The sequence below is a fragment of the Ruditapes philippinarum genome, unplaced genomic scaffold (assembly GCF_026571515.1).
Source record: "Ruditapes philippinarum isolate M1 unplaced genomic scaffold, ASM2657151v2 ctg2694_1_1_1_1, whole genome shotgun sequence".
In the NCBI taxonomy this organism is placed as follows: Eukaryota; Metazoa; Mollusca; class Bivalvia; order Venerida; family Veneridae; genus Ruditapes; species Ruditapes philippinarum.
The window spans coordinates 161,901-226,065 of NW_026852897.1; the positions used below are offsets into that span (position 1 = coordinate 161,901).

The window sequence follows — 64,165 nt, forward strand, 5'->3', positions numbered from 1 at the left end:
TTTACATGTATATGGAGAAAATTTATGAACATTTGATTTTTGAAGTCTATTTCTAGCTCCTCTGACCTACTTAAGCATCAGGCTTGAAACCTTTATAAACCCTTTGTAGAGGGCCACCTAAGAATCACAAATCATCAAAGTTATTTAGGATATGTTGTTTAAAGAAGTTGTGGACAACTACAGAGGAAGCACAGCTTGCCATTATAAAAGTTCATTTGAGCACTTTGAGCTAAGGCGAGCTAAAAGAAACAAACACAAAAGCAGTAACAGAATCCCAGTCTTTGTTTTTATTTACAACCAACAAACATTACATTTATACTATAATATGAATGAAAGCACATTTGTTTACCAACAATATACATGTACAGAACACATAATTATCATAATACTTACAAAATCTGATACATTCAATACATTATGATGAGTTTTATCATTGTATAAGATGTTATGACGCTATTTTGCATGTCTCTAGTTTCTTTATCCTTTGAAAATGAGGAATTAAATACTTCTTACAATGGAGAAAAAACTGCTTTTGCCAGAGCCAAAGTTAAGGTGCAAAGGCCATGATGCACTTTCCATAATCCTTTTCAGTGAAACTATGGTAAGTCCCGTCTATTCATTAGTATGCATTTTGATTTATGACCTTTATTTAAACCTTTTTTTTCAAAATACATGTATGTATTATTAACATGATGAGAAAAACACTTCACAATAAAGCACCATTTCATACATATAATTATACACCACATAAAAACAGATTGTGATAGTTGCTAAGATAAAAACTTCTGTGAAATACAAAATATAATGATCCCTCTAACTTAACCCGTTATAAAATAATATCTAAGCTCTAACAAACCATAACCATTCTGTGCTACTTATAACTCATCACAATGACACTATAAAGATCATACGATGATATCCCAGCTTCACTTACTAAAGAAAATCAGTCCCTCCAATCATTATTTGACGGGAGAGCATCCACTGGACTTAGCTGTTGACCTTAGCAATAAGCTTGCTAGATACATGGGTGCGTGTTAAAAAAATCTGAAAATTTTCAGCATTCAAAAGGTTTTATATAGACTAAGAAGCTTTCACGAGTAGAAAAAATCTGAACTTTTGGCAAATGCCTGAAAACTTATACCCATGTGCTGTTTCACACAAAAGAATCTCAATTCCATGGTGGGATTTGAACCAAGAGTGGTGAAGGGCAAGTGATTCAAAGTCAGTAACCATAACCACTTAGCCATGGAGACCCTCTCTTAAATTTAACAACATGTAAAGTTTTAAAATGTAAAACCAAGCTAAAAGTGTTTAACTTTTTAAATGCCATTTCCCAAGGTTACCCTTTGTGTATATGCTTCCTGACATATTACTTTTGATTCTTTCAAAACTACATACACTTTTTAAATGCCAATAGGCTGTGGAAATTTTATAACAGAATAAATCACAAAATAGCCAATCAAGCAAGCACTGTAAAAATACTGGAATGTTGCTAAAAATACAATTACCTGAAATCTGTGTAAATATATAGTATATCAGGTTATCCCCGCATCATTATTAATGACACAACTTGACCACACTGGGTGATTTTTTTAATTACATGTTCATTTCAAACTTGGTTTTTATAACTGAATATATTCTCATAATGCATGCATATTGAAAAAATAAATAAAAGAAAATATACTAATTCATATGTACCATCTCAAAAACATTGCACTCCTTCACATTTTTAATTCAATAAAAAATTCAAATATCAATCAAAACTTTGTCTGTTCTACATGTAGTTTTTAAGGTCAATATAACTACATGTACTTTTTCATTGGAAAAAAGAAAAAAAAAAGAAAATCAACAAAAGTGATTTGTTGAACAAGTATGCCCTTCAAAAAGCAACCAATTAGATATTGCATGAACTCTGACAACTTTGTTCAGGTCAACATGAAACAGGTCATGTCTAACCTCCTAACCATATCTTAGATCTGTAGCCAATACTTCTGTTTAGTTTTTAAATAAACAATATTTTGTTGTCAAGGTCATAGTGACTTTGACCTTAGACTGCATGTAACTGACCTCAAAATCAATGGTGGTCATCTAATATAATTCCCATGACCATTTACCTTCCAATTTTAAGAACTGTACTCTATTTCCTGGTTTGACAAACCCTTGTCAAGGTCACAGTGACCTTGACAAACATTTACCTTGACCCAATTACATCAAACTCAATAGAGGTCATTTACTAGTTGTGATGTAACCTTTAAACCAAATATTAGGTCTGTCGGTCACAGGACTATGTAAGAATGTACTACTCAACAAATGCAAAGGAAAAAATCATCTGAGATATGGAAACAAATCTTTTACATAATTAATCATAATACTGTATATATACATAAAACGTTTTGTTGTAAAGGTATCTGTACATATTTACTGAATTAACTTAACAATACAGGTAATATATACAATGATTTTAAAAAAACACTTCACAAAAAGTTCAGTGTATTAATTTATTTGAGTGCCCTGCTTTTGGTTTTAGGCCACATTTAGAAAATTATGATTATAAAATATACAATTATAATTTTTAATAAATTAACAATTACAAAACTCTTCTTGTGCTTCATGAATTTTAAGTTTAATCAACAATGAGAAAGGACATATCAAAGACAAGTTAATTAAAACAAGTTACATTTATAATACACTTACTTTTTAATTCCTATTAAAACATTCTTTTAGCTCAAAAGAAAAATTTTGATTCTAGAGCATAATCATGAAAACTTCACCTTTGATCATTCAAAGTAATAGTTTTACAGTGTTTTTCAAGCTTTGGTCGAACCAAATGATAGCATTATAAATATGAAAGCCCAAGAATAAGAACAAAAAATTATCTATGGCGTTATTTCTAGTAGTACAGCGCATCACTAATCCTTCTGGCTATAATCACCCTAAAGAAGAGTCCTATCATACTAGTACCATATGTCATGAAAATATCAGGTGTGTAAATAACACTGATGCTAATCAAAAAACAGTCCTTTATAATGACATATAGTAAAATAATTTTATCATTACTGGGCCCTTGTTTCAATATTTTCTGCTGCAGGGATGATCTCTTTTTCTACAGTCTCCATGTTAATTTCTTCAAAAGACGATGATGAATCGTTACCATCGGCCTCAGTTGGACTTCGAACATCTGACAGACTCTCTGCTTCTGTAGGAATGGCGGAAGTACGTCCAGAGCTTATACCCGAATCATGTAAGCTTATACCACTTTCTTCACCAACTTGAATGGAATCATCTTTTTCAGCAATCCTGAACCCTTCCTCCTCCTTCGTAAGATGATCATCATGTTCCTCCAGAAGATTTGTGCACGCCTTAGATGCCCGTACCTCAATGCTAGAACTCACTTCATCATCTTGAACACTTTCATTAACATCATCGGCATCATTTGTATTATCCATATCGGACTCCTCATCATCAGTGAATGTTTGGTCACCGTGGCGACTACTAACATAACTACGACTAAATGATGATACACTACGCGAGCCCCTGCTAGAGGCAGGACTTGATCTGGCAGATATGTCGAACAAAGAATCATCATTTTCCTCTGTTTTGTATTCATCAGGTATACAATCGAGAGCTTCTTTAACAAAGAATTGATCTTGCTGTGACAGAGGTGCCATAAAGTTTATAACTGTAGGCTCGTAGATCTCGAGCATAGGATAAGCACATAATTTGTGCTCCTGAAAAATATAAAAACTGATACTATAATACTTAAAGGCACATTATGTAGAAAAGGCAAACATGTATTTATTATGTGTAATCATCAATTCTGAACAAGAGAGTAACTTATTACTCAATGGAAATGGCATAAAATTGAATGTGAAATAATTTTTCATATGATAGTCTATGTTAAAAAAATTTCAAATAAATATCAAACATAAAAGCCAAATAACTTTAACATCAAACCTTAATATATCTGTTTATCTTTGGGTAGACTCTCATTACAGCTATCATGATGGAAAATGAATTAATATATGGAAATGACGTCTTCACGCAATTTGTTAGTGCAGGTAGTTCGATGATTTTAAAATCTTGAGATTTCATCCGATCCAGCACTTCCTGTTCAACTTTCACCCCGCCTTCACTGAGAATGGCTCCTACAATGTACCTACACTTATCACCTGGTATCTGAAATAAATACATACATGTAATTGTATATTAATAATTTTAAATTATAGATGTGAAATTTACTTTCAAGGCAAAGCAACTTATCAAAAATGTCAAACTATCATAATTATAAGCATATTACAATTTTTTATAGCGAGTATTACAGATTTTACTCTTTGTACCAATACAAAGCCCTTTAATTTCATCTTCACAAGTAACATCATATTGATACAGTGTCAGCTGCACCTTGATTATCGATAATATGTTGATATATAATAGATAAGAACTGATTAGGGAAATGTCCAATGTCCAAATGTCTAATGCATTAGGGTATATTTTAATAAAGGTTTATAAAGGTATTATTTACTTCACTGTAACAAATTGGTGATATTACCAATGAACTATTAAATTTATTTCCATAATTTTCAAAATAATAGATATATTTAACTATTTATAAAAAGAATTCAATCTATTAAAAAAAAACCCATACATTTGTGCATATTTGGCATTTTTTGACTAGAACATTGATGTTGGTTAAATTACATAAATATTATATTCAAAAATACGATTTCAAAATATTCTTTCAAAGTCTATCATTAAAGTATACTGGTCGGGGACCATCAACCGGACACTTTTTGAACATTTTTCCATACAGATTTCATAATATTTAACCTAGAGATAAAAAAAATTTACACAGTTCAGCTAGGTTCTTCTCCTAACTTACAAACTAGTTTGTTTATTTCTGAATGTATTGACTCTTATATCTGAGGCTCGACAAGGAGGGTATCAAAATTACCTAAATTGTCAACACTACAGTACCATGATTGTGTCCGGACAGATATGTACATGACGTGATTTAATTCAGATAAAAGCTTGGGTGCTTTGATTTTTTACTTTAACATGATATACAATACATTTATTTCAGCAACAAATGCTGAAGTTTTGGATATTCTAATGTTTACTCTGCAAATGATTATAGCTGGTATATGAGGTCAGGCACTGCTTTTTTCAGGCTGTCAACCAGGTCTTATCCAAAATAAAGGAGGAATATAGGAATATTTTTGCAGGAAATATAGGAGTTTTTGGACCATTTTGAGGCAAAAAATAGGAGTTTTCAACTTAAATTGTTTAACTTACCAATGCTTATATAAATGTAAATTAGTCTTACTTTTACACATGCTGTTTCTACAATAAAATGTCTACCGTATAAGTGAAGGACACCATTAGCAGGCTGTCCAGCACCTTCCAACATAAAGTTAGGGCGAATTTTACGGTAATATTTCAGAAATTTTAGGGCTAAAATTAGGAATGTAAGGGTACGTAATAGAAATTTTAGGGCTAAAATTTGTAATTTTAGGGTACGTAATAGAAATTTTAGGGCTAAAATTTGTAATTTTATAACTAAATAAACTCAGGTCCCAAAGGACCATGATGAGGGCTAATCTTTGCATATTTGACACAAAAGTAACTCACAAATAATGTTGTAGTTTAGTTAGAGCAAAGGTGCTACCAGTGTGGACTTACAGGTCAACTGCCTCCCCTGGGGAAAAGGTCTTAGTAAAATCATGTTCAAACCATATTTTTGCTGTGGCTGAACATGTCAAAAAGAACATGTTTTACCTATGTTTTGGGAATGTTATAACCACAAGTGTCTAAAAGGAATTCTTATACAGTAAAATTCTTGCACAATGCAGCTTTTGAATATGGACAAATGAATTTTTTTTTGTAGAAGTAGAAAGGAAAAAGGCATTTGCCTTAGTACAGTCATTTGAATAAATGGGAAGCATCTATAATCAACACAAAGAACTGCACATCAAAAAAGTTCATCACACAGACCATTCAATTGCAGTTTATCTAGATCACATAATTGCAAAATGTGTGTACATTGTAATTGGAAATGAGCATTATATTACTGAACTGCCAAATTATAATTATAAAAGAGTTGTGAGTAAACAAATTGTACATTAATTTTTGACAACGATTTATACATGTTTTTAATTAAGATTGTGTTAAAAACAGCTTCATAATGATCATTTTTAAATATGATATGATATAAATGGACCACTTCAGAAATTTGGATAAAATGAACAAACATAAAATTCAAGATATCTGGAGTTGGCAAAAGAGTGTCAAAATATTCCAGAATACGTGGACTCTTATGGTTATGATTTGAGTTTCAGGACCATGATATGGTAGTATTTTTGATGTCAACATGATTATCAAGCTGTCAACATGTTTATCAACAACTGCTTTGATTATGAAATAGCAATGTTAGTAACTTTTAGTTAAAATGAAACCATTTCAATGTCATCAATTTTGAGTTGGCAAATCATGGCCAAATCATTTTTGACCATGTTCAAAACATGGTCGACTTAGTTATGTCCGTGATTACTTTGACAGGGTTACAAGTTATAAGTATGTTTATAACAAAAGATAAAAAATGAGGAATTTCAGTGAAAAAATAGGGCATCTTTAGGAATTCCCTTTGAATTTTTCACTTTTTTAGGAATTTTAGCCAAACTGAAAAAATTAGGATTTTTTTAGGGACACAGCGGACAGCCTGCATTAGCTTTGAACCACAGCATCAGCATCCCGTCAGAAAGTTACAGCAATGCATGACCATCATCTGAATTGTCACCTGAATTAAAGTTGACATACTGATGCACTGCTTTTCATGGTGACCATGCAGATTGTTATGTGGAGCACAGCAGCCTTGAGCATAGTAATGTGATGCTGATGCAGGCATAGACATTCTCTTACCTGTAAAATACAAAAGGCCAAAAGCAGTACCAAAATTTAAATCTCTTTGAATTCCTCGGCAATACATTTTAAAAACAAGAGGGCCATGATGGCCCTGAGGTCGCTCACCTGTATATAGGGCCCCCCCCCACCCCCGGGCCAATTTTTACCCAAGGGCTTTTATTTGTTTATTTGAACAGACTTGGTAGACACCCATAAGAAGATGTTTCGAGCTAAACATCTAAGTTCTAGCTCATTGGGTTTTTTAAAAGAAGATTTTTAAAGTTTTTACTATACACATATAGTTAAAAACAATGACACCCCTGGGGCAGGGCCAGTTTTGACCCCCAGGCTTTTATTTGAACAAACTTTGTAGATATTTACTTAAAGATGTTTCATGCTTAATATCTAAACTCTAGCTATTTGGGTTTTTTCAAAGAAGTTTTTGCTATACACATATAAGGAAAATCAATGACCCCCCGGGCGGGGCCAGTTTTGACCCCAGGGCTTTCATTTGAACATACTTGGTAGACACCCATTAGAACATGTTTCATGCTAAATATCTTAGCTCTAGCTCTTTGAGTTCTTTAAAAGAAGATTTTTTAAAATTTTACTATATGCATATAGGGAAAATCAATGACCCCCTGGGGCGGGGCCAATTTTGACCCCAGGGCTTTTATTTGAACAAACTTGGTAGACACTCATTAGAAGACGTTTCATGCTAAATATCTTAGCTCTAGCTCTTTGGGTTCTTTAAAAGAAAATTTTTAAGTTTTTACTATATGCATATAGGGAAAATCTATGACCCCCTGGGGCGGGTCAATTTTGACCCCAGGGCTTTTATTTGAACAAACTTGGTAGACATTCACTAGAAGATGTTTCTTGCCAAATATCTAAGCTCTAGCTCTTATGGTTCTTTAAAAGAAGATTTCTTAAGTTTTTACTATATGCATATAGGGAAAATCAATGACCCCCTGGGGCGGGGCCAATTTTGACCCCAGGGCTTTTATTTGAACTAACTTGGTAGACACTCATTAGAAGACGTTTCATGCTAAATATCTTAGCTCTAGCTCTTTGGGTTCTTTAAAAGAAAATTTTTAAGTTTTTACTATATGCATATAGGGAAAATCAATGACCCCCCAGGGCGGGGCCAATTTTGACCCCAGGGCTTTTATTTGAACAAACTTGGTAGACATTCACTAGAAGATGTTTCATGCCAAATATCTAAGCTCTAGCTCTTATGGTTCTTTAAAAGAAGATTTTTTAAGTTTTTACTATATGCATATAGGGAAAATCAATGACCCCCCGGGGCCGGGCCAATTTTGACCCGAGGGCTTTAATTTGAACAAACATGGTAGACACTCACTAGAAGATGTTTCATGCTTAATATCTTAGCTCTAGCTCTTTGGGTTCTTTAAAAGAAGATTTTTTAAGCTTTTACTATATGCATATAGGGAAAATCAATGACCCCCTGGGGCGGGGCCAATTTTGACCCCAGGGCTTTTATTTGAACAAACTTGGTAGACATTCACTAGAAGATGTTTCATGCCAAATATCTAAGCTCTAGCTCTTACGGTTCTTTAAAAGAAGATTTTTTAAGGTTTTACTATATGCATATAGGGAAAATCAATGACCCCCAGGGGCGGGGCCAATTTTGACCCCAGGGCTTTTATTTGAACAAACTTGGTAGACATTCACTAGAAGATGTTTCATGCCAAATATCTAAGCTCTAGCTCTTACGGTTCTTTAAAAGAAGATTTTTTAAGGTTTTACTATATGCATATAGGGAAAATCAATGACCCCCCGGGGCGGGGCCAATTTTGACCCTAGGGCTTTTATTTGAACAAACTTGGTAGACACTCACTAGAAGATGTTTCATGCCAAATATCTTAGCTCTAGCTCTTTGGGTTCTTTAAAAGAAGATTTTTTAAGTTTTTACTATATGCATATAGGGAAAATCAATGACCCCCTGGGGCGGGGCCAATTTTGACCCCAGGGCTTTTATTTGAACAAACTTGGTAGACATCCACTAGAAGTTGTTTCATGCCAAATATCTAAGCTCTAGCTCTTAGGGTTGTTTAAAAGAAGATATTTAAAGATTTTTCTTTCGGTTGCCATGGCAACAAGAGTTCTGCATGGAATTAAATTCTTTGAACAATTTTTAAAGGTGACCACCAAAGGAACATTCCTGTGAAGTTTGGATGAAATTGGCTCAGTGGTTAATGAGGAGATGTCATTTAAAGCAAAAGTTTACGGACGGACGACGGACGGACGGACGAACGCCGGACGAAAAGCGATCACAAAAGCTCACCCTGTCACTTTGTGACAGGTGAGCTAAAAATATAGGAAAAATATTCAAAATATAGGAGAATATAGGAAAAATAGGAGGCTTTTTAAAATATAGGATTCTGACCCAAAATATAGGAGTTTTATAGGAATATAGGAATTGGTTGACAGCCTGTTTTTTTGACCCCCAAATTTCTATGTCAACATTCTTGAAATAGACATTAAAATATTACCATTTACGGGGGTTGAAATAAATACATTTAGTTTTTTACTTAATTTTAGAAGAAACATGCATTTATTGTTGATATAAAAATGACTGACCACAACTGAACAAAGAAAATTCTAAATTTAGCATTTTTGAGGCCATCCGGGTTTGGTGGTTGTCCGGTTTTGGTGGTCCCCAACCAGTAAAGTATTTATTCATGGAATTAAATTCAGAATGACTTGACACAAGATGGTGCAGCCTTACTGCACACTGATTTATCACCTTTAATGTCTTTGACTTTTATTGTTACCACTTGATTAGCCAACTGATTGAATTATCTTGATTGATCTTAATTATCACTCAAGTTAATCCAATCACTTGAACAATCAAGTTGTAACAACATTAAGGGTGTCACGGTTAGAAAAAATACTATCCGTTTAAACGGCGACCTAATAACCGTGTAAAAGTTAAACGACTGTACTAATAAAATCCTTAGATTTTTATTTTCAGATTCTTTGTTTTTTTATGACAAAATTCGACATTTTGTTCTTATTTTGTTATACTCAAAAATTACATATCTGATATATATACATGTAATAAATATTTTCCTTCAGCGTTGTAACATACTCAATCAGATCAGAAAAAAATACATTGTCGAGACAAAAAAATGCCTTTTCTTGTTATAAATCACAAAGATAATAATTAGAGCCAATTAAAAACCTTTTCGCCTCTTTGCCAAAAACTAATCTCTGTTATCGGTTATTGAATTTTCTAACCAGTTTTCAGCTAAAAACCGACCGTACCCATTTAAACCCAACACCCCTTAACAACAATGGTCATGTCAAATATCTATACTGAATTATCTCTACAGTATATAATATTAAAACAAAAAAGAAGCCAAAAAGACCTGGGCCGAAATGTCCAGGATGTGAAACATCCTGATAGCGAGCTCGACGAGCTGGCCCGAAGGGCCTGCTCGCAAAGCGAGCTTTACGGTAACGCGAGTACCTGCTAAGTGATGGTTTTGAAAACTTTCGTCCAAAGTACCGAATTGGACACATCGCAACCTTTCGAATTTAAAGATAACGATAAAAACTGAGGAATTCTGACTGAAAACGGATGTGTAGACTGGTAACCCGCGCACGTCTATGGGAACCATAATTAGACAGGGAACCAGAATAACGGAAGCTGTGTATAAAAAATGAAAATCGAAGGCGCCATTTTGTTTGAAATCTGATAAATAAAAACATTTTTTTTTGTTGAATTTTATTGTGAAAACTATCTAGAATGAAAGAAAATGGTCTTACTAAGAAAATGAATCCGAACACTAATATCTTTTATTCAGTCGTTAACGCTGTACAGACGTTTAAAGTATTGTTTACGTGACGTCACAATATAGCGCCAAACAGCACGTGCAAAACAAACAAATCATGTACGCTATTTTAATGTCGCAAACGTTATAAGTTTTACATTTATTTCACTTTAAATAATCTTTATTTTGCTTGAAAAATTATAGAGTGAAATAAAATAAACAAAGTTTTATCAACGTTTTCAAAACTCGTTTATTCATTTCACGACAGGGGCGGAGCCATATTTAACACAGTACGTGTGACGTCACACGCACTCGTCACTGCATTTGAAATAAAAATGAGCGATTATTTTATACTATTTCACGTAAAAAGTACATCGAGCTCGCTTTGAGGCTTTGCCTTTTTCATATTACCATTAGAAATAGTCCAACTAATATTCTAATTAGTAATTAGACTCGTCAAAGAGACATCAAGATAATTTTGGAAAGGCAATATCTTTTTCAAATGGTTTGACAGTAGGAAAAAAAGTTTGTAAAATGGGTCAAACCGTTTACGCCAAATAGATTTAGGCTACTGGCATGCGAGCAGTTCCCGTACAGAAGCAGTACCCGTATTTTTCATTTAAACGCTTGATTTTTACTTGCATTCTTCAAAAATTCATTTCAAATCAAGCAGATACATAAACGAGACAAAATCTAATTGTCAGTTCGGCAGTACGTATATAAAGTCTCATTTTAAATCACTTTCACCTGTGCGTCGTCAAAACGTGACCTTGTTTTCTCTGGGGGATTCCGTCCTTGCGCGCATGCGCAAAAATACTTACACGTGAGGCTTGTTAAAGGGTTTTCCACTAATACCACCTGTTTACAAATAAGTAGGCAATGAGATGAAAAATTGTTTAATTATTAGAATGTTGACCAATATTACTATATTAAATAATAAATTTATAGCTTTTATGCGTAAAATATCATGCATACAAGCATGTTACTGCATATGAATGCGTTGGGGTAACGGTACCGGGTAATAGATACCCGCGTTTAGTCTACGCTCTATTTCCTGAATTACATCTATTTATCTCTTAGATAATGGTCTGGTCAACAATTGTAAATGAAAAATAGGTCCGATATAATAAAATTGTATAATTATAACGGGTTAGATTTTATGTACGGGAACTACTTCTCTTCATACAAAATAATGGATAACTTCGGTACCCCATATGAGGCCTCATAAATAAGGGTTATCCTATGTTTAGAACATGATGGAATTTCCATGATTTGTGTGACGAGCCGAATATTGATGTGTAACATTCAAATATTGGTGAGTGAGCATAATAAAAAATAATGATTAAGTAACTATGATTTTTGTACGGGAACTGCTCGCATGCCAGTACATATAACATAAGAAGAAGTAAATGCACTTTATCAGGATGTGTATTTGTCAAATAATGGGCTTGAGATCCTTATACAGTGAATCTGGTGAATGTCTCTACGAACATGAAGTATGGTATAATCTATCTTCTACCCAATCATACTGTTTGCATACAATATAATCACCTCGTTTGGATTGTCATAGTAGATGCCCAGACATTTGTAGTCAGGCGCAACACAGCAAACTTCTGTAAACAAGCTTCCAGCATTTTTATAAGGCCCTTGCTCAAATTTGTAGGCAACCACAGCCTGTCCTATTGGTGGGGTACCTGCTCCAACATCTATTGTATATAAAACACCACTGATATAGAGAAAACCAGCTATGGTCGAGCAGAGGAGCACAAATAACAGGATGATTCCCGCCACTATCAGTGTAATGTCCTCCATTTTATTTACATGGTTTGCTTGATTGCACAGAGATGCGCTGTAGATCACTGTTCAGTTGTTTTAACCTATTAGAATAATCGAATTATGTTCAGTATACACGCACCAATAAATTTTATGTACCGTACTAACTATACATCATCGATAAGAATATGTTCTACCTGTACTGTATGGCTATTTTATTTTGCGTCATCTAATATTGGACTTATTCTTTTTCTTCTTGTTTTTTTCAAAGGGGAAAACGCATACGGCGAGTCTACAGTTTATGAAAAACCCATAGTGCAGGGGCCTTATATCAATTCTGCATAAGGATTACACACAATTTCAAACAAAAACAATTAGGCCCTATAAAAGGACTTCAAACTGCATAATAATATATTCTTAATAACTTACAATGTTTTAACCAAGAAGTGAATTATGCAATTTGAAGGAAATATTATCAACATACTTTCTGTAAAAAATATTCTTAATAACTTATGTTGTTTTATCCAAGAAGTGAATTACAATGTATGCAATTTGAAATAAATATTAGCAACATACTCATTAAAAATGACTGAGACTACACAATCAAACATCAAGCATATTATATACTTTGAATAACTGGATTGGTCAGGCGGCAATTAAGTGCCAAACAGATTGGCACGCGAACGTTTGTTCATTCAACCGGGACGTTTAAATATCATGATATAGTTAATCAGTTACGCTTATTAAAATGGTAATTTATGTAACTTTTAAATATACCGATCAATGTTTATGGATTTTGAGAAGAGAAAAATTGTGTGACGTGCATTATTAAAAATAACATGCATTGCGAAGAAGCAGATAAAATGTGTGTTATATCTTTTCCAAACAACACATCTTAACTTAATAAATATAAAGCTATTTTATATAATTTTCTACCGTTTACCTTGAACTAACTTGGAATTGTCTATGAACTTCTACTATATTTCTATGTAGGGCGAAGCATTTTTTTGCCCTACGCAGATTGCGCATGCGCGAGAAAATTCTAATTCTGGTCGATTTTTCATAGCAACGGACCGCGTCGTAAAAAGGTCTATTCAACTACCTGATAAAACAAAGTTTTGTATAAAGAGTGTTAAACAATTTCTTTCGGATCTTGAGTTTAACTATTCCTTCAATATTTAGTAAGCTATTAACAGTAGAACTAATTAATTAACAGTAAAACTAATACAGCTATATATTTTAACATGCCAAATATATACTTTAGAGCCTGTATATATAATTTATAAGGAGACGACACTTATCAATATAAAGTTTGACAACAATTTTAATTCCAATAAAATAATTTTGAATTTCATATTGAAATCACACTGGCTCCTAACAGTTTCCGGCCCCTAGCAGTTTTCCGGCCCTTTATTATTTTCGTCCAGTATAGTCTACTTTTACCAGTAGGGCATCTATGTTACTTCATCAAATCAGAGAAACATCTGTTTTCTATGCAACACAGCAGTTGAAATAGTACATCGATTTATATATTTAGACAGTTGCCTGTTGTTAAAAGTTACCTTAGAGAACTTGCGACATTCAAAAATGAAGAATACCTGGGTACCCAGATAGCAGACAGTAGTTGGCCCAACGTTGGGCCAATTACATTTGCTTTGTTGGCCCAACACATAATGCCAACGTTGGCCCAATGTCAATTTGCTAATTGGGGCAACGTTGGGCCAACGGTTGGTATATGGTTGGCCCAACGACTGCTTTCCTGCTCTTATCGTTGGCCCTCCATTGGCCCAATGACTGGTTTTCCTTCCTATCGTTGGCCCTCTGTTGGCCCAACAAGTGGTTTCCCTTCTTCTTGTTGGCCCCCCGTTGGCCCACTGACTGGTTTCCTACAATAAACATTGGCCCTTCGTTGGCCCAATGCCTTGTTTTCATAAAAGAATAAAAAATATACTAATTACTACAATTTATTACTAAATGTTGTTCACATATCATTTTCATTTTCTTATCTTTGTTGTTGCAACTTTTTAGTCAATCTCTTCCTCCGCCCGCCTTCCCTATCCTTGGCATATCTTAGCGACTCCTTCATTGCCTCTTCTCATAGACCCCTGTCTACTTCCTCTTACAGCATCTGAAATTTATACAGTTTACTGATTTTATTTAAATATACACTACTAATTAGAATTTACTAGTAAAAAGGCACATAAATCTGAAAAAATGCAAATAGAGCTAAGGGGATAAGACTTTGATAGTAAAGAAATATTTTAAATTACAAGTCAATAGATTTAATAGTAACAGAGATATTTGACATAATTAAAAATTTTAACCTAAAATTTTTAAGTTAAAAAGGGGCATAATTCTGTCAAAATGCAAACAGAGTTATGATGATCATTTACAACACAAGAGTCATATCTTACACCCACGGTGTAAAATAATTTTCTAGCACCGGTGAAATCACCTTTGAAAAAGTAAAAATACAAACCTAATATGACTTTTTTAAGTCTAAGTTTTTCGAATGGTTTTTTCGAGCCTTTTCCAACCCAGTTGTATTCTAGGGCAACTTCCTGAGACAAAGTGTGAGACATAACACAGCGAACATTGCTCTCCACACTATCTCCTCCAATTAGACATAAATTTGCTGTCTGAAATGAAATAAAAACAATTTTTGCAGTCGGGTAAAGTAATTTGTGTTTAATGCGAAGTTACACTTCAAATTAAATTTACACAAAGTTTCGTATACACTCTACTAAAATGAGTAGTGTAACTGTTAAAAAGTCTAGTAACAAAGCAGAAATTTGCAAATAATTCATAATCAATCATAATTACCTATTTATACTCAGAGCAGATTGTATGAGCTTAATACTGCAGTGCTAATTGTAGCTTGTCAGTTTGTACTAACTTGCAACTTTTTTGCAGTTATCACAATAAATTCAGATGTAAAACTATGCACATATCATATTTTAAGCTGATAAACATTGATATAATTAAATGGTTTTAATTTCATTACAAAAATCAAATTCATTCTGGCTTGTTTACCTGAAAACATCTTTACCAATCCGCCATTTTGTATTAATCACATGACCTGGTCACGTGGATAGTATAACAGGTTTTAAATGCAGGTTTAAATACATTACTATATGAGAAGGGTTTTTTTTTAAAAGATTAAAGTAAAAAACTCTAGATCTACTTACATTTTTCAGTGTTGAGAAATTGCAGTCTAATACAAATTTATTTAAATCTAGCTGTAAACACGTCCACGCAGCTTCGAAAACTCAAGTCAGGGAAAGGATGGGTAGTGCCAAACTGATCCTATTTCCATTCATTGATTACATAACCAGAGGTTAATTAGAGTTTAGAGTGGAAGATTCCGGAGGTTTATTGTAAACATTAAGGATGGTTATTCCAGCACATGTATAATTGCCTTAGATTATACATCAGATTTTTAAGATTTCTATAGATCTATAGATATACATCCCCTACTACTGCATAGCCCGGGCTTTGGTCATTTCTAGACTCACACAGTAATTATTTCTTACATTTCTCATTTAATTTATATGAGTATTTCTTGAATGTGACAATATTGAACATGGCTTCAAAAAAATTTATAAACTTTAGTCTTTACTCATTGTAGTGTACTGTTTATATACAGTAAAATATCTACATGCATATCTGTCTTTAAAAAAATTAATTTTGGGTCAGGTGCTGTAATATATTTGACGAAAATGTATCGTTGGTCAAACGTTGGCCCAACATCTGTTTTAAAGTACATATTTATCGTTATTGGGCCAATGCAGAAATATCGCTGGCGTAACTTTATGGTTGGTTCGACGTTGGGCCAACAACTGCATTTATAGTACATGTTAATTAGAGTTAGGCCAACCATGGCCCAACAACGATTTTCCTATGACGATTTTCCGTGGTTGGCCCAACCACTGCATGTTTACAGGGTAATTCTAGTTGAATACCCATGCACAATAACTGAGACCTCATTCCAAGAAAATCGATAGTTTTGAGCAATATAACTGCAGAAAACAAGGAGGAGGTTGGGAAGTTCTATTTCTTAAATGAAATCATCTTAATATTTCTTACTGGTACTGAATTATATTGAAAATAAAAAATGTCCGAAAAATTGCTATGAAATTTTGAATGAAAGTGAGATTTAAAGGTGTGTCATTCAGGTCTATATTTTAATTAAAAAGTAATGTAAAAGAGCAACATTGTAAGTTATGCTGAACAGGCATATAACTTTGTTCTGTCAAAGTTTTGTACTCTACCGTAGACAGATTTTTATTTAATTTGCTGAAAGGTGCCATTTGGGACCGGAAACTGCTAGAAATCGGTAGAGTTCAAAGTTATGCCAGCTAAAATGATGACAACCTATAATTTAAATGCCATCCACAGCTATGTAAATAAGAATAAAAACATGAAGAGAAAATTGCATACACCATTTAAAAATTGAGTCTGCTCAAGAGAAAAAATGGCAATAAATGGTGAAGTAGTATCCAGACCTGGGGATGATTACATTGATCAGTAATTGATTGAATTACAATTACTTTCAGATTTTATTGTAATTGATTAAGATTGATTACTCACACTTGCCTCTGTAATCAATTGAATTACAATTATTTTAAGAGAGTAATTGATTGATAATTGATTACATTCAATGTAAAGTAGAATCCCTACTTAAAACCACCCCTGAATTTAGACCACCCCCTTAATAAGACTATTTCACAAGGTTCTTTATGTCAATGGTGACATGATCCAGAATTAAGAACAACCGCTAATCCACTTTTAAGACCACCTGATTCAGTCCAAATTCTTTGCTTTATTCTTAATTTGACCCAACTATTGAGACCACTGATGTTAAAGTCAACATCTATCTAGATCTTAAATTTGTTGTTATGATCTGCTTGAATGCTTTGCATGACACTTAATTTCACAAGGTGTGAAAAACTGTTATTATTGGGACATCATTGTATGAAATAAAGTGAGAAAGTAAATTTTAGAGTGGTTTTATGTTGCAAATTTATTTTGTGAAGAATTAATTTTTATTTGAAAGGTGATTTATGTACTTCATATTATAAATGATATTGAAATCTGACCAAAGAGAATTTTATGTTAAATTTCTTCAGAAATATGTTTTCCTCTCATCCGATATCAAAGCGTACTTTTATAGTGTCTTTATACTGTTTTTAGCATAAGACACATGTTTTTGTTGTTTTTTTTTTTTATACAAAATGACTAAAACAGACCATGGTCATTTTAAAGTATGTAAATGTAAGCAATGATAAGAATAGTCACAATTAATACCACCCCACAATTAAGACCACTTTGGTTCAGCCAATATGATGGTCTTAATTAAGGGCTTTTACTATATAAATGTAAAACAAAAGTTAAATGTATCATGTAAAATAAAGGCATACTTTGAATTAAAATAGTTTACTGTTAAATCTGAAAGTAATCAATGTCAATCAAATTGTAATCACAATTACTGACTGAATTTTAGCTGTAATTGATTAATTACAATTAAATCAATCAATTTTGGGCAAGGTAATCAATTACTCGATGATTACAGTGTAATCATGTAATCAATTAAAAATTCCATGATTACAATTAATGATTACCCCAGGTCTGGTAGTATCCAACGCAGAGATGTACAAAGGACAGTGTCAGGACAAAACACACCAGGGCATCTATGCACATGGTCTATGTACAGATATTGAAGCGAGCAGATCGACAGGACTAAACCTATTGCAATTTTGGTGAGGTAGACAAAAGCCCATATGGAAATGAACAGATTAATAAAAATAATAATTATGTAATTTTAGGTAGTAAAAAAGAAAACCACAGCAAATAGAAATTCAAACAAATATATCTTTAAAAATGGTTGAATTTAATCAATGGTAAATTATGCAAATGTAAAATTATGAAATAATATAAATAAGACAAGAACCAGCGTGAGCATTTGCAATTGTTCATGTGCGGCATGTGAGAAACTTAGGTCTATTGTGCGTAGTCAACCATCAAATTTGCTTTCAGTATTTCTTAAAAATATGCCTGCATAGTTATTTGGGATGAAAGTGTACAGGGATAGTCCTTTAATCTTCATTTACAGATTTTATTTGAACTTGAATATGGTATGAAGGCAAATATAACAATATCATGAAAATGCTGAATCTCAAATTTATTGCCACTTGATCATGGTTACAAGTTTTTTTAATGAATTTAGAAATATATGGAGTGTGTAGACAGGTCTGTGAAATAACTATGCATGTTATTAACATAGACAGATAAAGTTTAAAATATTGTCATGAACTCAAAGGAACGTGTTTCTGTGCTGTTTGATTCATGTACAGGAATGCGTCCATTTTGGTAGCTCCTTGCAATAAAGTTCTTCATTTAATTTTGGGGATGATTTTATTTTATTAAATATTTGCCCGTTACTGGGCTATGGTCTGTTGCACTCCACATGGAAGTTCAGCAAGACTAAATGTCACTAACAATGTTTTCTTTTATGGCAATTTCAGCGCCGATCATAACCAATACAATGAGCTTCAAACTGTCTAAAGAAGAACATATGCATGCAGTTTCTACAGGATGTCTTACAAGTACATACCCAGTGCGCCAACAGTCTTTCTGAACATTTATCAACTTAATGGAATATTAATACCAAATTCTCTAGACTTAAATGTGACAGAAGCTATGCAGGGTGAAATGAACCACCTCAAAAAAGTTTGGGTGCGGTGCCACAAGCCACCCCCTACGTATATTCGAAAATTGTCCAACAGTGAATAAATCTACCCCAATATATATATTATGAAAAAGATTTGATCACAAACATTACACAACGCTACCAGGCTGTAATTAGCAGTCAGGGTGGGGATACAATATTAGAATAATTTTCAATGATACAGTTATTTTGCGACATTGGCTTATAACGCACTATCACAATTATTGGAAAGGTTAATTAAATTTGTGTTTCTCATGATGTTTAATAAATGAAATATCATATCATGTCTCTCAACTGTATAAATTGAAAATTTGAGCATGATCGTATTAAAATTGACATACATATGAGACCATTTTATACATGCAAACTTATAAGATTTGTTAAGTGTATATCCACATGTATCAATCCAAAACCCAAATAACATATATAAGTTCATTGAAAATGTTACGATATATTTATGTAGAATGTTGAAAAGTAGTATGAAAACCTTTGTTTTAATAATTCATTCTATTGGATTGCAATATGGGGATCACGTGACCTTTTTGTGGTACATGGAGGGGCACGTGGTTTGTAAGCTAATCATTCTTAAAGCATACGTTATATATAGCAAACGTGACTGATTATTTTTTTCATGAATCATTTAAATAATTTCATGGAGCGTTATATAACTGTACTTAAGAAAAGGTCTCTGATCATTTATAATATTAAAAATCAGCTCAAAATATGCGCACGCATTTATATTTTAAAAAATAAAAAAGGATAGTGTGTCAAAAAAAAAAAAAAAAAACGGATAAAAATCTATGGCCAAACCATGGATTTATATTAATATAAATCCGTGGCCAAACAGAGGTCTATATGTTCTGATTTTATTTGTTTGAACATACGTGTCAATCTTTTTCTTTGAAAACAGGAGACTATTTTACGCCATGCATTTATAATCATTGAATGTTGATTAATATTAGAAAATAGAGAAAAACAAAATCCCTAAAGAACGTCCAGAAAAACAAAAATGTTGCAGGCTAAAAGTGATTAAAAACTGATTCATTTAAATTATCAAAACGGTCTGTTCTGTTATCATTAAAGTTTTAAAACTTGCCTTCCGCAGAAAATGTTTTAACTTTCATTCTTCTTACGCTGTAACACGAATGTCCCGTCTCTGTCTCGTGATGACAACGATAAATCACGTAAGTCGTTAATTCATTGGATTTAAAAATGGCGTTCAAAATAGCGACGTTAAAATTCAATATTCATAAATGGTCTAGTTACTCTTATAACTATATTCCAGAGTGAGTAAGCACTAATAAAACAAATATGTTAAAAAACTCTAACAGCCATGTACATGTATCTCCCGATTTGTATCTGCAAATTTGAAATGTCATGCGTTTTCACGATGATAATTTTTTGAATAATTTGTAGGATTTTCAAGAAATCGTTGTATTAGTGATGAATAGATTTAACAAGCAGCAATCGGCTTTGAAACATGTCTAGGAGACTAAGTGCTTTCCCTGATAGTTGGTTGAGAGTCGTTTGCATATATTATCTTCATGATATCAGTCATTGAATTTAAGATTTTGAATTTACTGGACCGAATTCCAGTTTTGAATTTATTCTACTATATATTTAACTAAATTTGCTTAATATTTTCAGTGGCCCGAAACAAATTTTTACTGGCCATTGGGCCAGTGCTAAATTCGATGACTGGGATATCATGTTAACTGTTTTAAAGTTTAAACATAAAGTGTAGGATAGCTCAGTTGGTTAGACCACTGACTGTCACTCCTGAGGTCCCGGTTTCTATCCTGGGTAACACACTTGGGATTTAAATGACACTTTCAGTGTTTCCCACCTCCCACCTAACTAGAGGTGTAATGGTTAGAAATCCAGGTAAATCTTGCATGTATCAGTGCAATACTGTATCAGGGTTCTCACTAGGACTTTAAAACATGGAGTCCATGGGAATTACAGTCAACCCGGCCCCAAGTTAACCCGGCCCCAAGTCAACCCGGCCTCAAAATTGGTCAACCCGGCCCCAAAATTGGTCAATCCGGCCCCACAGTATTTTTATTTGGTCAATGCGGCCCCAAAATTGGTCAGTGCGGCCCCAAAATCGGTCATTCCGGCCCCAAAATATGTATTTTTCAAAGAAAACTATTGAGGTCATTTTGTTGTATGATGGAATAAAATTATTAATTGAATATTATTAACTATAGAACAATAATAAAAAAACGCAAATTGGTAAAATTAATTGCGCCGATTAAGACTTTAATACGCAATAGTGATAATGAATAATTATATAACATCAACAATTATATGTAACTCAACATTATTTCAGATGTGATAATGAAACAGCTTAAAGCAATCAATTAACAAAAAAGGTATAGCTGTGAAAACAAATCTTTTTAATTCGATGTAAATTAAAGATGGTTTCATAAGTGTTAATGCGATAATTAGGAAGAAATGCATAGAATTTCAAGTTAAAAGGTTTGTATAAATTAAGTTTACAACAATCTTTTATTCAGTTCATTTGAATGTTTTTATTGAATACTTTCATCAGTATAATTAATATTTGTTTCGTATTTTATTAACTTATTTTCAAAGAATATTTACTGTGTAAAAAAGTATTGGAATATTACTAAGTGTTTGAAAAATTGATAGTGTTTTGTGTTTAATCATTTTATGTCATTATGACTGATAACTGTATTGATTGTGGATATATTGTGCGTGACAGACAGGAGGCAGTGACCTGCGATACCTGTGGTAGATGGCAGCATCTCTATAATTAATCTTACTTAAAAACTGTTAATGGAAACACTTTAGTGTGCTTTTGGTCATTTCTTTTTTTAACATACAATAACATAGTAATGTCAGATTTGAACACATTAAGGTTTCTTTTCCATGATTTGTCAATAAAAAAGTTTAGTTTTTTCTTAATACTTCTATCGTAGAAGGGTTAAGGTTGAAGACAGACGTCACCTTATTTTCGCGACGGTAAAAACAGTAAACTATGCATGTGTTGCTTGTTTGTTAATATTGATAGTTTTTATATAAAATAAATAATAAAAGATATCACCGTTAAACTTTTGTTGTTGTTTTTGTTGTTAATTTTTATTTATTTCTTGATAAGTGTTTATATTTTAAAGCAAAAAAATAATTTAAAAAAATGGGGCCGGGTTGACCAGAAATAACATTGGTTTGGGGCCGGGTTGACCAATTTGGGGCCGGGCTGACTTGAGGCCGGGTTGACTTGGGGCCGGGTTGACTTGTACCGGTCCATGGACTCCCAACCCTGAAAAAGTTGGAGTCCAAAAGCGCGTCGCAATTAATATGTTTATAGATTTGTCATTCAATGCTCACAATAGCATTGCTGATATTTTGAATCTTCAAGAGACTTTCAAAGTTGAATGTTATTCAAAAAAAACTCTGAACTACATAGTATTATTAATTATTGTTTTGTTGTTAATATTTACTATGAAATTATTTCATTATAATGCATCAACACATGGAAATCATTTTTTTTTTTGTGTTTTTTTTTCACATTTATACCAAATCAAATTTTATTCTGGTTAAATAAGTCCACTCTAAAGACAAAAAGTTTATATTTGTAAAAAAAACGTAAATGTATATAGGCAGCGTTTAGCGGAATGAATAGGAAAATCGTGTACAGCTTCACACAGTGTGTAAGAGATTCATCCGATCGACAATTATTTTAGCAAATATCTTCAAAAGAGGGCAAATTGAAGATCGATATTTAAAGATTTAATGTTGATTATATAATAAAGGAACAATTCATTCACATGTTTGGATTGGAAACTGAGAATTTTTGCGAAATTTTAGGGTTTCTGGCGAATGTGAAATCGCCGATGTTCGGGATCAATTTTCAGATAGAATCTAAATATCAAAGAAAAGCATATGTGTATTTTGGTTTGTTGTCCTGGCATTTCGGCACAATATCTTAAATTCTTAATACTCTTATAGAACGTTTTTGCAAGAATGAAACTAAAGCAAAATTGTGCCTAGAAAATGCCGAAAATATTCGACAATCATTCAAAATTACACTCATTTGTAATTTGAGAAAACAGTCTTTAAACTTGAGGCGTAAATAGTCGATAATTTTATCCTTTTGTCGGTAAAATTTACTAATTTCCAATCAACTGTTGATCAAAGATATAAAATTGTCACCTTGTGTTGTATCTGGTAATTACATGTACAGCGCGTGTATACATTAGTCTGATTACTATTGCGTGATAATGATCGGAAGCGTTATCGCTGATTGGCTAATCGCTTCACGGGTCGATGTGCATAGGACCGCCTACCTATAGACTGACACGTGCTGACGTATTTGTGTATTTGTGGTTGTAAACAATCGGAAATGTTTATGCGTCCCCAGGCAGAATTAAGCGTACGTGGAATCCTTGCTCTGAAATATTTGCGTCCAGCTGTAATAAACTGAACATGCGTACCGGGACGCCGAAATAAGCGTCCCCGAGAACCCTGTGTATACCAAGGGACCTGCTTCATGTCTCATGGTTGCGAACATTTGTATCAAATAATAATTAAATCCATCTTTGCATTGCAGCATGTAGAAGATATCCGCCAGACAAAACTGGATATATCTCCTCGACCCAAAATTGTTCACTTTGTTGTCAAAGCTTCAAGCTTAAAAAACTGTATACAAGATGATATATCATATGTGATAATATTGTATGTGTTTATGTATATTCCCTGAATAAATCGATACAAACCCTGGATGTTATTAATAAGACAAAACGTAACATTGTTGAGGTTGCTCCTTTATCGGAATACCCCACCTATTATCATAGAGTTACATAAAAATGGCAGTGCCCAACTAGAAATGACACTGAAAATTTCACAGATAGGTATAAAAAACTATATCTTTTTTTAATTTTAATAAGTTTTTTATTTGATTTCCTTTTAAATATACACATGTACTCTAAAGCTGGGCAGGCCAACACTTCCCCCATATTAAATCTGTAAATAGTAACGAAATACAGGTAATTTGTGAATGGTTTGCAATAAAATGGTGGCTGGTAAAATGTAAAATATAGTAATTTTATATGTATATTTATTTATAATAATTACAAACTTATTTTTCATAAAACAGCTTAATATTTTATATCATTAGAAAAGTCTGTAAACTCATTTTTTCACATTAAAAATTTTTCAAATTTTTCAAATTTTTTCCTTTTTTCTTGGTAAAAGGTTATACTTGGTGCTAGAAAACTATTGAAACAGCAGTTAAAATAGCAGAGTTTTTTTTTAATCCAAAAATGAAAATCTGTGTATATTTAAAAATTGTCAATATAAAGAGCTTTCAAGTGGTATAACTATAAGATTCTAAAAACAGATCCACAAATAAAAAGTTATTAGAATTTTAAAATTTTGAGCACTGCTATGTAATGCATATTTATAAATATTGGCTCTTTTTGCCGAAAAATCTGCTTAATTCCTTAAGCAGATGTTTGTGATGTCATCAGTCAACCTGTCTATAAAGTAGAAAGTATAAAGACTGCAGACTATGAAACACTTTCTTTAATTACCTGTCTAACCAATCCTAGCTTTATGTTTGCCCCATTGTTTCCGTTTCTGAACCAGGATGCATGCTATATGGTTGGTTCTTCTTAAGTTGCTGCTTTTCTTTGAGACATGGGTAGATTAATCTCATGAATGACTGTATGGTGGAAAATGCATTTGAAAAGGCATATGTATTATAATTTGTTGTTAAAAAGTTGTAAATATTGTAATAATCAAATAATTCAGCCATGTGTCCGGTTGGATATTTTGACAATGTTCAACAACAAGTCAACCTGCTGGGGTTTGTGCGTATTGAACAGGTGCAACTTAATTCACGCCAATAATGGGCCCTAAAAAAGTTGAACTAAACTATCAATTGAAATACAAAAAAATACTGGTTAAACAGTATGTTACAAAACATTTATTTATGTGGTAACTATTGTTCTTAAATTTAATTATGCAAGTTTTCTTCTATTTTCAGAAATATATATGTTGACAAACCAGCTGATCAATCTTCCAGATGGTCATCAGATTCTAATCATCCTCCACAGGTTAATATTATAATATTTACATTTATAGCCACATTAAATATACAGACTATTGAGACTTTTGATTATTATGTTTGAGTCAAATGTTTTTCTTGGTGACATTAGATTTACAAGTCATGTAATATTGTTTTAGTGCTATAATTTTTTTTTGTCTATTCCACCACTGACTTATGTGCAAACTTTGGCATTTATTTATGGAAAAGTAGCCTAGTGTAGGACAGTACATATAATTCAAGTACACTTGTGTTATATTACATTGGATTGGTAATGGTATATGTCAAAAAGAGAGAAAAAAAAAAGAATAAAAAATGTCATGTTCATTGGAAGAAATAAATCTAGATTGATTTTTGAATTTTATTTTCCTTAGTTTCTGTTACTGAAGCTGGAACAGGCAGCAATTGTAGATTCAATAACATTTGGGAAATATGAAAAGACCCATGTATGTAACCTGATAAAAAGTTTAAAGTGTTATGGTGGCCTAATGAACGATCATATGATAGAATTATTAGAGAGGTGAGTGTGTTGTCAGCTTCATTTTAGATCAGTGTTGTGGGTTAGTTACATAAAAAGATATTGAATGAGTGTTGATTTAAATACTAAATTTATTGAACAAGTTTAATAAAATCATATTATGCTCGCCAGAGGCTCACATAATATTTTTATTCAACAAGTTCAATAAAGTTGAATATTCATGACTTTTATATTCTTTTTATCACATATCTAAAATAGGAATGGTTTACAGTTAAAAAGTGTCACTTTTTTATTGATGCATCTATAGTGTAGCGCTAACAGTGAGCATTAATGGATGTATTATGCAAAAGTCCAAGGTCAATTAAAAAAAATGAAGTTGTAAGTATTGATCTTGTAGTCATCATGAATTGAGGGATTTTAATGTAAAATTACTATCAAGAGACTAGGCATCTGTAATATTTTGTGACAGTACCAGCCTTGTTGTGAATTATACTTGCACAGTGTCTCTTCTAGGATTTGAAAAACAGGGGGGGATTTTTTATCGAAAAGTGAAAATTTTATTACATTTGTTGATCTTTATCCTTCTTTCTATGTGTAAAAATTTTTCCCCATTTCCTCTGAAAAAAAAAACGGGAATTCTCAAAAATATGAGTGAATCCCCCCATTCCCCCTCCTAGAATAGACACTGCTTGCAGAAAGTATGTTATCAAATTGTGTTCTGTTAGAAGATATTTTTTTAATTTGCTGATGGAGGAGAGAGAGGAGAGAGAGAGAGAGAGTGCAATATAATTGTTTATGACTTTATTTTGATTTCAGTGGATTGAAGAATGACCATATACCAGAAACATTTCCCCTGAAGAATGAAATAGACAGTAATCATTTTCCATGTAGATATATAAAAATAGGTAAATATTTTCAATCCCAGTATTTTGTTATTTTGAATAAGTATACAATCAGGAAATTAGTTAATTTTGGATAAGGTTTGCTTTCTTTTCTTTCAGTATTTCTGTTTTTCAACAATCTTACAGCACGTTGTCTTTATTTCAGGTGTAATTTATATACATTATCTGCATCAAAGTGTTTTAAGCATAATTATCATGTTTGCATATGATTCTGATATTTTTTTAGAATCATACATTAAAGAAATGATTTTTTCTACATATTTGTTTAAAACCATTAGTGCCTAATAGATTCATTGTTAAAAACTAAGCAGTGCAAAATGTTTTTTGTTTGTTTTTTTATCATAGAGAAGTAACATTACATGTGACTATGATTTCCCATATCAAGGGGATATATAACTTTTCTTGCAGTGCCACTTCAGACTTGGGGTCCAAGTTTTAATTTTAGCATATGGCATGTTCAACTGAATGGTATAGATGATCCAGATGTTGTTAAACCTTGTATGAACTGGTACAATACAGTAGGTATCATTTAATAATAATTATTGTTCTTATTTTATAGTACTGCACGTTTGTAATGTCATTTTTAGCTCGACTATACGAAGTATATGGAGAGCTGTCCTACTCGCCCCGGCGTCGGCGTCGGCGTCCGCGTCCGCGTCCTGATTTTAGATTAAAGTTTTGGTGCAGTAAAATATTTTTCACTATAACTTTGTCATTTCTTAAGGTATCAACTTCAAACTTAAAATATATGTTCCTTATCATCAACCACATCTTATGTGACAAGGTTCATAACTCTAGCACCAATATTTTCAGATTTATCTCCCCTTGAACTTAGAATTTTCCTTAAAAAATACTCTTTTTTTACTGGTACTTCTTTAATTCTTAAGGGATCAACCTCATACTTCAAATATATGTACCTTATCATCATCCCCATCTTATGTGACAAGGTTCATAACTCTAGCACCAATATTTTCAGATTTATCTCCCCTTGAACTTAGAATTTTCCTTAAAAAATACTCTTTTTTTACTGATACTTCTTTATTTCTTAAGGGATCAACCTCATACTTCAAATATATGTACCTTATCATCATCCCCATCTTATGTGACAAGGTTCATAACTCTAGCACCAATATTTTCAGATTTATCTCCCCTTGAACTTAGAATTTTCTTCAAAAAATATTATTTCTTACTGTAACTTATTTATTTCTTAAGGGATCAACCTCATACTTCAAATATATTTACGTTATCATCATCCCCATCTTATGTGACAAGGTTCATAACTCTAGCACCAATATTTTCAGATTTATCTCCCTTTGAACTTAGAATTTTCCATAAAAAATATTATTTTTTACTGTAACTTATTTATTTTTAAAGGGATCAACTTCATACTTCAAATATATTTACGTTATCATCATCCACATCTTGTGTGACAAGGTTCATAACTCTAGCACCAGTATTGCAAGAATTATCTCCCCATAAACTTAGATTTATTTACTAGAAAAATGTTATTTTTTATTTTAACTTTCTTATTTTTAAAGGTATCTACCTCAAACTTCAAATACTTATTCCTTATCATCAATTACATTTTATGTGACAATGTTCATAACTCTTGAAGCAATATTTACAGATTTATCTCTCTTTGAACTTAGGATTTTCTTTAAGAAATATAATAACTTCTTTATTTTTTAAGGTATCTACTTCAAACTTCAAATATATATTTCTTATCATTACACAAATGTTGTGTGGCAAGGTCCATAACTCTAGCATGACTATTTCTAGAATTTTTCCCCTTGATCTTGGAATTTATGTTAACAAATGTTATTTTTTTACTATAACTTAATACATAATTATACATAATTGATTTTTCTTTCATAGTTTTGTCCTCCTTACTGCGTCCAGTATTTTATTAGTCGAGCTTCGCTGTCTCCTGTGACAGCTCTTGTTCATTGGCTATTCATGACATTTATATAGTTTTATATACACGACTGCTGTGAATTTATGAAGAAATCTCACTCTTTTTTCTCTAAAAGAAGTATTGTATTATAAATTTGTTATAAATATTTCTAGTTTTATGGCTGTATATAAATGGTTGTTTGCAATATAACCCAAGCTGCTTATATAGGGCCATATAACCTGTCAAAAAAAATCTATAAAAATATATTTCTTGCATTGTGTGCACTTTTATGTGGGAACATACATATGTCAGAGGACATATTGTATTTTGTTTTGTTTCATTGTTTGTCCGTCTGTCTCCGGAAAAGACATCTTTAACATGGGCATAAGATCATCTTTTATGTAGGCTAGAGCTACATACTTTGACAAAGGATACTTTTGAATAATAGCATCATTTAGATATATTAAGTTTATACTTATAATGCTTATGAATTTGACCTTCAGTGTCGAATTTCGGAAGTTTGGCAATTTAAGCTTAACTTTGTTTTATATTAAGGTATATGTCAGAGCTTTTTGTTTTATAAACACATCTTGTCTAGAATTTAATTTTGATGAAATTCAAATTTGTCATTTTTTTAAAAAGTTTATCTCACATTAAAAATTATGTGAGGAAAATTTTGATTTTGTTTTTAATTTCTATAGTATAGAGAAAAAGAAGCAATTAGATTATGCCTGAAACATTTTCGTCAGCGACAGTATGTTGAAGCATATGAGGCGTTACAGAAGAAGACACGGGTAGATCTTGAACACCCAATCCTAACAGAGCTTCATGGTCTGCTGGTTACACAGGGAAATTACGATGCCTGTGAAGATCTCATAACTAAAGCATGTGAAGGTAATTTTTATAGAAAGAATTTGAATATGCAAACTTGGAATGTTGCTTGTTTCTTAATCATATATATTTGCATTACATATCCCTGTTGAATTTGTGTAATGATGTTGTCTTGTCTTAAGAAATGGAAACATTCATTGTGATTTTGAACAATTCAATATAGATGTGTCAAATTGATCAGGAAACAGTATAAAGTGTGGGTAAAATTCTCAGAAATAAGTGTCAAGTGTAATGGGCTGAATGTGTGCCAAAGTAATATTTTCTCTTTAAAGGTAAACAAGTGGATATGTATTAAACCTGAAAGAATATTGTAATACATGAATTGATATGTTGATATTTTCTATGCTCAACTTTTACCACATGTTTATTACTTCAGAGGGTTTGTTTGAGCAGTACATTAGTGACCAGGATTACAAACCAAAATGGACAGCAATTGAACCTGTAAGTTCAGGTATGAAGCTTAAACCATCCTTGTTTAAAGGCTGATGTAGCCGGCCTTGATGATTTCCTATTTTGGGAATCTTAATTTCAAAGTGTTTTTATCTGATTTCTGATTATATTTCATTTTCAATTTAGGGCCAACTTTGCTTGACTAGTCTTAGTTATATTATCATGGTAAATGTACAAGGTACACTTCTCATAGAATCTAATGATAATCAAGTGAAATTAAGGGTTTAATTTTGATAACAATATTGCATTGTATATCCTTAGGGTCAGAGAGTACAGATTGTCGTCCAGGTATGAGAGGTGGACATCAGATGGCCCTTGACATTCACACAGGTACGGCATTTTAAAATTTAATGAAGAATAAATAATGTGAGCAACACATAAGCACCAAGACATATTTCATTAATTTTGATATGAAATGTTTTCATTTAGTGATTTCATTTATCAGGTTAATTTCAAGATAATCTAAAACTCTCAGGTTAATTACAATCATGAAAACAAATAATATTCCAATGTGCATGTTTGTATTGGGGAAAAAATGAAAGGTAGATACATGTAATAAATATATTTTTAGATAGAAAAAAAAAAATATATATTTAATTTTACCCATGAAATATGGTGCTATATCAGTCAAATATATTTCATATTTTTTAAAAATAAATATGAAATATAAATATGAAAGTGGGCGGAGTCAAAACTCATATTTATTTTAAGGGACTTCTTTCGTCATTTTGTTTGAAAAATCTGATAAATACAAACAACTTTTGTTGATTTTTTTTTGAAAACTATCTAGACTGAAAGAAAATGGTCTAACTAAGAAAATGAATCCGAAAACCAATATCTTTAATTCAGTCATTAACGCTGTACAGATGTTTAAAGTGTTGTTTACGTGACGTCACAATGTAGTGCTAAATATCGCATGCAAAACAAGACAATAATTATATTACTGCATGCTGTATAATTGCAGTTGCGTAGCAAGCAACAGGGTTTGTAACCATTTTTCTTTGATAATGAAATTAAATAAAAAGGTTATTTTTTTCGTTTTTCGTGAAATTTGGTATATATTTTCACGAAACATGATAAGGTGCCACATATTTTCACTTGCGGCCCAGGCTCTTGAAAATATGTGGCATTTTATCATGTTTCGTGAAAATATATTCCATATTTCACTCAAACGAAAAAATGTCCTCTTAATATCAATTTTTGTTTGTTTAGATTTGACATTGTGTAACATAGACATTATGTCTATTTCAGAGAGTTTATATTTATATGGTGGCTGGGACGGCAACCAGGACCTGGCTGATTTATGGTGCTATAATTCTCTAAACAGACAATGGACGTGTTTGTCTCGGAATGCAGCTGAGGAGGTAAGTTTGTTATATCATGTTAAATTATATTTGGGAAAATATACACCATCAGTAATGGAAAAGTTTTAATCCAATTTAAGAATGATCAAGACTTACTGTGTTTGACATTGTTCTTGTCATGAACAAATTTGAAAATCTGGAGAAAGAGTAATCCCTCGGAAGCATTAATCATAACAGAATTACATTAAAATTGCAGACTTGGTTTGATTGTGTATGTACATGAAAAATAATGAAAAAGGGCAACATTCCTCACATCCCCTAGCACCAAATTGAGGGGTACTCGATTTTTTAACACTTAAAAGTGCTAGAATCTAAGTTCACCTTCTATTTTACTAGCCTGTTTGACTGATTAGCCAATGCTGTAGCTGTTTTGGCAGATCCTGCTAGGGATTTTGAATTCTATCATATCTAGCCAGTTTACCAAAAGATGATGGTTCTTCACAGGTAATGCTTTTGTACATGATTTGCCAAAAAGACCTTATTCCCATGAGACTACAAATTACTCTATGTACCAATCAAATGCAAAGTTGAAGTTTATGTTTTGTATTTTGTATTTCAGAGTGGACCCTCTGCTAGATCGTGTCATAAAATGTGCCTTGACTATGAAAGAAAACAAATTTTTACTCTTGGTAGATATCTAGACTCGTCAATGAGAACAGAGGCCAATTTAAAGGTAAAAATTGTTAAAAGGTCTATATTTTTATTTTAAGTCTAAGTTCATATTAATATAAAAAAATGCAGGGCCTTTGTTGCTGCATGCCAAAGTTGTTGACTTTGCATAACTTACTCCTCACTTATTTGGGATTGAAATGATCACTCAGTGATAAACAGTGGCTGCTATTCTGAGGGTTGAGGTATCAGAATTGCAGCCACCATTTATCCCAGTGTGATCTGAAGAGGCGACTAAATGGATTCCAATTACTTGTGTCTATACATCTCGTAGCTCCAGCAGGTGAGGTGGTTTTGACCCCTGGTGTTTCTTTAAGTTTGTAACACATGAGGTATACCAAAATCATCTTTTCTGTTTTGCCGTCATATAACCTAAATTATGTCTGTGCACTGTAAAACCAAACACACAAAAACTTTTTGTTCCAGCAGGATAAGGATGGAAACAATGGATAACAGGTTAAAATGCCTGTAATTATCTCATTTTTAGCTCGACTATACGAAGTATATGGAGAGCTGTCCTACTCGCCCCGGCGTCGGCGTCGGCGTCCGCGTCCGCGTCCAGATTTTAGATTAAAGTTTTGGTGCAGTAAAATATTTTTCACTATAACTTTGTCATTTCTTAAGGTATCAACTTCAAACTTCAAATATATGTTCCTTATCATCAACCACATCATATGTGACAAGGTTCATAACTCTAGCACCAATATTTTCAGATTTATTCTCCCTTGAACTTAGAATTTTCCTTACAAATAATATTTTTTACTGTTACTTCCTTATTTCTTAAGGGATCAACCTCATACTTCAAATATATGTACCTTATCATCATCCCCATCTTATGTGACAAGGTTCATAACTCTAGCACCAATAGTTTCAGATTTATCTCCCCTTGAACTTAGAATTTTCCTCAAAAAGTACTATTTCTTATTGTTTCTTCTTTATTTCGTAAGGGATCAACCTCATACTTCAAATGTATTTACGTTATCATCATCCCCATCTTATGTGACAAGGTTCATAACTCTAGCACCAATATTTTCAGATTTATCTCCCTTTGAACTTAGAATTTTCCATAAAAAATATTTTTTTTACTGTTATTTATTTATTTCTAAAGGGATCAACTTCATACTTCAAATATGTTTACGTTATCATCATCCACATCTTATGTGACAAGGTTCATAACTCTAGCACCAATATTGCAAGAATTATCTCCCCATAAACTTAGATTTTTTTACTAGAAAAATGTTATTTTTTATTATAACTTTTTTATTTTTAAAGGTATCTACCTCAAATTTCAAATACTTATTCCTTATCAACAATTACATTTTATGTGACATTGTTCATAACTCTTGATGCAATATTTACAGATTAATCTCTCTTTGAACTTAGGATTTTCTTTAAGAAATATAATAACTTCTTTACTTTTTAAGGTATCTACTTCAAACTTCAAATATATATATTTCTTATCATTACACAAATGTTGTGTGACAAGGTCCATAACTCTAGCATGACTATTTCTAGAATTATTCCCCTTGATCTTGGAGTTTATGTTAACAAATATTATTTTTTTACTTTAACTTAATACATAATTATACATCATTGATTTTTCTTTCATAGTTTTGTTCTCCTTACTGCGTCCAGTATTTTATTAGTCGAGCTTCGCTGTCTCCTGTGACAGCTCTTGTTTTATTCATCTTTATATTTTCATTTAGCAATTTAACATATAAAAACAATTTTACACTTGTGAGATTATCATTAGTGCTTAGAAATTACATTATTTTTATAAAATATATAGGTATTTTTGTGATAATTGTATAGCTGTAAAAATAACTACAATAATCGATGTCTATGTGAATTCTGAAATAAACAAAAATTTCAGTGAAAAAAGCACGTAATACATATAATGTTTTGTGTGTAAATTTTCACATTATATGAAATAAAGATATTATATGTTCACAATGATGACAAAATGTGCTTACTTTCCAAGCTTCGAACTTTAGACTACTTGTACATATCTGTGTGTGACAAAATTGGTTCTTGCTTTATGGAAGACCTACTTTGTATGTTTTGTTTTCAGAGTGATTTTTACATGTATGATATAGAAAACAATAAGTGGATGTTAATTACAGAAGACACATCTGCAATGGGAGGGCCTAAGCTTATCTTTGATCATCAAATGGTTATAGATATAAAAGAGCAAACACTTTATGTATTTGGTGGTAGAGTTTTAACCTGGTAAGTTGCATTGCATATTAAAAATCGTTTGATTTGAGGTATTTTTAGCCACCCGCTGTGATTGATTCATTGATGAATCTTGATGTTCTGTTTTTTGCTCTGTGTGTCTGCGGAAAAGTTGTTCATGACGCTGTCATTGTTAAAGTTAGTGCATAGACATTACATACTGTATTACCTCTAAGCAAGAGGCTCATTTTGAGGTATTGAAAAATTACCCCAACTTCTAAGTAACAATGAACTTTTAAAGGTCATATTTTTAAAATTCAGGAAATTTCAATCAACAATCTATTCAATTTGAATGTGTGTAATTGAGTTTTGTTTAAAAAAAAACTTTTATTATATATGATATCTAATCTCCATTTATTTTCTTTGAAAATAACAAAGTAAGCTTCAACTGGTTTGAAAATTTGATATATTGTTTGTGTTTTATATTCAAAGGAAAAAATTTTAAAAGACTGATGGTTTCAGATTTTTATGCCTTAATGCTTAATATCATACAGATTATTCACCATGACACGTAGTTTTCAGTAGTCACTCACATTTTAGTTTGTATTCTAGAAATTGATCTTTAGGAGAGAAATTTGTAATTATTGGTTTGGTAAAAAATATACTTATATGGAATAAGCTAGCCTGAAATTCCATGAAATAATGTACATGGAATATAAATAATATCTCAATTAAATTTTGTATCATGAAAACTTGCAGAAAAAAATGAAATAAAAAAATGTTGATAATTTCAGTACAACAGAAGGGGAGAGAAATGTTACTCCACAGTTCAGTGGATTATTTTCATACCATATACCAACAAACACGTGGACTAAATTACGAGATGACTGTACAGAATTGAGGTCCAGAATAGGCCACTCTATGTTGTTTCATCCTGTAAGTTACTTTTAAAGATACTTACCGTAAAATCCTGATTTAACGCCCCCACCCTAATTAAAACCCCCAACCCACTTTTGAAAACCTGGTGTATAATTTAAACAAAGAAAATAAAGGAAAATAAAGAAACTCTCTTACTAGTTCACTTATTCATGGTATGTCCAATATCATTCCATTTTAAACACTTTAAAGAGCACTAAATCAGAGTGTAGTCTACTTGAAAACAGTAAATGTTAAAAAACACAAAACGGTAAACATATTTACAGTACACATACTATCGATATAGCTTTGCACCTGGACAACTACACAGATCTGGAAGTTGACACATTGTAAATTAGGATATGTCCGATTGTCGGCAAGATCAAAGGTGTCAACTGCAAGCAGGATCTGGGGAAATTTTTGGGAGGAAAATTCGAGAGAGCGTTTGAAGAGATTTTTTTTTTTATCTTTATTTAACGCCCCCCTTTTGAAAAGTGTTACGCTTCTGGGGGCGTTAAATCAGGATTTTACGGTATTTTAGCTTGATTGTGATAAAATCCTTAGGCTTATTTGAATCCCTTTTGAGTAATATTCTTGGAACTAACCAGTATATGGCTTTCATATCAGGAAACTTGAAACAGTATTAGCTGTGAATAATTTCAGGTAGCATTTTTTGCACCTGAGTAGACCCACAGAGTATCAGATAAAAGTGCATTTTTTTCCTAGCTGTTATACAATTAAAAATTGAAACATTCATTCATAGGGTGTTAATTGTTGTAAAATATACTGTTTCAACTGATAGATAAGAATTAATGTTTTAATGCTTGCAAAATATTCCAGACAACTAATTCACACATAAAATTTACAATTTTGCAAATTACATCAATAAAATTCACAATCAGATGGCATAGGTAATAAAATACTGGCATAATTCTGAAAGTACATACATGTTTCAAATCAAACAGGCATCATTGTATTCTTTATAATATTACATCGCATTCTGAATCAGTTGTGTTTAAGTGAACTGGTCTACAGCAGGCACAGTTTGCAAAAGAATTTCAAATAGAAATATCATTTGGATATTTTATAAATATTTCTAGAATAAAATATTGGTTGTAAGTGATTTAGTATTATCACTAACTTGATGTAAAATGGTATTTTATTTGACAGCAATTTATTATGATTGATGTAGATAATGATATGTAATATCAGATCATGTATCTCGCTGAGATTCTCTCGACAACATCATCCATGTATTAACATCTGTCATAGTTTGTTTCAGGTATGATTCTGATTACTATCAACGTAATTACCTATGGAATTTCAGACCTTCCGTTATGGACAAATTCACTTTAACCCTTACCACTCTAAATATCTATAATGGACTCGACCATGTTTTCCTTCCCATTTTTGTGTGTAGACTGAAGTAACAATGGAATGCTGGGACACATTTTAGCTATTTTTATATATATTTACAGAAAAAGCTATTTTATATATATTTACAGAAAAAGCGTGCATTGTTTATCTTTGCTGGTCAAAGGTCAAAGGAATATTTAAATGATTTTCTAATGTATCATGTGGATGATAGTAGTGTTGAGATTATCTCGGACGGAACAAAGAAAGATGTCAGTGTAACGGGTAGACCTGATAATCCAGGCTATCAACATATAAGAAATTTCCTCAAAGATCCTAGCAAAAAATCAGGTGATAATTTGTTATTGATCAATTATTAAATTAATAGATGATTTAAGAAAATTGAAGGTGGATTGTATTGAAAAATGTGTTACTAAAGATTTTTGTATGTTGAATTAATGAAATTTCTGTTATTCTTAAATTAAAAAAAGAAAAAGTTTGATTCAGAAATTAGTGAAATAGTACTTTCTACTATTTATTGCTTTAAAACTTTCTTTATATTGCTATGGATAGACTTAAAAGATAACCATGATTTCAAAGTTTAAAGTGTAATTTTTAGCTTGACTATTTGACGTAACCTCTTCAGGCCTCGACATTAGCGGTGGTCCGTTGGTCCGAGACCACCTGATTTTGGCAAGGACCACTTAATTTTAAAAGCCGCTGGTCCGTCGGACCACTTGAATTTTCTGGTTGGTGCAGACTCATTTGGGAGAATGGTGATTTGGTCAAAAACATGTTATAAACATTTTCTTTAAAATCGTTTGTCCGATGTACATGTATATGGTTCATTAATTATCTGATTAGTTAAAGAAGTTCTTAAGTCATCTATAACTTTCATTTTAAGTCGCTAAAATTTGGTTTATGCAAGTTAAAAGAGTTTAGACTTTGTGATATCAATTAAATTCATTCAAATGATGCTGATAATTATGCATCATCGGATACCTACGGTGGAACCAGTAACATTTATGTTATATTACATGTTAATTAACCGTGGGCATTCGACGATGGTAATTATGATATTGTATGGGATATAAGATAAACTTAAAATTTCATATACTTAAAAAATGGCAGCAAACAAAAGGAACTGGAAAAATACATCTAGTAATTCTTTGCTACTTATCTTTATTTTAACTGTTTAACGATAGAGATCCATTAAAATTACTTTAAAAGGTTTAAAATACTCGTGTTTAAAATAAATATCAACCAACAAGCAACAGGGAGGTAAAAATTCGGTATTATACATCTGTGAGAAAAATAAGCTAAACTATAGTTATATATAACATTAGTATTATTTTTTTTATCCTCTAGCTATTTCCTTGTTTTAAGATACTTTATTAGTTTTATTAAAAATGTTAATCTATAAAAGATACATGTAATTATCGTAATTAAAGTCGTACCACATATCAGCAATGAATATATGAATAACAAATTGAATAAGAAAATTACAGACACAAATTGTTTCACTATTCCCTAACTTGAGTTGACAGAGAAATCACTCCTATATAAAAGTTAACATAAATAAGAGCCCTGTTGTGTATTTTTGAATGACATATAAAAAACCAAATAACTTTATGATAAAATACCTACTAACTTGCTCTCCTTTATTTCTGATTAGATAAAAATATATATCTAAAATATCTGTTTTCTTAAGGTTAATGATACATCTTTGTCATCAATTTTAAACATATTTTTTCTAATTTTGCAGTAAAATGACATAATAATAATTGACCACCTGACTCCTGGAAGGACCACCTTAATTTCAAATCTAGTGGTCCGGCTAACCACCTGCTAAAAAAGTTAGTGTCGAGGCCTGCTCTTATATTAAGGTTTTTGTAATACCTCAAATATTTTCAAACTCTATTGACATATGGCTTTGAAACTTTGCACACTTGTTCACCATCATGACCCAAACCTGTAGACAGGAGGAGGTAACACTATGAAGCATTTGGCAGAATAATGCCCCTTTTTCAACTTTTACATTTAAGTGTGCATACCACCTCAGATTTACATTTAAGTGTGCATACCACCTCAGATATTTTCATATTCTTTTGACATTTGGCTTTGAAACAAGTTGAAATTTTATACTTTTCTTTGAGAGCATAATAGCCCTCTCTTTAAGGCCTATAACTGTAACATGGATGTAAAGAAAATTTTTGCCCTTTTGTTAACTTAGAAAACTTTACATTATCAAGGCATTTTTACTATCAAGCACTAAGAATAGTCAAGCGTTGCTGTCCTACCGACAGCTCTTGTTATGTCTCCAATCAGAAAATTTATATCATGGACATAGAAATAGGGTTGTTAGAGAAGAAAAGTTGGTTTTTGGGTATTCATTCTTAACAAAAGTCTAGATAGTCCTATGTTGTTTTATATTTTACATTTACAAAGAACAAAATTAAATGTGGTAAAAATGTTCATCAATTTGGTTTTTTGTTTTATGGATTTTAAAAGAATCAACAGTTTAATTATTAACCTATTCAATAAGAATGTTGTTTTACAGTTCCTGCTGCTGGGTTTACACAAAGAGCAACACTAGATCCTGACACAGATGAGATACATGTACTCTCTGTAAGTTATATATGTACATTCTGACATTGTCCCCTTTCTCTATGACAATTGATTTCTTGAACATGTAGTTTAATGGTCATTTGTCTCTCACAACTAAATCAGAAAGTGGGATTGGTAGTCTTTCACTTGTGAAAAAATTTAAAACTTTTGGTTAATTATCCAGGATTTTTTTAGGTAGATTAAGATATGATAAAAAATTTGTTGAAATTGGCCTAAAAACCAGTAAAACCAACAAGTATAATTTTGCAGGGATCACATGTTTTGGTGACTAGGGCAAAATAGTCACTTTGTCACTCCCCATTTAACCCAGTTTGTATAGACAATCAGCAACAAATTGGCTCTCATTTGTACTTAACATTTCTTGTATATGTTAGAATTGAAAATGGCATCTTGACTAATGAAGAGTTTGGTGAGAGGTTTAAATATTTAACAGTGTAAAATTTGTAACATATTATATATATTTCACAACTTTTTATTTCAGGGTCTAAGTAAAGACAAAGATAAAAGAGATAATGTGAAAAATTCATTTTGGGTGTATGATATAAATAAATGTAAATGGTAAGTTTTATATGCTTCTAAATATATAATGTTTCACAGATTCTGTAGTGAAATAATTGAAATTTTAGATTTACTTCTGAAATAGTTCACAGTTAATTTTGATCACTTTTTAAAAATGATCCAAGGGCTTTTGTTTCTGACATTGAGATACGTGTACTTGTTATTCAGCAGTATGAGTGAAAGTCCTGTAAGAGGCTAAAGTTTCTTATTGGACAAATCCTTCAAGCAAGTCTGAAGTAACTAGCTAAACCTGCTAAATTTCTTAAATGGACTTTGTCTAGTTTCCATTTCTTAAGATGTCCGGGGATAGCCGGATAGAAATTTTAAGTAGACAAGCCACCAGTATAGAGCCTGGTCAGACTGCATGGTTTTTAAACAAAAACTGAAAAACAAAAATAAAAGCATTTCTGGGGCATAATGGGTCTTGAATCAAAATGATAGTACTATGTTTTCTACATTAATGTTTGGTTATATAATTATATAAGATAACTTGTGTGACTATTTCAGGTCCTGTATATATAAGAATGAGAATACTGGACAGCAGTACTGGACCAAGATGCAGCATGTAGAACCTGTTCCAAGGTTTGCCCATCAACTTGTATATGATCATGTCAGAAAGGTAAATATTGACCATCTGAAGAAAATATTCTTAAAATTTGCTTCATCACAGAGAATCATAATTATAACAAACAAATTGACAGATACATGTAGGTTCGCTATTGTATTAATTCCAATGTATTGTGCATTATTGACATACTCACATGTAGGACATATAGCTCTTAGTTGTGAAAACATAAGGTTATTTTAGGTCCTTAGAAAATTCTTTTGCATCATGAAACCTTAGAGACATGTATCACTATAAAACCTTTTATAATAGATGTTTCAAAGTGAATAATTGTATTTTGAATAATATTTATTGTTTTAAGGTGCATTATTTATTTGGGGGCAATCCAGGAAAGGAAAGTCTACCTAAAATGAGATTAGATGATTTTTGGTGCTTACAGGTATTATATATTTTGTTGTGATTACAACTGCATTTTTAGCTCGATTATACGAAGTATATGGAGAGCTGTCCTACTCGCCCCGGCGTCGGCGTCCAGATTTTAGATTAAAGTTTTGGTGCAGTAAAATATTTTTCACTATAACTTTGTCATTTCTTAAGGTATCAACCTCATACTTCAAATATATGTTCCTTATCATCAACCACATCTTATGTGACATGGTTCATAACTCTAGCACCAATATTTTCAGATTTATCTCCCCTTGAACTTAGAATTTTCCTTAAAAAATACTATTTTTTACTGATACTTCTTTATTTCTTAAGGGATCAACCTCATACTTCAAATATATGTACCTTATCATCATCCCCATCTTATGTGACAAGGTTCATAACTCTAGCACCAATATTTTCAGATTTATCTCCCCTTGAACTTAGAATTTTCCTCAAAAAATACTATTTCTTACTGTTTCTTCTTTATTTCTTAAGGGATCAACCTCATACTTCAGATATATGTACCTTATCATCATCCCCATCTTATGTGACAAGGTTCATAACTCTAGCACCAATATTTTCAGATTTATCTCCCCTTGAACTTAGAATTTTCCTCAAAAAATACTATTTTTTACTGTTTCTTCTTTATTTCTTAAGGGATCAACCTCATACTTCAAATATATTTACGTTATCATCATCCCCATCTAATGTGACAAGGTTCATAACTCTAGCACCAATATTTTCAGATTTATCTCCCTTTGAACTTAGAATTTTCCATACAAAATATTATTTTTTACTGTAACTTATTTATTTCTAAAAGGATCAACTTCATACTTCAAATATATTTACACTATCATCATCCACATCTTATGTGACAAGGTTCATAACTCTAGCACCAATATTGCAAGAATTATCTCCCCATAAACTTAGATTTATTTACTAGAAAAATGTTATTTTTTATTTTAACTTTATTATTAGCTCACCTGTCACAAAGTGACAGGGTGAGCTTTTGTGATCACTTTTCGTCCGTCCGTCCGTCCGTCGTCCGTCCGTCGTCCGTCCGTAAACTTTTACTTTAAATGACATCTCCTCATAAACCACTAAGCCAATTTCATCCAAACTTCACAGGAATGTTCCTTTGGTGGTCACCTTTAAAAATTGTTCAAAGAATTTAATTCCATGCAGAACTCTGGTTGCCATGGCAACCAAAAGAAAAAACTTTAAATATCTTCTTTTAAAAAACCCAAAGAGCTAGAGCTTAGATATTTGGCATGAAACATCTTCTAGTGAGTGTCTACCAAGTTTGTTAAAATAAAAGCCCTGGGGTCAAAATTGGCCCCGCCCCAGGGGGTCATTGATTTTCCCTATATGCATATAGTAAAAACTTAAAAAATCTTCTTTTAAAGAACCCAAAGAGCTAGAGCTAAGATATTTAGCATGAAACATCTTCTAATGGGTGTCTACCAAGTTTGTTCAAATAAAAGCCCTGGGGTCAAAATTGGCCCCGCCCCAGGGGGTCATTGATTTTCCCTATATGCATATAGTAAAAACTTAAAAAATCTTCTTTTAAAGAACCCAAAGAGCTAGAGCTAAGATATTTAGCATGAAACATGTTCTAATGGGTGTCTACAAAGTTTGTTCAAATAAAAGCCCTGGGGGTCAAAATTGGCCCCGCCCCGGGGGTCATTGATTTTCCTTATATGTGTATAGTAAAAACTTAAAAAATCTTCTTTGAAAAAACCCATATTGCTAGAGTTGAGATATTAAGCATGAAACATCTTCTAGTGAGTGTCTACAAAGTTTGTTCAAATAAAAGCCCTGGGGTCAAAATTGGCCCCGCCCCAGGGGGTCATTGATTTTCCCTATATGCATATAGTAAAAACTTAAAAAATCTTCTTTTAAAGAACCCAAAGAGCTAGAGCTAAGATATGTAGCATGAAACATCTTCTAATGGTTGTCTACAAAGTTTGTTCAAATAAAAGCCCTGGGGGTCAAAATTGGCCCCGCCCGGGGGTCATTGATTTTCCTTATATGTGTATAGCAAAAACTTAAAAAATCTTCTTTGAAAAAACCCAAATAGCTAGAGTTTAGATATTAAGAATGAAACATCTTCTAGTGAGTGTCTACAAAGTTTGTTCAAATAAAAGCCCTGGGGTCAAAATTGGCCCCGCCCCAGGGGGTCATTGATTTTCCCTATATGCATATAGTAAAAACTTAAAAAATCTTCTTTTAAAGAACCCAAAGAGCTAGAGCTAAGATATTTAGCATGAAACATCTTCTAATGGGTGTCTACAAATTTTTTTCAAATAAAAGCCCTGGGGGTCAAAATTGGCCCCGCCCGGGGGGTCATTGATTTTCCTTATATGTGTATAGCAAAAACTTAAAAAATCTTCTTTGAAAAAACCCAAATAGCTAGAGTTTAGATATTAAGAATGAAACATCTTCTAGTAAGTGTCTACAAAGTTTGTTCAAATAAAAGCCCTGGGGGTAAAAATTGGCCCCGCCCTGGGGGTCATTGATTTTCCCTATATGCATATAGTAAAAACTTAAAAAATCTTCTTTGAAAAAACCCAAATAGCTAGAGTTTAGATATTAAGCATGAAACATCTTCTAGTGAGTGTCTACAAAGTTTGTTCAAATAAAAGCCCTGGGGTCAAAATTGGCCCCGCCCCAGGGGGTCATTGATTTTCCCTATATGCATATAGTAAAAACTTAAAAAATCTTCTTTTAAAGAACCCAAAGAGCTAGAGCTAAGATATTTAGCATGAAACATGTTCTAATGGGTGTCTACAAAGTTTGTTCAAATAAAAGCCCTGGGGTCAAAATTGGCCCCGCCCTGGGGGTCATTGATTTTCCTTATATGTGTATGGCAAAAACTTAAAAATCTTCTTTGAAAAAACCCAAATAGCTAGAGTTTAGATATTAAGAATGAAACATCTTCTAGTAAGTGTCTACAAAGTTTGTTCAAATAAAAGCCCTGGGGGTTAAAACTGGCCCCGCCCCAGAGGTGTCATTGTTTTTAACTATATGTGTATAGCAAAAACTTAAAAAATCTTCTTTTAAAAAACCCAATGAGCTAGAGGTTAGATTTTAAGCAGGAAACATCTTTTTGTTGGTGTCTACCAAGTTTGTCCAAATAAAAGCCCTTGGGTTTAAATTAACCCTGCCAAAGGGGGGGGGGGGGGGGGGGGGGGGTGGCGGAGGTCATTGTTTTTCATTATATGTGTGTAGTAAAAACTTAACATCATGAAACATCTTCTAATGGGTGTCTTCCAAGTTTGCTCAAATAAAAGCCCTGGGGTTTAAACTGGCCCCGCTCCGGGGGCCTATATACAGGTGAGCGACCTCAGGGCCATTATGGCCCTCTTGTTTTTATAGGTATCTACCTCAAACTTCAAATACTTATTCCTTATCATCAATTACATTTTATGTGACAATGTTCATAACTCTTGAAGCAATATTTACAGATTTATCTCTCTTTGAACTTAGGATTTTCTTTAAGAAATATAATAACTTCTTTATTTTTTAATCTATCTACTTCAAACTTCAAATATATATTTCTTATCATTACAGAAATGTTGTGTGGCAAGGTCCATAACTCTAGCATGACTATTTCTAGAATTATTCCCCTTGATCTTGGAATTTATGTTAATAAATGTTATTTTTTTACTATAACTTAATACATAATTATACATAATTGATTTTTCTTTCATAGTTTTGTCCTCCTTACTGCGTCCAGTATTTTATTAGTCGAGCTTCGCTGTCTCCTGTGACAGCTCTTGTTTAAACACTATTGAAAATCCTACTTTGGAATACTGGAAAATATTATTTCTGCAATTTTATTAACAGTTTAGGGTTGAATATACTAATTGTGTAAGGTGTAAAATAAATTTTAGAGTGATGTTAATACATTCTTTTTAAAGGTATCAGTTTGAAATATATGTACAGTTGAAACCATTCTTCGACCACGACAACTCCAAATTTTAAGACCAATTTTCAAAAAGAATGGTATTAACATTTGAAGTTGATAAAGATGTGACCAGTCTAATATTTTCATTTATGTTAAGGATGTTTTTGAACTAGCAGGTATTCAAAGTTATTCTAATTCTAGTGAAGATATTTAGGGTTACTTTTGGTTGAGTGGGGACATAAAGATTTGGTCGCCTATTTAACATTTAGTCAAAAAAAAGGAATGTAGGGGCATCTGTGTCCTATGGGAACATTTCTAGTTTCTCATATTTTGAATTATATAAATTATTGTAATCTTCAGTTCCAGTGTTTTTATCCAATCTAATTTTAATTTTATTTTGATTTTATAGTTATGCCGGCCATCTCCTGTAAACTTATTGCGGCGATGTAAATATTTAATGAGGAAATACAGATTTCAAGAATTATCAAGCCAGGACCAGCAGAAGGCCATGTTATATTTACAGCGAGATCTGGCAGCTGTAATAGACCATAATAGTGAAGCTGAAACACAAGAGGTTATTATTTTACATCATCTCATTTTGTCTTGTTTATCATAGCTTATGGGAGGTTGTTGCTCAGCTTAGGTGCCTGCTTGTTCCTGACATATTGCACAAAGGGGCGCCAAGGTCCTCTTTTACCAGTAACATTGGAAAATCACCAGTATTGAAGAGAACATTGAAACTCAATAAGACAAAATTTTCTTATTCAAGGAAAGATAACTCAAACTTGATAACTATTTTTATTGACAAAAACTATATTCAAGGTTGTGTCCCTTGGAAGAAGTGGGTTATATGTGGTTACGCAAAATTTCAGGCATATCATTAAATAGTTTAAAAGAAACAGAATTTTATATCCAATACTGAAGTGTACATTATTTTGATTATAATTTAGAAACTAAGAAAAATTAAAATGCCAGTTACATATGACATGTACTTAGTAATATGTAATAAAAATTTTGCTTTAGACACAGAAAAATTAAAATGCCAGTTATATATGACATGTACTTAGTAATATGTAATAATTGTCTCTGACAAAATGACATCTTTGGACTTTGGAATTAGTATTTATTTTAATGAAAAAAGAAAAGCTTGAAATAGCTTTCTATCAAATCATGTATGATCTAATTGCTTAACTTCAGCATGTTTCTCACTAAGTAATATGGAGCAAAAGTATACATTAAGCAAAAATATCAAAAACATAATGTTAGATTTCAATAAAAAAGACAGAATTAGTTTTCCTTTGAATATGAAATTTATATGAAATAGATTGTTTATTTGATTTTCTACATTTCATCTCTAGCATCATAGTAGATTTTTTGTTATTGTTTAAAAACGTTTACAATTTCAGTTTCATTTGCTTGCTTCCACATTGTTTTCGAGTGGTCTAGAGGATGAAGAAATGTATGATAGCCAAAGTTCTTGTAAGTTTCATACTGATGATATATACTCCTATACAGCCAATGTTTCATCAATAATTATTTTCCCCACATATTCAAAACAAATGATTTGTACTGTTTCTTGACTCAGTTAATCAAAATGATTACTTTTTATGCAATTCATGAATTCAGAAACCTAGCTAAACACTGTTTTTCGTACTTCCTGTACATAGCTCTAGGGAATTCACCTAAATGGCGTGTAATAATGATATGTATTTTTATGGTCTTTTCTTGGATTAAAACGAAATAAAACAATATATTAAAAGAAAAGATACAATATCATTGTACAAATAATTACATGCAAATAATATCTAAATACTCGAGTTCACATATTAAATATCAATTATTATAACAGGTGCCACCATGACTGTTTTAAATTGATAGATTTTCATTATTAAACAATTCAATTTTTGTAAAATTTGGGATAGGTAGTAAAGGAACATTGATAATTTTCTTACACTTCAAGTCTTTCCATTTCAATTGGTAAAAAAAAAAGAAATTAGAAAAATCAGGTAAACTTCATTAGATGTAATTTCCCAGAGCTAAAACATACTGGAAAATGGTGTATAGCTAGGTTTTCAAAAAGGTTCATGTTGACTCAACTACAACTAAACAAAGATAAAAGATGCACAAACTTTTAAATTCTCCACTTAAGTTTTTCTGATATGGTGGGATTGGAAATAAATATTTATTAAGATTTTAATAACATTTGATGTAGGTCTATGACAATGACTTGTATGCAAAATTTCATATAACTCGCTCACTTCATTTTTCATGAATAGTCATTTTTATTGTGTGAAGAAGACCTAAAAATTAAAAGCATTTAAATTTTATACTCTTTCAATTAAAACCTGTCTAAAAATAGACATTACATCCTTCACCCCCTCATAAAGAAGGAAAGAAAATAAATTTATAAGAGCTAAAAAAAATATAAAAAAATAAACAAGAACAGCTCCCCTCATTATACCCCCGAAAACGAAGTTTGGGGGGGTATATAGGAGTCACCCGGTGGTCGGTCGGTCAGTCGGTCCAGACGTCCGTTGCATTTTCCTTGTCCGGAGCATAACTTGAAAACTAATGGTTGGAATTCAATGTAACTACATACAATGGTCAAGCACATTGGGAGGAAGTGCAGTGCACAAGAACCATAACTCTATTTTGACTAATTACAGAGTTATTGCCCTTTTTTACTTTTCCTTGTCCGGGGCATAACTTGAAAACTACTGGTTGGAATTCAAAACAACTTCATACAATTGTCAAACACAATAAGGGGAAGTGCAGTGCACAAGAACCATAACTCTATCTAAAGTAATTACAGAGTTATTGCCCTTTGTTGCTTTTCCATTGCCTTCTTTTTTTTGTCCGGACCATAACTTGAAGACTAATGGTTGGAATTCAATATAACTACATACAATGGTCAATCACATTGAGAGGAAGTGCAGTGCGTAAGAACCATAACTCTATCTAAAGTAATTACAGAGTTATTGCCCTTTATTACTTTTCCATTGCTTTCTTTTGTCCGGACCATAACTTGAAGACTATTTGTTGGAATTCATTATAACTTCATACAATGGTCCAGCACATTGAGAAGAAGTGCAGTGCACAAGAACCATAACTCCATCTTGACTTATTACAGAGTTACTGCCCTTTGTTTCTTTTCCTTGTCCAGAGCATGACTTTAAAACTACTGGTTGGAATTCAAAACAACTTCATACAATGGTAAGCACAATAAGGGGAAGTGCAGTGCACAAGAACCATAACTCCATCTTGACTAATTACAGAGTTATTGCCCTTTGTTACTTTTCCATTGCTTTCTTTTGTCCGGACCATAACTTGAAGACTTATTGTTGGAATTCATTATAACTTCATACAATGGTCAAGCACATTGAGAGGAAGTGCAGTGCATAAGAACCATAACTCCATCTTGACTAATTACAGAGTTACTGCCCTTTGTTACTTTTCCTTGTCCAGAGCATGACTTGAAAACTACTGGTTGGAATTCAAAACAACTTCATACAATGGTCAAGCACAATAAGGGGAAGTGCAGTGCACAAGAACCATAACTCCATCTTGACTTATTACAGAGTTATTGCCCTTTGTTACTTTTCCTTGTCCAGAGCATAACTTGAAAACTACTGTTTGGAATTCAGTACAACTTCATACAGTTGTCAAGGACATTAAAAGGAAGTGCAGTCAGTGTTTTTTTTTCACCAAAATATTCGGCGAAATTCTCCCTATTCCCCCCTCAAAATAGTATGTTTTTTTCCCCCCTCAAAGCTGAAATTTCCCCCTATAATATGGCAGCCCAAATCTGCCTGCAATGAATATCATTTTTTTGCACCTAACTGCCGAAAAATGCTTTATTTTATGCCTGTAAGACTTACTGTTAAGCAAGGTTTTTCATATAGGTAAGGGGAGCTACTCCTGGTATCCCAATAAGTTTATCATGTGACACATCAATATTTTAGATCTGTATAAAAATCCCCCTCCTGTTGCATTTTTCCCCCTCCAATTGGCACTGACCCCCTTCCCCCAAAAGTGAAAAAAAACACTGGCAGTGCACAAGAGCCATAACTCCATTTTGACAAAATACAGAGTTACTGCCCTTTGATACTTTTCCTTGTCCGGAGCATAACTTAAAACGTACTGGTTGGAATTCAAAACAACTTCATACAATGGTCAAGCACAATAAGAGGAAGTGCAGTGCACAAGAACTATAACTCTATCTTCAGTATTTATAGAGTTATTGCCCTTTGTTCTTTTTCTTTGTCTTTCTGGACTTATTACAGAGTAATTCAATTAAACTTCATCAATGGCCAACCACATTGAAAGGAAATGCAACATACATGAACCACAATTATCTTTAATTGCCCACAACCATAACTCTATATTTCAATTCTTTTACAAGGTATTCTGTTACTAGTAACATCCTCATTTCCGAAGCAGACTTGTGGGGGTATTAATCACATTTAGTGATAGTTCTAGTTAAAAAGTTGGAAAAACAAAGATAACATATGATGATTTGATGTTGCTAATTAGTTGTTATATTTTACAGTCAGTGAATCAAATACATCAGAATCTTACCATAAAAGGACAGAATTGTTTGATCTACTCGTAGAATTCTTCCCTGAAAACATGACTCAACCCAAAGGTAACCTTGTCGATTTAATACCACTGTGTTGATGACATTGGAGGCAGTTTGGAGAATTCACCCCATATTGGGGGCTATCTTTTGCTGTTTCTTGTAACACACAAGACTTTCTGTTCAGAAATTGGTGAACGGTGGTGGATATTGGTGATGAAATTTGTGAACTGTTCAGAATACGAAGATGATTAACAGATTAATTAACTTATAAAGTGGATAATTCAGATGATCTAGGAAATATGAAGATTTTAATGATTGAGGCATGAATTGTATTTAAATTTTTATCACTGCAAAATGAATACTACAATCTTGAAATAAAAGGATTTGATGAAATATATATTTACTTGTGACAGTTGAGAATAGTGACGTTTTCCGATAACTTTGAAACAAATTATTTGAAACATTGATGATTTGGATTGTGAGGTAATGAATTGTGAAAAGTATTATTTGTGAATAATGGGCATTTTTTAAAAAGTGAAGTTTTGAATGCCTTATTTGATGAATACATGAAAATGAAAAAGTGTTTTCTTAAATTTTGACACTGGACAAAAACATCTGAGAAGGCAGGGCACCTTCTGACATAATGATAAGTTATTATCCCCCACGGAAAGGTGACGGGGGATATAGAACTTGTAGAAATAGCCTTCGTCCGTCCTTCCATCCGACATTTTTGTCCGGAGCATATCTCAAAAGTATTTGAGGTATCAACTTGAAACTTCATAGGTGGATAAAGCTCATTGAGGAGGAGTGCAGTGCACAATAATAATAACTCTACCCTGCATAATTTTTTAGTTATTGCCCTTTGTTATTTTTCATACTTAATTTTTCACCTGAATGGAGCATAACTCAAAAAGTGTTTGAGATGTCAACATGAAACGTCATAGGTGGATAGATCATATTGAGGAGGAATGCTGTGCGCAAGAATGATAACCCTTCCCTATATAATTTTTTAGTAATTGCCCTTTGTTCTTTTTCATACTTTTTGTTCGGACCTTATCTCAAAGTGTTAGAGGTATCAACTTGAGACTTCATAGGTGGATAGATCTTATTGAGGAAGGATGCAGCACACAAGTATGATAACCTACCTTTCATTATTTTTCAGTTATTGCCCTTTGTTATTTTCAGCCATCAGTATTCACATAGGTTTCAAATCTGTGATCACTTCAGCCATCAGTTTTCATTACCAAAAGACCTCTTAAAATTGAATTATTCTGCTGTACGACATATACATTCTTACAATGAGCAAACACATTCGGCGGGTGATGGCCATGTTGACATGGCTCTTGTTTTAATGGTGATTTTTTCTTTGGCTTTTATCAGAAGCTATCAGAAGGAATGTATAAGAATGCATTTTTTTCACAAGAAATTGTCAGAAATGTACCAATTTGAGATTTTTATCATATTATTTTTATACCAAGAATCATTTTGGGTCAGAACAAGCTTTAATGTGATTATGATTCAGACAACTACCGCTAAGATATTACACTTGTTGTTGGGAAGTACAATACAATGAATTTGTAGTGATGTTACAGGTTTTATGTCTGTTCATTCATATGGTACAATCTTGCATGTGCTTTAACTCCACAACCAATTATATGATTTGAATGAAACCTACACTAAAGTGGTTGTCATAAAGCCTTTTGTGGTATTGTCTTAGATATACATATAGGAGAAATCCCAAGGAGGCAATCATTACCATATGGTTTTCCCTTTAGCTACAGGTATGTTTTATTAATTACCCTTTTTCAGATAATATTTATTTATATGCATTTGTCAAAACTTGATTTTGGGAAAATATGTTACTTTTGTTGAATTATTCTGTCTTCATGTGATACATCCAATTTCTTATCTTGATGTTTTTTTCATTGCTTCTCCCCTTTTCAAGATTTCTTTTAACTTTGGCGTCAAAATAAACTCGAGGAGGGTCAAAATTACCATTTACAGGTTTTGTATCTAGATCATTATTGCATTGCCTATATCATGAAACATACTTGTTATTAAAGGATAAAAAACAAGCTAATGAAATTCTTACAGTTGATGTTAAATTGAAGTAATCATAATTGAATGGTGACAAAATAGTAAAACCTAAAAATGCAAGGGCTTGAAAATTGCTGATTTTCACCTCAGTGCTCTTGGTTTTCATTATAGCCCCATATACTTGTATGTATTTACATATACAAGCAATGCGCTTTCAGGCTATATGAGAATGTGGAAGTAGGGTCGTGGGTCATGGAACACTCTTTTTAACTCGCTATTTTTGTATTCATAGAGTTAGAATGGTATTTCAGTATACATGTACTCATGTTTTGACTTAATGGCTTTTGCTGTAGGAAGGTAACATGTTGATTGTGTAATTGTTGTTGTTATTTTTGCGATACTTAATTGTTAATATTGAATTATTTGTAGATAAAATGTAGATGAATGTGTTGTATAAAAATGAGAAAGATGTCAAAATGTAAAAATAAATAATGAATTATGAAAATAATTTGTGATATCTCTTTATTGATTTATTATTGATCATTAAGCGATTTGGGCTTTGTCACAGCAAAGAGCTAGCTCAGGCTGCAGACTGATTGTAAAATAAAGTGTAAAAGTATTGTTGTGCTTGAATGTTCACCAAGCAGAGCACATTATTTTGGAATGTACCGTTAATTTGCTATGTCAGCTGAGCATTCCAGGAATGACAGGTGGTCGATTTCCGGGATTCTATATATATCTAATAAGATCCCGGCTTTTCAAATGGCGATCCCGGGATCCCTCCCCAACCGTATGGTTTAATAATAGACGATGTGCAATCTGTAGAATCGCCCATGCCTCGATTTATTGGCCTGGTTGCACTGGTGCAAACCCGGGTTATAGTATGGTGAATGTTGGGCGGCGGGCGGCCGGGCGGCGGCTGGGCGGAGAAAAACTTTCGTAACAGTTTTCTCAGCAACTACTTATCACAGCCTTTTGATATTTGGTATACAGCATCAACACATGGTCCCATACTGTCGGATTTGATTTCAGGTCTGTCGCTCATCTACTTCCTGTTTGCTGACCTAGTTAAATTTTGAACATTAATGGTCAATAGTAGGAAATTTTCGTAACAATTTTCTCAGCAACTACTTATCACAGCCTTATGATATTTGGTATATACAGCATCAACACATGGTCCCATACTGTGGGATTCGATTTCAGGTCTGTCGCTCATCTACTTCCTGTTTGCCGACTTAGTTAAATTTTCAACATTAACAGTCAATAGTAAGAATTTTTCGTAACAGTTTTCTCAGCAACTACTTATCACAGCCCTTTGATATTTGGTAAACAGCATCAGCACATGGTATCATATCGTGGGATTCGATTTCAGGTCTGTCGCTCATCCACTTCCTGTTTGCCGATTTAGTTAAATTTTCAACATTAATGATCAATAGATAGTAGGAAATTTTCTTAACAGTTTTCTCAACAACTTCTTACCACAGCCTCTTGATATGTGGTTCACAGCATTGACATGACTGTGGTCCCATATTGTGGGATTCCATTTCAGGTCTGATGCTCATTCTTTTCAGGTTTATCAACCAAGTTAAATTTTCAACATCAATGGAGAAAATTTAAGTAACATCACAGCCTCATGATATTTTGTACACATATGCAACCCGACCTTTTCTGTCTTTGACCCATTTTTTTATATATTGTACATAATAGCACGAACTGCTAAACGCACATCAAAACGCACTTCCAATGTACGACAATGAAAATAACATTTAGCTCAATTTATAGATAGTTTGCGTTAAGCGCAAGGTCGTGTCATGGAAAATATGTTTTCCCGCTCTATGTTCAATTTCATTACCTAATTCATTAAAAAACTACCGAGTGCTAAATGAGGATAAATTCATTTGTTTATCTCAATCTGCGCAAGTATTTCTTTAAAACATCCGTTTCTAGTCTAAAACTGAAAACATCAAAATATGTTGTCTTAAAAGCTAGTGCTGAAAATATCAAATTTACCTGGACATGAAAATACTCAAAACTTTTTGGAATTACTGTGAACACAGACTCCAAAAGGAATATATTAACCTTAGAACCTAAACAATGACAAATGACGGAAAAGTCACAATATTATTGACAAAAGTTTCCATTCCTATCTTGTTCAGCAAAATGGTATCCGACGTAATCGACAGCCAACAATTTTCTTAACATGTTCAATGGGGTTGATATCATGGGTTTGAAAAGGGATAGTTCCTACGTCATTATTTTGTCTGAAACAGTAAATGAAAATTAAATGATCTTTCGTCTTTTCTGACAGTCGATTGATACACCACATACCAAGACATTTTGCTGTGTTGTTGATACATCATATTACAGTTAATGTGGATTCGGCGTTAAAATATGTCTTTTTGTTAAAATGTTGTAGGTAAAGACTTGTACTTTATGATTGTAATATTACTGAATTATAAGGTTCCTATACCTTAAGTGCAACAATTGCAATGCCCATTATGATGCGCAAATTTCATATAGTCATTGTCAACATATTATCACAAAAGCAATACTAGGAGTACACGTTTTACTAATTTCCATATCTATATGTCTTCCAAATTTACTGTTGTTATGAAGTAAGATTTTATTCTTAAAACCCTGAGTATTACAAATGTAAATAGTTATATAGAAGTAGCATTATTGTGTATATTTGAGTAAATCGCGTGATGGTTGATATAAATGTCAGAGATTAAACTGTTGAACAAATATTGAAAGCGAGTGCTTTACAAATTTCCGAAACACAACGTGATGAATTATGTGTGTACTGTTCGAGTGTATACTTAAATGGTATCAAGCTTTATCTTAAGATTTTTCGAAAATAAAATCGTGTTGTTTTCATTTATCCTATGGTCGATTCTCGAAAGAGTTGTACCATAAAATGCCACTGTTATTCGACACATATGATAATGGTTATGTAAACAGAATAAAATATTACGGAACAGAACATTATGCTGCTGTAAGCACAGCTTAAAATGCCACAATGATTTCGTACATGCGCTTTTCAATCTTAAGGAATCATACAAACATATGTCATTCAAAATGGTTACATACTGGTATTTTGTTAGTATTCATTTTAAAAGTTCAACGATCAATTTTTGCAGCAGATATAGCTGTATACACACTAAGTAATATTCTTGTTTTGTTATGTGAGGTTGTAGGCTCAATGTTTTAACTGTCAGAAACCGGTTTATGTTTAAACACATTTTGCAATGAATATTTTATTTTCGGATTTCCTCTGAGAAAGAAATATAGAAGCAACGTAAGCGTTAACATAGCGTTAAGAACATACAAACGTAACATGTCGGCGCAGATTCGGTTTAATTGAGTCTGTACTTGAGGGATAATGAAAGGCTCAACAATCCTTATGCTCCTAGCACCGGCTTGAGCGGTACTCAATTGGCTACAAGTTATAACAACATTAGCAACAACCCTCCCCACAACACCAGTATTCAAGATATCATATTTATTCCGGTACTTGCAACTTGCGTGTCATTGTTAAATGAAAATACGATAATGAATGAGTAATTTGAATTTTACTATTGTGATATTTAACAATCGTGCATATAAATTGAGATACTGTCCTAGTGGGCTATTGTCTCAGTGATCTTTTGTCCTAGTGTGCTATTGTTTAAGTAGGTTTTGTCCTAGTGGGATATTGTCCTACATATTGGCCTCCCTATTTTTTATTATTGATCTTTCTTCTATTTAATTTTGACCATCATTAGTACTTGAAACATATCACTGAGGCGTTTCTACGGAATGTTATATTACACGGGCGGGGGGGGGGTATCCTATTGAAAGTCGCATTTTGAGCTTCTTTAAAACATACGAGTCAACGTTTTAAAATGCTAAATATAATTGTAGGCAGAGGTACTAAACTGCAATATGCTGTTTTATGATACTATTCAATTTCTTTTATAAGTATATTTTAAGTTCATAAGTTTTTCCTTGCAAACTCAAGATCCATATGATTACGCTTTAATCTTTCATATCAGTTTTCGTTGGAGGTCTTAAATATTTGTAAGCTATAAAAGTTTTTTTAACATGACAAACCTTTTATGTATATGTGTCACAAATAGCGAAGTTCTGTACTAAGACATTTTAATGTTCATGGAAACAACTAAAACATCTTTAAAAGTTGATGATATATTACGGCGATAAAGATAAACAAGTGTCCCTCTAATCATAATAAGATCTGCCAGCGTTGAACACGTTCATAAAATATTCTAGAATTTTGTCTCAGTATTTAAGAAAATTTGCTTATTTTTTTGTACGTTTGTTTGCAACCTTTGAGAAAATTAAAAGCCAATAACAGAGCAAGCTTAATACAAAAAAGTGTTCACTTGTACTCATCTATGTACTCATATTTAAGAACGAAATAAAAGCATGATACAGTTTGATATTCTTTAAAAATGAACATGTCTTTAGAATGCAATACGAGCCAGAATCATTAAACTCAAAGTATTGCAAACTACAATCAATCTAGCTTGAACAAGAACAGACCCTTACTAAGGGGAGCCCTACAAGAGTAACATATATATATTAAATTATATTAAATTACACACACAATACGGAACTTCAAAGTAGAAAATAACGAATATCATTAAATGTTTGCAACATGGTTCCAGAATTTAATCAGTAAACTTTGACAGATAATGTGATTTCAAATAAATGCAATGGCAGCGTTAATAAAATGTTCATTTAAGATAAGATACATATAATTTGATAACATTTTCCAACCATTGACAAAAGCAAAATCCTAAAAAATCTGTAATTAAAATATACAAGACCCTTACGACTAAAAACGCAAATAGATTTTTTAGTATTTAACATTGTTATATACAATTGTTGGGGAAACATACTAAATTATTTGTACAAGAACGCTGCCATATATGTATATGTATTTTTTTTGATAACTGTATTTACAACCCATGACAAATAACACATCAAGTGATCAGACAATAAGCAAGAAGAAGATTGTTCTCAATAAATACCTACCACCGAAATAACATTACTTTATTTCATATGTTAACATTAAAAACAAACTTTATGACATGGCAGTCGTGGTCATCTTGTGTGATTATTATTTATATTTGTAGCATTATTCTACTCATTCCATATACACATGTTATATAAATAGTATCTAGATTTTAATAAGATGTGATTTTGTATTTAAATCTTTTTCGATTTGCAACCAAACGTCTATCAAACAACTTTACTAGTGTAACATCAATCATGTTATCATTTTAACTAATCTGGAAAAAATATGTATCAAAACATATTCAAAACCCCTGACTTATAATTAAATCTTGAACAGTAGCAAGAACCTTATACTCAGTAATATTTTATCCTTATCATTTTTCATTATAAATTATTTGTCTATCACCACTAAAAAGTCATCTTTTGAAATATATTCCTTAATAACCGTTACGACAAAATGAGCAAAGTGAAACTTAATTGTCTATATCTAATTCATTTTTCATTGATAAATGTACGATTATAATTAAAATTATCATTATCGACATGTATGTATCTTTAGCATGATGTTTTTAGTCTTAGAGCAAAGAAGCATTCTATTCTTAAAGCTTTATATCCGAAAATTATTGGTAATGGAACGATATGGGAAAATCATTATAATATAATATGATATAAGGCGATCAGGATATAAAGTCATGATTTGTATTGTAGAAAACACAAATCCTGCTTCTTAACTTGTCATATAAGTGCTGAATGATGTAGTCTTATTACATGGTTGATAATATGTCTAGAAGTAATCTCGTATATGAAAACAAGGTCATATTTAACTCATGAAATAATGTTGATTGTACAGACAATGTAAAGGCAAAGAAAACTGATCGTCGGCTATGCACATGCAATCATGACTTTCAGAAATACAAATAATTATGTAGAAACGAATTCATGCATTGTATATATATTGTACACGTATATACCACGATAAGAATAGAAAAACAATCGAAAGAAGAAAAAATAAATGTTAGAAGTGATTTGTGATAATATATAACACATTGCTATTGCCTGTGAAAGCTTTCATGGAGGTTTCCTCAAGCGAATATATGGCAAGACTAGATGTCTGCAATTTGCAGTCCTGGTATCAAATAGATCAACTGTCACTTTACCGTCTTGTAATATTTAAATGAGTGTGTCCTTAAAATATTTTATTTCCCTAAGGCTTTGAACTTTGATTTATGGCATAACATAATTAAAAAGACTATTCCAGTAGATATTTAAACCCATTTTGAATACGACATTATACATATCAGTTGTTTGTTTTTGCAGTAGAACGTTTGTCAAAATGTTTTATTTCAGCACAATAGAAGTATGTATTTTATCAGCCTAAATGTTAAAACTAGTACATTAGAGTACATTAGTAGTTTACTTACTTGTATTACCAAATTATAAACTTGAGAGATAAACATTCATTACATTCAAATGTGAATATGCATAGCATTATTGTGATAAAAATAACCCTTAAAATGATCCAACACGCCAATAAAAACATGTACATTTTCTATAAGAAAAATATGGCACGAAATCAAAACTACAAAGCTTCAATATCAATCTTGACTCATTACATTCAAATGTGAATATGCATAGCATTATTGTGATAAAAATAACCCTTAAAATGCTATTTATCGATCATATACCATGACTACATAATATAGCAATTTTACGACAAGTTAAGTATAGATATTTACGTGTTCTGTTATACAAAGATAAATGTTTTTCTTAATATTCCGTTTCGCATTTTCTATTAGTTTATTCACATATATATTTTCAAAAGTATGCTATTATTGCCCAATTATTTCTTAGAAAATGGAACAGAACATATATCAGTTTCCCTACATCTTCAATCAAAAGACCATTACAATAAAACATCACTTTTTATGCAATGCGTCTTTATTTCACGCTTATGCAAACGATATAATTGCAGGAATTATTTAGAAACTATTCATCTTTGATTATATATTTATTAATGGTTTGCGTCGGACATTTATCTTATATTATAATTTAAACCTTTTAAAACATGTTACTTTGACCTAATTTTGTTCCTCATGCAGAAAGCAATATCAAGATGTAACTTGTTCTATAAAAAGGAAAATAAGTAAATGGAAACATTGGTAAATGCAATGGTGTCTCCCTCAGTCCGTCCTACACAGAACACGGTTCCCATACCGTATACTCGGTTATACACGGGTTGACTGGTACGAAAATTGAGCTCCAACCTTGCCTGGGGACTAGTTGGTATGAGTTAGACTCGGATTTAGCACGAGTATGTATGAATAAAGCACAGATATACTCGGTCAAGCAATGTTTCAACACGATTTGCATACGAATACATACGATTGTCGTACGGTTCCAAGTACGGTCTAGACCGGTTACGATTTAACACGAATTTTACTCCATTTACTCGATTTCACAGGGTTTACATAGGGTCCCGTCGACTTTTGTTCGAGTTATTCTCGTATGATACACATTTGTGTATGTTTTGATATCAATTGAAAGATTTAAATGGCTTGGCATCCGAGTCTGAATCCCTGGGAGACATGGGTATCTTTTCAGGTAGTGACCATGGTCCTCCAGCTCATCAGGATCGGCAGGTTTAGCAGGTTGGTCAATGGAATGGTCGGCGTGCCTGGATGACCCTTCTTGTATTCATTCTGTGCATGGGAACATTCTTCTTTGGATGCATTCTAGTGGGATGCAGTACGTACTCTGAGTAGATCTAGCAGCTGAGGGTGTCAGCAGGTAGTTGTGGCTTTCTTTGTTAAGTTCGAGCTGACGTAGAGGCCGTGAATAACCTTACTAAACCGTGTCTGCCATCAGTACCATGTATGATTGGTAGTTGAACAGTATTGGTCGTATGGCGATCGTGTGTAACCGTGTGTGCACTCGTGTGAATCGTACCGTAATCGTGCGACATTCGGGTATTAAAACGGTCTCAAACGATTCCATACGATTTATATACAATCTTGACACGGTTGGGCTCACTCGTGGAGTGGAATTCAAATACGGTTGTATATAGGTCTCATACGGTCCCACACGGTCTCGTTTGGTTTTGTACGGTCATACACGGACATGAGATCCGTGCCAGTTGTTTTAATTTTTTTTTAAAAAGCATACACGGCTTACACGGCTTACTCAATAGCCCGAGTGTAACTCGGATAACGCCACGGTTGGTTCGGTAGGGTTTACACAGGTGGCCAACCGTACAAGCCGTGTGTTCCATGTAAGACTGCACATTTGGCAATATTTTTCAATCCACTTTGTTCAATATACTATAGGTATTTTAGGTTGTATGAGCGACAGTGTAGTAGATATATTTTTAACATCTATGGCATTAAGCCCAGTGAACACTCACTTAACTTGAAGTTAAAGGACTAACCAAGGTATCTTCCTACAAAAATAAAAAAAAAACTAGCCCATCAGATGAAGGCGTATAGGAAAATGTGTAAAATAACATTTGGTTTTGATTAGTAACTGTCCGTGTTATTCATGCCCCAAGTCTCTTTGAGAGATAATGCTCTTTTTTAAGGCCAGACGCAATGACACCAAGTCTGCAATGTTCGCAAAGTCACCTTTGTTTTCATTGCTTTGGTTTTCTCTTTTCTGTCTTCATTTTATATGTTCACAAGTGCAGGTGTTAAAGCCATTGATCCATTGATTCTTATATATCTACAGCTAAATGTTGAATATTTCTTTCAATGATGATGGTGGGGCGGGGGCTAGAGTGATGTTACCTCCTTCACAATCTCTCTTGAACAATTTCAATCAAATCGAGTCTGCAATTTTCACCTCTTCACTTTAAAATGTTTGTTCTTATTGGATCTCTTCTTTTTCATTTTCTTTTTGCATTTCCACAATTTTTAAAGATCCGTTTAATTTATAACAAATCCAGTTGAAAATGTTAATCAATTAAATAACAAACATTTGAACGTCTTCTAACAGGAGCATGTCTTTATATCAGGGCAGTATTTTTTTTCTAAAACTGAAACTATGACCCACAGACAAATCGCTCTATAATATATATATATATATATATATATATATATATATATATATATATATATATATATATATATATATATATATATATATATATATATATATATATATATATATATATATATATAATGGAAATGTAAGACTTGAATTTGCTACGCTTAAAGTGGTAAAGCATGTCTATAGTTGTGTAATCATTATTATGCTGCTTGTTTGTCTGACAGTTAATCATTTTTAAAATACGCTATCGAGTCTGTCCCCCCCCCCCCCGAAAAATAATGATCAATACTTAAGATGTTGCCTGACAATGTCATGAATAATAATAAATGGATAATCTAAACGAAATAAAGAAATATCCAAAACGTATTATAGATAATTATAGATGATGTTTATAATCGTACTTAAGTACTGTACATAATAATAGGCCATTAAGTATCTAATTATCTAATAGCAGATAAAATTACTTGTTAGCGATCAACGTTAAACAGCATGTCATTGCATGAAAATATGTAGACAGGATAAGAACAAACAACCCGAAACAGAGTTTTTCCCTTTTTACTGTTATTCATATCAACACAGGCACGTCCTCCCGATTTTGTGATTGGTTGGTTTGAGCCAGAATCTAGGGGGGGGGGGGGGTTATGGGGGTATGAAGAACCTCAAAATGTGACTTTCAATATGATATGCTTTTTTAAAGTACGATGATCGTTTATTTAAGTTTTCCTTTTATATGTATTTTCACATATCCTTTCGTGGAATATAACATTCCGTAGAAACGCCACAGTGATAAAATTTATATGTAATAACCAATTTACTTGAATGTCTGTATATATTTGAAGTGCCAATGATTCTAACGTTACACAAGTTTTGCTTTAAAATGAAGAAAGGACAAAATTATAACTGAAAAAGAAACAAGGCGAGTGTCACAAATTATGAATTATATAATAAGCGATAGAAATTTTTTTATATAGATTAATATATCTTATATACTTAAAAACTTAAAAATATTAATACTATATCGCAATATCAATGACCTAAATGTCTGTGTACAAACTTAATTTTTGTTGCAGGAAACAAAATAGTAAGATAACCACTTGCAAAGGAAAATGATTCTCGAAAGCTATACTTTGAACTGGTTGTATTTAAAAATTCGGCAATTCATGCAAAGTATTATAAATACACGTATATCACATGTTCTGAAGTTTTTCGATAGTTATGAACATTTACTGTAAATAAAGATGATCATGATATCAAATTGCAGAACTCCAACATTTTCTGTTTTTCCGTGTCTTTTAGCAAAATATCCATTTATGAACTGAATATGATAAAAATTAGGTAGACAATAGGTAGGACAATATCCCACTAAGTTAAGAGCCCAGCGGGACAATAACCCACGTGATAATAGCCCACTAGGACAAAAATCACCGGTACAATTAAAAGCCCACTAGGACAATATCCCATTTATATACACAAAAATCATTTTCAAAGCCAATTTGTCACATAATCATTATATCTCTTTGAAAATGTTTTCTTCCTGCAACAGACAATTAAGTTTGTACACAGAAAATTTGAGTCAGTGATAATGAATCTGATATAGTATAAAGATTTCTTAAGTTTGAATACATGATATATTATAAAGATTTCTTAAGTTTATATATAGGATATATTATTTTTTGTGATGTTATCATTTTTTCCATGCTAGTTAAATGCATCATACCCTGTAACCCCCACCTTGTTTCATTCTCAATTATATTTTTGTCCTTTCTTCATTTTAATGTTCAAAACAGAAGTTACGTGAACATCATTGGTACTTCTTGTATATAAAGACATACAAGAACACTGGGTAATACAAAGATATTCAATCACCGAGGCGTTTGTACGAAATGTTATATTCCACGGAAGGATATGTGAAAATGCATATAAAAGAAAAAAATTATATCATATTGAAAGTCACATTTTCAGCTTGACAATCTTTAAAAAACCCACGAGTCATCGATTTAAAACAGTAAATATAATTTAAGGCATCGGAAGTAAACAGTAATATGCTGTTTTATGATACTATACAATTTATTTATTAAGTTTATTTTAAGTTCATAAATATTTTCTTACAAACTCAATATTTATATGATAAGCTTTCATATCAGTTATCATTGAAGGTCTTAACTATTTGTAACCTATAAATCCTTTTTAATATGGTAAATCTTTTATGTATGTATGTCCAAATAGCAAATATCTGACCTATCTGTACAACAAAAACATCTTAAATTTGTTTAATTAATATAAATAATTAATTTATAATCATAACGTGATCATGCCAGCGTTGCACTTGTTAATGCAAGACTTGCAAGAAAAATAAAAGCAATTTACAGAGCAAGCTTAATACAAAAATGTTCTGTGTACTCATAATGTAATTTTATTTAAGAACGAAATTAAGCAAGAAAGATTTATATGTTTAAGAAAATGACATATACTACTCGTATATCTTTAGAAAGCTATATGAGCAAGTATCTTAAACATCGAATGTATGCAAACTTGCAAACTAGATATACAATAAATTAGCTTGAACGTTACAGATGAATTCTAAATGGGGTGCAATAGTTGCATACATGTATGTATTAAATTACACACACACACAATACGAAATCTCTAAGACCTGCGATGTGTGTAGAAAATAAAGAATATAATTTAATGTGTCAATGAATTATTTGGAGTTTTTTTGATACAAAGACATTTACTTGTAAAGACAAGATTGCCAAATAATCAATTGCACATATTGCCATAAGTTACACAACATATACCATTTTCCATAGAGTAATTCAGCAATAAAAATGACTTAATGCTGGAACATCGATGGATATGATTTTTTTTCGAAGCAATGAAATATTCTTTAAAAATGGCCAGCTAACACAATTCTTTTTTCATTTAATATAATTGGTTCGGAGTAAAACTTTTTTGGAATCGTTTTCTGTTTCATAATCTAAGCAAATTCTCGATGCTGATTTAATTCTTTTTTTTTACTGTATTTCAATAAAGACTCAGTAGTTTTTCATTACAATATCATGCCTGCTGTATAATACTTCATTTCAACAATTACATCGATATTAAAAGAGATCTCTCAGAATTAAATTAATGACGTGAAAATTGCGGACTCAGTTTGATTGAGTCTGTACATGAGGGATAATGAATAAGTGCAAAATCCCTCACGCCCCCTAGAACCGGCCTGAGCGGTAATCAATTCTCAACATTTAATTTAAGTTTTTATAAGATACATCGAATTTGATAACATTTTCCAACCAGTGACAAAAGAAGAAATCCTAAGATTCATTGTATCCAAAACTAAAAATGACTGATACGACTTAAATGTAATTAATTTAAGGTTCACTACATCAACTTATCAGACAATAAGCAAAAGAAGAAGATAAAAAAAATGTTCTAATTAATACCTGCCACCGAAACAACATAAATTTATTTGATATGTTAAACTAATAAAAAAAACTTTATGACGTTGCAGTCGTGGTCATGTTGTGTGATTATTATTTATATTTGTAGCATTATTCTACTCATTCATTTATAAATGGTATCTAGATTGTAATATGATGTTATTTTGTATTTTAAATCTTTTTCGATTTGCAACCAAACATCTGTCAAACAACTGTACTAGTGCAATATCAATCATGTTATCATTTTAACTAATCTGGAAAAATATGTATCGAAAGATTATTTTATCTCTTCCAATAATAATAATAATAATAATAATAATAATAATAATTATAATTACTATTATTATTATCGACATGTATGCATCTATAGCAATGATGTTTATAGTCTTAGAGCAAAGAAGCATTCTATTCTTGAAGCTTTATATCCGAAAATTATTGGTAATGGAACGATATGGGAAAATCATTATGATATAATATGATATAAGGCGATCAGGGTATAAAGATATGACTTGTATTGTAGAAGACATAAATCCTAGTTTTATTCCATGGTCGATAATATATCAAGAAGTTATCTCGTATCTAAAAAACAGGGTCATATTTA

General features: G+C 32.2%; 2 protein-coding genes and 1 long non-coding RNA gene across 3 annotated transcripts; 1 reads left to right on the forward strand and 2 right to left on the reverse strand.

Annotated features, from left to right (window-relative positions):
* Positions 1–272: 272 nt before the first annotated feature.
* Positions 273–12,558, reverse strand: LOC132727624 (testis-expressed protein 264-like). Its single transcript, XM_060713199.1, has 3 exons — positions 12,249–12,558; positions 3,955–4,176; positions 273–3,728 (listed from the first exon to the last, which is right to left on the reverse strand). Exons 1-3 carry the CDS (start codon positions 12,507–12,509, stop codon positions 3,054–3,056), a joined length of 1,158 nt encoding a protein of 385 aa, XP_060569182.1. The 5' UTR covers positions 12,510–12,558; the 3' UTR covers positions 273–3,053.
* Positions 12,559–14,420: 1,862 nt separating this feature from the next.
* LOC132727551 (uncharacterized) lies at positions 14,421–15,948 on the reverse strand. Its single transcript, XR_009625367.1, has 2 exons — positions 14,950–15,948; positions 14,421–14,598 (listed from the first exon to the last, which is right to left on the reverse strand). It is a non-coding gene; the product is annotated as an uncharacterized LOC132727551 (long non-coding RNA).
* A 4,447-nt stretch (positions 15,949–20,395) lies between these two features.
* On the forward strand, positions 20,396–50,444 carry LOC132727634 (muskelin-like). The gene is made up of 20 exons (XM_060713210.1): positions 20,396–20,483; positions 25,211–25,280; positions 25,645–25,790; positions 26,565–26,653; positions 27,059–27,168; positions 29,246–29,438; positions 29,812–29,886; positions 30,147–30,215; positions 31,137–31,249; positions 31,809–31,922; positions 33,990–34,147; positions 34,888–35,029; positions 36,514–36,712; positions 38,922–38,989; positions 39,471–39,547; positions 40,055–40,166; positions 40,474–40,551; positions 44,858–45,022; positions 45,855–45,927; positions 48,998–50,444. The coding sequence occupies exons 1-20, from the start codon at positions 20,410–20,412 to the stop codon at positions 49,123–49,125; spliced, it is 2,253 nt and encodes a 750-aa protein (XP_060569193.1). The 5' UTR covers positions 20,396–20,409; the 3' UTR covers positions 49,126–50,444.
* The last annotated feature ends 13,721 nt before the right edge of the window (positions 50,445–64,165 follow it).

Coding starts and splice junctions, on each gene's coding strand:
- LOC132727624 (XM_060713199.1), bottom strand. CDS start 12,509: ATGGAGGACATTACACTGATAGTGGCGGGAATCATCCTGTTATTTGTG. Junction 4,177..12,248: donor ACTATGACAATCCAAACGAG/GTGATTATATTG, acceptor TATTTATTTCAG/ATACCAGGTGATAAGTGTAG. Junction 3,729..3,954: donor AGATAAACAGATATATTAAG/GTTTGATGTTAA, acceptor TATATTTTTCAG/GAGCACAAATTATGTGCTTA.
- LOC132727634 (XM_060713210.1), top strand. CDS start 20,410: ATGGCGTTCAAAATAGCGACGTTAAAATTCAATATTCATAAATGGTCT. Junction 26,654..27,058: donor ATGTAGATATATAAAAATAG/GTAAATATTTTC, acceptor CTTTTCTTGCAG/TGCCACTTCAGACTTGGGGT. Junction 31,923..33,989: donor GAACAGAGGCCAATTTAAAG/GTAAAAATTGTT, acceptor TTTTGTTTTCAG/AGTGATTTTTACATGTATGA.